Below are 72,089 nucleotides of genomic sequence, written 5' to 3'. Positions count from 1 at the left end.
CTGAATTAACTAGAATAATTATTCTTGAGTGAACCGAATGAGACATTTTCCACAGTACCTTCAGCTGGGTCATTTATAGGGTGCATCCTAAAATGTGGCCAGATGCGGATCTTTTTCAGCCAGCCTGGGGTTGATATACTTGACCTCTGATGAGTGTTTCTTCTTCTCGCATTCTGGGAGCAGCATCCTGGGAAATGCATTACAATCGAGACAACTATTGACATCTTGCTGGCAGAAGACCATGGGGAAATTAGCAATAATTTATTCACAGTTCAATCCTTTGGTCCCTTTCCTCACCAGCTGCCCAGCAGAGCCTCCTGAATCAAAGTTGGACTTAGGAAGATCTTGCAGTTTGGTATGCAGTGAAAACACCCAACAGACAGGTTTTGTGGGCAAATATCTTTATTTAACTGAGAATGTCTAGAAACTCAGCAAACCATTGGGACCATGACTGATGGACTGGATTCAAATCCCGTTTAGAAGAAGCATGTACTTGGGAAAGATATGTAGATCCCTCTTTGCCTCAGTTCCCTGTTCTGAGATGTAGAAATGTTAATATGGCCTACTTTTAGCATTATGTCATGTGGCCAAAAATGATTGAATACCGGTAAAATGTTTGAAAAATAAAGGACTGGTGATTCACAAATGCTCTATAAGTGTTCAATCCTGAATGATGGCAAGAAGAAGCTGGATATTTCGTAGCTGTTGAAAGGAGAGAAGGGATTTGACGGCTCCAAGTAAAGGGGGATTCAAGCTTACTCTTCAGCTCTTTCATGGGAACAATGCTTTACAGCTCATGGAGAATATCCATTATCATGTCTGACACCCAGCCCTGTTGGGGGTGAAGGGGAGGGCAAAGTGGGGGCTGTAACCCATATGTTATGGTGGAGGGTGTGGAAATTTAGAGAGATAAGTGACTGTCCAAGAGTCACAACCATGATGAATGATGGATCACGGACAGGACAGACAGAGCCAGTGCCTACCCTGAGCTCAATCCCTGGGGTAGATCTCTTGGTTCTGTCTTCACTGTATGCAGTGTTTCTTGCCCAGCACACAGAAACAGGGCCGGCACAAGTGATGGAAGACAGACTTTCCACAGGAGAAGGACATTTCGTTTCCTTAGCACAGAATCCGATAGTGAATATTAGCCTCAAAGGAGAAAGGTGGAGTGAATTTCCTCCATCTACTCCTGGAGGCTCCTTCTTTCTCGGACTCCTCCAGAAGTGGGTGTGGCATGTGGGTACAAGCATGGGCTACCTGCAAAAGGAAGGAGGCCTGCCTAGCACTAGGTGCTTCAGGTAAGGGGGGAGGACTCATCCCAAGGCTCTAATAGGAAACAGTTAGAATGAGGGAAGTGGCAGAGAGATGTATCATAACCATTCAGAATGCTATGAGACCTACTAAGAGATGAGATTTCTTATTAAATGAAGTTGTAATTGACCCAGTAGTAGGCATGCTGAAACCCAGTTTTGTTCATTAAGAATCCAGCCATGGAGCAACTAAGTCCGTGCACCACAACTACTAAGCCTGTGCTCTAGAGCCCGCAAGTCACAACTACTCAGCCCACGTGCCACAACTATTGAAGCCCATGCACCTAGAGCCCATGCTCTGGAACAACAGAAGCCACCGAAATGAGAAGCCCGCGCACTGCAACGAAGACCCAACACAGCTAAATAATAATAATAATAATAATAATCCAGTAAACATTTGCCTGGGTGGTGATAGGATTTGTTTTCCAGGTTAAATGAGGCTCACTTGGTATAAAATCAATGCACACACTGAAAGTGTACAGTTTATTTACTTTTATATCCATACCCATTCATGATGCAGTGATGGGAATATTTTCTAGAAAGTTGGCACCAGTAACAGTGATGTTTAGGGGAACATAAATCAAGGGAAACACAACACAAAAAGTTCACATACACACACAGAGTCATACCACTCATTTCACATACAGACACACCCAGTCTCATGCACACAAACCTACACCACTTAACCGTAATACAGCTTCTTCCTGGGACTATAGTAATTGGTCACATTACTTGTAAATCACTTTCTATCACCAGGACCCCACTCTCATTCCCAGCACAAATTTGGAATCAGTTTGCCCTCTACACTAAAACCAGCAAGAATGTCCCACTTTCTCATCTTCAAAGTTCTTCCTCCCCAAGTGACTGATTCCAGAATACATACCGTTTTCACCTTCTGGGAAGGCCACCTGCAATTACAGAAGAGAAAACACTATGAGGATAAGATCACAGTGATGCTCAGGTCTTTTGTTCATTTGCTGACAGTAGAAAACCTGATAAGAAACAGTGGTCCAGGGAACCCAGCAAGGGTTATCAGAGCAAACCTACTCAGGCTGAAAGGCAAGAACTTGGCTGGGAGGATGGAACTTCCAAGTCCATTTAGGTTGGAAATTACAGAATTCTTTGCCTAGAGGAAAAATCGCTGCAGGAGAGAGCGCTCCGTACTCTACAGGCTGTAATGGATGCTGTCAATTGTAATGTCCTGTGGAATCAGGCACCATGAGTTGGTAATAGACTCTCACTCCACATTCTCCCAACCAAGGGAATTGTATGTATCTGGAAGGAATACCCTCAAATATACATAACTTAATTCTATTGAAAGAGAAATAAAGCAATATTTCTATCTCAGACCAGAAAAAAATCCAGCTTGCCTTGGGGATCCACGGGGGCTTTTCTTCTGTCCTATCACGGTGCAGGTCATCCACCAAAACCTCAGGGAGAGCTGGAGGGACACAGAGTAACTGTCAGGACACTGGTGATGCTGCTCAGGAATTACTCAGAGAGCCTCGTTAATGTGGACACAGGGTGGGAGTGTATGGAGGCAGGTGGTTACTGAGTGTGGACTGAGGTGCTGTTGGACAAACCTCCCTGGTGGGTGGAGGAAGGCAAAGGGGAGGAACATTTCAGAAATGAGGAAGAGAACCTTTAGCTTTCTAGCTGTAGGGAACCTAATCAATTTGAAAGTGTCAGTCTGAAAAAGCTTAAACACTAACATTGCACTATGTTTCAGTATAGAGTCCCACGGCCCCTCTGCCCATTTCAAAGTCCCTCCAAATCCCCCTTCTTCTTGAAATGTTACAAGACTCTTTCAGCTTCCTTCTAATCAAATATGTTGTTCCTTCATTCATCGTCCATTCTGTTGGATTTTTGACTTATTTTATTGTGAGGAAATATACATATTTATGCTTTTCATAATTTTTAAGTATACACTTCACTAGCATTTCTTACTTTCACAATGCTGTGTACCCATCAACACAATCTACATCTTAATCTTTTTCATCATTTCAACGTAACCTCTGTACCCATTAAATCATAATCCACCTTACTCCTGCCTCCTGACCTTGGTAATTTCTACTTCCGGTGTCTGTGAGTTTGCCTACACTAGGTACCTCATACAAGAGGAATCATATAATATTTGACTTTCTGCGCCTGCCTTATTTCACTAACAATAATATATTTTTTATATTATTTGGATCATTCATTTTGTAGCATAAGTCAATCTTTAATTCCTTTTTATGTTTGAAAATTATTCCATTCTATGTATATATCACAATTTATTTATCCATTCATCACCTCATGGACTTTGGATTGTTTCTATCTTTTGGCTACTAAGAATAATGCGACTATGAACATTAGTGTACACATTTCTGTATGGCACCATAATGGTGACAAATAATATTGTACATATTTCAAATATCATTGCATATAACAACACAAGGTGTGACTCTGAGGTGAACTATGGACTTTTCATTAGTAAAAATATACTTACATTGTTTCACTAATTGTAACAAATGTACTTCACCTATGCTATATATTATTAATAGCTGAAACTGGAGTGATAGGATACAGGTATTTTCTGTATTGCATGTACAACTTTTATGTCAATATAATCCTGTTCTAAATAATGTCTAATAATTTAAAGAAATCTCAAAACATGGTTTCAGGGAGGGATGTGTTGTTGCTGACGTTCAAAAATCAGCTAATGTCTAAACCATAACTAGAGACCATCTTCCCTCTTAAACATGAACCAAATGTTGAATTTTAAATGCATGCCTCAGAGCACAGGGAGATCAGCTCGGTGCTTTGTGACCGCCTGGAGGGGTGGGATGGGGAGGGTGGGAGGGAGGGAGATGCATGAGGGAAGGGATGTGGGAACAGATGTATATGTATGACTGATTCACTTTGTTATAAAGCAGAAACTAATAAAAAAATAAAATTCAATAAATAAATAAATGAATAAATTCATACATAAATGCATGTTTACTTCCATGGTTAAAACAGTACCAGCTGGCTTAGTAAGTTTCAATTTGAACACATGGAATAAAAGAAGAATACTGCTTAATATTTCATAGCTTTTTCTTCAATATGAGGCACTGAATCAACTAGAATAATTATTCTTGAGTGAACCGAATGAGACATTTTCCACAGTACCTTCAGCTGGGTCATTTATAGGGTGCATCCTAAAATGTGGCCGGAGGCGGATCTTTTTCAGCCAGCCTGGGGTTGATATTCTTGACCTCTGATGAGTGTTTCTTCTTCTCGCATTCTGGGAGCAGCATCCTGGGAAATGCATTACAATAGAGACAACTATTGACATCTTGCTGGCAGAAGACCATGGGGAAATTAGCAATAATTTATTCACAGTTCAATCCTTTGGTCCCTTTCCTCACCAGCTGCCCAGCAGAGCCTCCTGAATCAAAGTTGGACTTAGGAAGATCTTGCAGTTTGGTATGCAGTGAAAACACCCAACAGACAGGTTTTGTGGGCAAATATCTTTATTTAACTGAGGATGTCTAGAAACTCAGCAAACCATTGGGACCATGACTGACGGACTGGATTTAAATCCCGTTTAGAAGAAGCATGTACTTGGGAAAGATACGTAGATCCCTCTTTGCCTCAGTTCCCTGTTCTGAGATGTAGAAATGTTAATATGGCCTACTTTTAGCATTATGTCATGTGGCCAAAAATGATTGAATACCGGTAAAATGTTTGAAAACTAAAGGACCGGTGCTTCACAAATGCTCTATAAGTGTTCAATCCTGAATGATGGCAAGAAGAAGCTGGATATTTCGTAGCTGTTGAAAGGAGAGAAGGGATTTGACGGCTCCAAGTAAAGGGGGATTCAAGCTTACTCTTCAGCTTTTTCATGGGAACAATGCTTTACAGCTCATGGAGAATATCCATTACCATGTCTGACACCCAGCCCAGTTGGGGGTGAAGGGGAGGGCAAAGTGGGGACTGTAACCCATATGTTATGGTGGAGGGTGTGGAAATTTAGAGAGATAAGTGACTGTCCAAGAGTCACAACCATGATGAATGATGGTTCACGGACAGGACAGACAGAGCCAGTGCCTACCCTGAGCTCAATCCCTGGGGTAGATCTCTTGGTTCTGTCTTCACTGTATGCAGTGTTTCTTGCCCAGCACACAGAAACAGGGCCGGCACAAGTGATGGAAGACAGACTTTCCACAGGAGAAGGACATTTCGTTTCCTTAGCAAAGAATCCGATAGTGAATATTAGCCTCAAAGGAGAAAGGTGGAGTGAATTTCCTCCATCTACACCTGGAGGCTCCTTCTTTCTCGGACTCCTCCAGAACTGGGTGTGGCATGTGGGTACAAGCATGGGCTCCCTGCAAAAGGAAGGAGGCCTGCCTAGCACTAGGTGCTTCAGGTAAGGGGGGAGGACTCATCCCGAGGCTCTAATAGGAAACAGTTAGAATGAGGGAAGTGGCAGAGAGATGTATCATAACCATTCAGAATGCTATGAGACCTACTAAGGGATGAGATTTCTTATTAAATGAAGTTGTAATTGACCCAGTAGTAGGCATGCTGAAACCCAGTTTTGTTCATTAAAAATCCAGCCATGGAGTAACTAAGTCCGTGCACCACAACTACTAAGCCTGTGCTCTAGAGCCCGCAAGTCACAACTACTCAGCCCACGTGCCACAACTATTGAAGCCCATGCACCTAGAGCCCATGCTCTGGAACAACAGAAGCCACCGAAATGAGAAGCCCACGCATTGCAACGAAGGCCCAACACAGCCAAATAATAATAATAATAATAATAATAATCCAGTAAACATTTGCCTGGGTGGTGATAGGATTTGTTTTCCAGGTTAAATGAGGCTCACTTGGTATAAAATCAATGCACACACTGAAAGTGTACAGTTTATTTACTTTTATATCCATACCCATTCATGATGCAGTGATGGGAATATTTTCTAGAAAGTTGGCACCAGTAACAGTGACGTTTAGGGGAACATAAATCAAGGGAAACACAACACAAAAAGTTCACATACACACACAGAGTCATACCACTCATTTCACATACAGACACACCCAGTCTCATGCACACAAACCTACACCACTTAACCGTAATACAGCTTCTTCCTGGGACTATAGTAATTGGTCACATTACTTGTAAATCACTTTCTATCACCAGGACCCCTACTCTCACTCCCAGCACAAATTTGGAATCAGGTTGCCCTCTACACTAAAACCAGCAAGAATGTCCCACTTTCTCATCTTCAAAGTTCTTCCTCCCCAAGTGACTGATTCCAGAATACATACCGTTTTCACCTTCTGGGAAGGCCACCTGCAATTACAGAAGAGAAAACACTATGAGGATAAGATCACAGTGATGCTCAGGTCTTTTGTTCATTTGCTGACAGTAGAAAACCTGATAAGAAACAGTGGTCCAGGGAACCCAGCAAGGGTTATCAGAGCAAACCTACTCAGGCTGAAACGCAAGAACTTGGCTGGGAGGATGGAACTTCCAAGTCCATTTAGGTTGGAAATTACAGAATTCTTTGCCTAAAGGAAAATCGCTGCAGGAGAGAGCGCTCCGTACTCTACAGGCTGTAATGGATGCTGTCAATTGTAATGTCCTGTGGAATCAGGCACCATGAGTTGGTAATAGACTCTCACTCCACATTCTCCCAACCAAGGGAATTGTATGTATCTGGAAGGAATACCCTCAAATATACATAACTTAATTCTATTGAAAGAGAAATAAAGCAATATTTCTATCTCAGACCAGAAAAAAATCCAGCTTGCCTTGGGGATCCACGGGGGCTTTTCTTCTGTCCTATCACGGTGCAGGTCATCCACCGAAACCTCAGGGAGAGCTGGAGGGACACAGAGTAACTGTCAGGACACTGGTGATGCGGCTCAGGAATTACTCAGGGGCTTTCTTCTCGATGAGGACATGGGGTGGTGTGTATGGATGTGGGAGGTTAGTAAGTGTGGGCTGAGTTGGTGTTGGGCCATCCTCTTTGGGGGATGAAGGAAGGCAAAGGACAAGAGGAAGGAAATGAAAACAGAGTTTTGGCTTTCTAGCTAAGGGGAGCCTCATCAGAAGGGAAGGGTCGATCTAAAAAATGGTAAACACTAAAATGCATGCTCTGTTTCAATGACACAGGCCCATGACCCATCCAGCCTCTTTTGAGCTTCTGCTAAATTGCCACTGTCGCTTGATTTTTCCCAGATCACTCTTTCCCCAGCATCCACAATGCCAGCTACTGCCTTTATCATGTCTTCTGTTGTATGATATTTTATACTTGATTAACAGCAACCTCCATTAAAGGACTGAATTCAATCCTAGACAAAATATGCTACATTTATTCACTAATCACTTGTCTTAAAGAAAATCAAATACACAAGATTTGACAAAACTGAAATCCTACCATTTAGATACAGCCACTATCAATCGTATCATATTTTTCTCCCAGTCTTTGTTTTCTATACAATGTACGTATGCCCACTGAGTCAGGGGCTGTCCATACTCTAGGGAGCTGTTCCATAAGTGGGACACTTCATTATGAAGAGGGAGCCCGGACTGAGCACAGCCTGTCTCTAACCCAGCTGCGCAGGAGAAGTGTACAGGCTAACAGTCGGGTTCCACTTTGAGTCCTTGGGTGTGGGCTACAGCAATTGACCAATTCTAAGGCTTATGGTAATGTTATCCAATACAATAAAATAGCTCCCTGATTCTTATCTGCTTTTGGCCTTGTTTAAGCAATGACACCAGCACTGACAGATATGACCTGTACTGTATACATGGGGTCTCACACCTCTCAGAATCTGTGAGCTGACCAGGAGAATGCAGGTCCTGAGGTGAATTTCACATTAATGACTGTGCCAAAGTCAACTGATAAGTCCACCCATAGCTGCCCTGGATTCTGTGACCACTAAGGCCACCTGATGGGCAGGGTCTGGACCTTTGGAGATGCTAGGACTTCCAGCCAAGGATATGGATGCAGGGACTCCCTTGCTCCATGACTGAGGATCCCTTGGCTGAGTGGTAAGTGCAGGTCAGGGATCCAGAGCACCCACATTGGGACCCACCCCTGGGTTCTCAGTTTGGCTTTTCCACTTAGGAGGTCAAGAGCTGAGAACATTTATCTCTGCACCATCTCCTTCTGAGGAAAAGGAATATTAACCAAATCTGGGCAACAGCTGTGTTGAGGGAAGAACAAGGTAGTGTACAGACAGTGTGCAGTGGTGATGAGCTTTGTTGACAGGTGAATTGTGCTGTGTAAGAGGGAAATATCTCCTGAGGAAACACACACACGCTCACGCATGCAGGTTCACAATCACACCACATAGGCTCACACATGGACCCCACCCCAACCCTGATACACACAAACCCACATCCTCTAAATGATGCAGTTACTTCCAGGACCATAGAACTTGGGCACGGCTCTTTACTGGGAAATCACTCTCTAGCTCTACACCCCCAGCCCTCATCCCTGTAGGGACCCTGAATCAGGGTGTCTCTCCAAGCAAAGCCAGCAAGAGAGTCCCACCTTCTTCATCATCTAGATTGTTCCTCAGCACGGGGGTGAACTCTGAATACATACGGGTTTTGTTTGCTGTCCAATCCACCTGTGATTAGAGAAGAGAAAACAGTGTAAGGATCTCAGCATCCTGTGCTCTGTGGACACAGGTATTTCATCTCTTTTTTTGTCCTCAGAAAACCAAATGGGAAACTGCTGTTGAGTCAATGGCCCCAAAAGAAACCAGAGAAGACAGCTGTGGGAAAGGCTGGAGCTTTGCCTGGAAGATCTCTCAGGTCCACTTTGAGGAGCAAATACAAAAGTCTATTTCAAGGAGGGAAATTTCCTGCTGAGGAAAGTGTGTCTGACTCTACAGTTTCTAACTGATGTTGCCATTTTTTAAATGGCCTTTTGAATGAGTTATCTGTTGGGAAAGACCTTCACTCAGCATTCATCCAACCAAGCAAAATTGTATACATCAGCTGTCTTGAACATTGTAGATCTTCAGATCTGAAATCAATTGGAAAAGAAAGAAATGAAGCAAACTTTTAATCTCTGATAAATAAGGGGAGCTTACCCTGGAGGTAGCAGGAGCCACTTTAATTGTCCTCACATGGGGCAGTTTCTCCAACAGGTCCTCAGGGGGCTCTAGGAGGACACAGAGTAAGTGTCAGGACACTGGTGATGCTGCTCAGGAATTACTCAGAGAGCCTCGTTAATGTGGACACAGGGTGGGAGTGTATGGATGCAGGTGGTTACTGAGTGTGGACTGAGGTGCTGTTGGACAAACCTCCCTGGTGGGTGGAGGAAGGCAAAGGGGAGGAACATTTCAGAAATGAGGAAGAGAACCTTTAGCTTTCTAGCTGTAGGGAACCTAATCAATTTGAAAGTGTCAGTCTGAAAAAGCTTAAACACTAACATTGCACTATGTTTCAGTATAGAGTCCCACGGCCCCTCTGCCCATTTCAAAGTCCCTCCAAATCCCCCTTCTTCTTGAAATGTTACAAGACTCTTTCAGCTTCTTTCTAATCAAATATGTTGCTCCTTCATTCATCGTCCATTCTGTTGGATTTTTGACTTATTTTATTGTGAGGAAATATACATATTTATGCTTTTCATAATTTTTAAGTATACACTTCACTAGCATTTCTTACTTTCACAATGCTGTGTACCCATCAACACAATCTACATCTTAATCTTTTTCATCATTTCAACGTAACCTCTGTACCCATTAAATCATAATCCACCTTACTCCTGCCTCCTGACCTTGGTAATTTCTACTTCCGGTGTCTGTGAATTTGCCTACACTAGGTACCTCATACAAGAGGAATCATATAATATTTGACTTTCTGCGCCTGCCTTATTTCACTACCAATAATATACTTTTTATATTATTTGGATCATTCATTTTGTAGCATAAGTCAATCTTTAATTCCTTTTTATGTTTGAAAATTATTCCATATTATGTATATATCACATTTTATTTATCCATTCATCACCTCATGGACTTTGGATTGTTTCTATCTTTTGGCTACTAAGAATAATGCGACTATGAACATTCGTGTACACATTTCTGTATGGCACCATAATGGTGACAAATAATATTGTACATATTTCAAATATCATTGCATATAACAACACAAGGTGTGACTCTGAGGTGAACTATGGACTTTTCATTAGTAAAAATATACTTACATTGTTTCACTAATCGTAACAAATGTACTTCACCTATGCTATATATTATTAATAGCTGAAACTGGAGTGATAGGATACAGGTATTTTCTGTATTGCATGTACAACTTTTATGTCAATATAATCCTGTTCTAAATAATGTCTAATAATTTAAAGAAATCTCAAAACATGGTTTCAGGGAGGGATGTGTTGTTGCTGACGTTCAAAAATCAGCTAATGTCTAAACCATAACTAGAGACCATCTTCCCTCTTAAACATGAACCAAATGTTGAATTTTAAATGCATGCCTCAGAGCACAGGGAGATCAGCTCGGTGCTTTGTGACCGCCTGGAGTGGTGGGATGGGGAGGGTGGGAGGGAGGGAGATGCATGAGGGAAGGGATGTGGGAACAGATGTATATGTATGACTGATTCACTTTGTTATAAAGCAGAAACTAATAAAAAAATAAAATTCAAAACATAAATAAACAAATAAATAAATACATAAATGCATGTTTACTTCCATGGTTAAAACAGTACCAGCTGGCTTAGTAAGTTTCAATTTGAACACATGGAATAAAAGAAGAATACTGCTTAATATTTCATAGCTTTTTCTTCAATATGAGGCACTGAATCAACTAGAATAATTATTCTTGAGTGAACCGAATGAGACATTTTCCACAGTACCTTCAGCTGGGTCATTTATAGGGTGCATCCTAAAATGTGGCCGGATGCGGATCTTTTTCAGCCAGCCTGGGGTTGATATACTTGACCTCTGATGAGTGTTTCTTCTTCTCGCATTCTGGGAGCAGCATCCTGGGAAATGCATTACAATACAGACAACTATTGACATCTTGCTGGCAGAAGACCATGGGGAAATTAGCAATAATTTATTCACAGTTCAGTCCTTTGGTCCCTTTCCTCACCAGCTGCCCAGCAGAGCCTCCTGAATCAAAGTTGGACTTAGGAAGATCTTGCAGTTTGGTATGCAGTGAAAACACCCAACAGACAGGTTTTGTGGGCAAATATCTTTATTTAACTGAGGATGTCTAGAAACTCAGCAAACCATTGGGACCATGACTGACGGACTGGATTCAAATCCCGTTTAGAAGAAGCATGTACTTGGGAAAGATATGTAGATCCCTCTTTGCCTCAGTTCCCTGTTTTGAGATGTAGAAATGTTAATATGGCCTACTTTTAGCATTATGTCATGTGGCCAAAAATGATTGAATACCGGTAAAATGTTTGAAAAATAAAGGACCGGTGCTTCACAAATGCTCTATAAGTGTTCAATCCTGAATGATGGCAAGAAGAAGCTGGATATTTCGTAGCTGTTGAAAGGAGAGAAGGGATTTGACGGCTCCAAGTAAAGGGGGATTCAAGCTTACTCTTCAGCTTTTTCATGGGAACAATGCTTTACAGCTCATGGAGAATATCCATTACCATGTCTGACACCCAGCCCTGTTGGGGGTGAAGGGGAGGGCAAAGTGGGGGCTGTAACCCATATGTTATGGTGGAGGGTGTGGAAATTTAGAGAGATAAGTGACTGTCCAAGAGTCACAACCATGATGAATGATGGATCACGGACAGGACAGACAGAGCCAGTGCCTACACTGAGCTCAATCCCTGGGGTAGATCTCTTCGTTCTGTCTTCACTGTATGCACTATTTCTTGCCCAGCACACAGAAACAGGGCCGCCACAAGTGATGGAAGACAGACTTTCCACAGGAGAAGGACATTTTGTTTCCTTAGCACAGAATCCGATAGTGAATATTAGCCTCAAAGGAGAAAGGTGGAGTGAATTTCCTCCATCTACTCCTGGAGGCTCCTTCTTTCTCGGACTCCTCCAGAAGTGGGTGTGGCATGTGGGTACAAGCATGGGCTCCCTGCAAAAGGAAGGAGGCCTGCCTAGCACTAGGTGCTTCAGGTAAGGGGGGAGGACTCATCCCGAGGCTCTAATAGGAAACAGTTAGAATGAGGGAAGTGGCAGAGAGATGTATCATAACCATTCAGAATGCTATGAGACCTACTAAGAGATGAGATTTCTTATTAAATGAAGTTGTAATTGACCCAGTAGTAGGCATGCTGAAACCCAGTTTTGTTCATTAAGAATCCAGCCATGGAGCAACTAAGTCCGTGCACCACAACTACTAAGCCTGTGCTCTAGAGCCCGCAAGTCACAACTACTCAGCCCACGTGCCACAACTATTGAAGCCCATGCACCTAGAGCCCATGCTCTAGGCTGCCACCGAAATGAGAAGCCCGCGCACTGCAACGAAGACCCAACACAGCCAAATAATAATAATAATAATAATAATCCAGTAAACATTTGCCTGGGTGGTGATAGGATTTGTTTTCCAGGTTAAATGAGGCTCACTTGGTATAAAATCAATGCACACACTGAAAGTGTACAGTTTATTTACTTTTATATCCATACCCATTCATGATGCAGTGATGGGAATATTTTCTAGAAAGTTGGCACCAGTAACAGTGACGTTTAGGGGAACATAAATCAAGGGAAACACAACACAAAAAGTTCACATACACACACAGAGTCATACCACTCATTTCACATACAGACAAACCCAGTCTCATGCACACAAACCTACACCACTTAACCGTAATACAGCTTCTTCCTGGGACTATAGTAATTGGTCACATTACTTGTAAATCACTTTCTATCACCAGGACCCCTACTCTCATTCCCAGCACAAATTTGGAATCAGTTTGCCCTCTACACTAAAACCAGCAAGAATGTCCCACTTTCTCATCTTCAAAGTTCTTCCTCCCCAAGTGACTGATTCCAGAATACATACCGTTTTCACCTTCTGGGAAGGCCACCTGCAATTACAGAAGAGAAAACACTATGAGGATAAGATCACAGTGATGCTCAGGTCTTTTGTTCATTTGCTGACAGTAGAAAACCTGATAAGAAACAGTGGTCCAGGGAACCCAGCAAGGGTTATCAGAGCAAACCTACTCAGGCTGAAAGGCAAGAACTTGGCTGGGAGGATGGAACTTCCAAGTCCATTTAGGTTGGAAATTATAGAATTCTTTGCCTAGAGGAAAAATCGCTGCAGGAGAGAGAGCTCCGTACTCTACAGGCTGTAATGGATGCTGTCAATTGTAATGTCCTGTGGAATCAGGCACCATGAGTTGGTAATAGACTCTCACTCCACATTCTCCCAACCAAGGGAATTGTATGTATCTGGAAGGAATACCCTCAAATATACATAACTTAATTCTATTGAAAGAGAAATAAAGCAATATTTCTATCTCAGACCAGAAAAAAATCCAGCTTGCCTTGGGGATCCACGGGGGCTTTTCTTCTGTCCTATCACGGTGCAGGTCATCCACCGAAACCTCAGGGAGAGCTGGAGGGACACAGAGTAACTGTCAGGACACTGGTGATGCGGCTCAGGAAATACTCAGGGGCTTTCTTCTCGATGAGGACATAGGGTGGTGTGTATGGATGTGGGAGGTTAGTAAGTGTGGGCTGAGCTGGTGTTGGGCCATCCTCTTTGGGGGATGAAGGAAGGCAAAGGACAAGAGGAAGGAAATGAAAACAGAGTTTTGGCTTTCTAGCTAAGGGGAGCCTCATCAGAAGGGTAGGGTCGATCTAAAAAATGGTAAACGCTAAAATGCATGCTCTGTTTCAATGACACAGGCCCATGACCCATCCTGCCTCTTTTGAGCTTCTGCTAAATTGCCACTGTCGCTTGATTTTTCCCAGATCACTCTTTCCACAGCATCCACAATGCCAGCTACTGCCTTTATCATGTCTTCTGTTGTATGATATTTTATACTTGATTAACAGCAACCTCCATTAAAGGACTGAATTGAATCCTAGACAAAATATGCTACATTTATTCACTAATCACTTGTCTTAAAGAAAATCAAATACACAAGATTTGACAAAACTGAAATCCTACCATTTAGATACAGCCACTATCAATCGTATCATATTTTTCTCCCAGTCTTTGTTTTCTATACAATGTACGTATGCCCACTGAGTCAGGGGCTGTCCATACTCTAGGGAGCTGTTCCATAAGTGGGACACTTCGTTATGAAGAGGGAGCCCGGACTGAGCACAGCCTGTCTCTAACCCAGCTGCGCAGGAGAAGTGTACAGGCTAACAGTCGGGTTCCACTTTGAGTCCTTGGGTGTGGGCTACAGCAATTGACCAATTCTAAGGCTTATGGTAATGTTATCCAATACAATAAAATAGCTCCCTGATTCTTATCTGCTTCTGGCCTTGTTTAAGCAATGACACCAGCACTGACAGATATGACCTGTACTGTATACATGGGGTCTCACACCTCTCAGAATCTGTGAGCTGACCAGGAGAATGCAGGTCCTGAGGTGAATTTCACATTAATGACTGTGCCAAAGTCAACTGATAAGTCCACCCATAGCTACCCTGGATTCTGTGACCACTAAGGCCACCTGATGGGCAGGGTCTGGACCTTTGGAGATGCGAGGACTTCCAGCCAAGGATACGGATGCAGGGACTCCCTTGCTCCATGACTGAGGATCCCTTGGCTGAGTGGTAAGTGCAGGTCAGGGATCCAGAGCACCCACATTGGGACCCACCCCTGGGTTCTCAGTTTGGCTTTTCCACTTAGGAGGTCAAGAGCTGAGAACATTTATCTCTGCACCATCTCCTTCTGAGGAAAAGGAATATTAACCAAATCTGGGCAACAGCTGTGTCGAGGGAAGAACAAGGTAGTGTACAGACAGTGTGCAGTGGTGATGAGCTTTGTTGACAGGTGAATTGTGCTGTGTAAGAGGGAAATATCTCCTGAGGAAACACACACACGCTCACGCATGCAGGTTCACAATCACACCACATAGGCTCACACATGGACCCCACCCCAACCCTGATACACACAAACTCACATCCTCTAAATGATGCAGTTACTTCCAGGACCATAGAACTTGGGCACGGCTCTTTACTGGGAAATCACTCTCTAGCTCTATACCCCCAGCCCTCATCCCTGTAGGGACCCTGAATCAGGGTGTCTCTCCAAGCAAAGCCAGCAAGAGAGTCCCACCTTCTTCATCATCTAGATTGTTCCTCAGCACAGGGGTGAACTCTGAATACATACCGGTTTTGTTTGCTGTCCAATCCACCTGTGATTAGAGAAGAGAAAACAGTGTAAGGATCTCAGCATCCTGTGCTCTGTGGACACAGGTATTTCATCTCTTTTTTTGTCCTCAGAAAACCAAATGGGAAACGGTTGTTGAGTCAATGGCCCCAAAAGAAACCAGAGAAGACAGCTGTGGGAAAGGCTGGAGCTTTGCCTGGAAGATCTCTCAGGTCCACTTTGAGGAGCAAATACAAAAGTCTATTTCAAGGAGGGAAATTTCCTGCTGAGGAAAGTGTGTCTGACTCTACAGTTTCTAACTGATGTTGCCATTTTTTAAATGGCCTTTTGAATGAGTTATCTGTTGGGAAAGACCTTCACTCAGCATTCATCCAACCAAGCAAAATTGTATACATCAGCTGTCTTGAATATTGTAGATCTTCAGATCTGAAATCAATTGGAAAAGAAAGAAATGAAGCAAACTTTTAATCTCTGATAAATAAGGGGAGCTTACCCTGGAGGTAGCAGGAGCCACTTTAATTGTCCTCACATGGGGCAGTTTCTCCAACAGGTCCTCAGGGGGCTCTAGGAGGACACAGAGTAAGTGTCAGGACACTGGTGATGCTGCTCAGGAATTACTCAGAGAGCCTCGTTAATGTGGACACAGGGTGGGAGTGTATGGATGCAGGTGGTTACTGAGTGTGGACTGAGGTGCTGTTGGACAAACCTCCCTGGTGGGTGGAGGAAGGCAAAGGGGAGGAACATTTCAGAAATGAGGAAGAGAACCTTTAGCTTTCTAGCTGTAGGGAACCTAATCAATTTGAAAGTGTCAGTCTGAAAAAGCTTAAACACTAACATTGCACTATGTTTCAGTATAGAGTCCCACGGCCCCTCTGCCCATTTCAAAGTCCCTCCAAATCCCCCTTCTTCTTGAAATGTTACAAGACTCTTTCAGCTTCTTTCTAATCAAATATGTTGCTCCTTCATTCATCGTCCATTCTGTTGGATTTTTGACTTATTTTATTGTGAGGAAATATACATATTTATGCTTTTCATAATTTTTAAGTATACACTTCACTAGCATTTCTTACTTTCACAATGCTGTGTACCCATCAACACAATCTACATCTTAATCTTTTTCATCATTTCAACGTAACCTCTGTACCCATTAAATCATAATCCACCTTACTCCTGCCTCCTGACCTTGGTAATTTCTACTTCCGGTGTCTGTGAGTTTGCCTACACTAAGTACCTCATACAAGAGGAATCATATAATATTTGACTTTCTGCGCCTGCCTTATTTCACTAACAATAATATACTTTTTATACTATTTGGATCATTCATTTTGTAGCATAAGTCAATCTTTAATTCCTTTTTATGTTTGAAAATTATTCCATTCTATGTATATATCACATTTTATTTATCCATTCATCACCTCATGGACTTTGGATTGTTTCTATCTTTTGGCTACTAAGAATAATGTGACTATGAACATTCGTGTACACATTTCTGTATGGCACCATAATGGTGACAAATAATATTGTACATATTTCAAATATCATTGCATATAACAACACAAGGTGTGACTCTGAGGTGAACTATGGACTTTTCATTAGTAAAAATATACTTACATTGTTTCACTAATCGTAACAAATGTACTTCACCTATGCTATATATTATTAATAGCTGAAACTGGAGTGATAGGATACAGGTATTTTCTGTATTGCATGTACAACTTTTATGTCAATATAATCCTGTTCTAAATAATGTCTAATAATTTAAAGAAATCTCAAAACATGGTTTCAGGGAGGGATGTGTTGTTGCTGACGTTCAAAAATCAGCTAAAGTCTAAACCATAACTAGAGAACATCTTCCCTCTTAAACATGAACCAAATGTTGAATTTTAAATGCATGCCTCAGAGCACAGGGAGATCAGCTCGGTGCTTTGTGACCGCCTGGAGGGGTGGGATGGGGAGGGTGGGAGGGAGGGAGATGCATGAGGGAAGGGATGTGGGAACAGATGTATATGTATGACTGATTCACTTTGTTATAAAGCAGAAACTAATAAAAAAATAAAATTCAAAACATAAATAAACAAATAAATAAATACATAAATGCATGTTTACTTCCATGGTTAAAACAGTACCAGCTGGCTTAGTAAGTTTCAATTTGAACACATGGAATAAAAGAAGAATACTGCTTAATATTTCATAGCTTTTTCTTCAATATGAGGCACTGAATCAACTAGAATAATTATTCTTGAGTGAACCGAATGAGACATTTTCCACAGTACCTTCAGCTGGGTCATTTATAGGGTGCATCCTAAAATGTGGCCGGATGTGGATCTTTTTCAGCCAGCCTGGGGTTGATATACTTGACGTCTGATGAGTGTTTCTTCTTCTCGCATTCTGGGAGCAGCATCCTGGGAAATGCATTACAATACAGACAACTATTGACATCTTGCTGGCAGAAGACCATGGGGAAATTAGCAATAATTTATTCACAGTTCAATCCTTTGGTCCCTTTCCTCACCAGCGGCCCAGCAGAGCCTCCTGAATCAAAGTTGGACTTAGGAAGATCTTGCAGTTTGGTATGCAGTGAAAACACCCAACAGACAGGTTTTGTGGGCAAATATCTTTATTTAACTGAGAATGTCTAGAAACTCGGCAAACCATTGGTACCATGACTGACGGACTGGATTCAAATCCCGTTTAGAAGAAGCATGTACTTGGGAAAGATATGTAGATCCCTCTTTGCCTCAGTTCCCTGTTCTGAGATGTAGAAATGTTAATATGGCCTACTGTTAGCATTATGTCATGTGGCCAAAAATGATTGAATACCGGTAAAATGTTTGAAAAATAAAGGACCGGTGCTTCACAAATGCTCTATAAGTGTTCAATCCTGAATGATGGCAAGAAGAAGCTGGATATTTCGTAGCTGTTGAAAGGAGAGAAGGGATTTGACGGCTCCAAGTAAAGGGGGATTCAAGCTTACTCTTCAGCTCTTTCATGGGAACAATGCTTTACAGCTCATGGAGAATATCCATTACCATGTCTGACACCCAGCCCTGTTGGGGGTGAAGGGGAGGGCAAAGTGGGGGCTGTAACCCATATGTTATGGTGGAGGGTGTGGAAATTTAGAGAGATAAGTGACTGTCCAAGAGTCACAACCATGATGAATGATGGATCACGGACAGGACAGACAGAGCCAGTGCCTACCCTGAGCTCAATCCCTGGGGTAGATCTCTTGGTTCTGTCTTCACTGTATGCAGTATTTCTTGCCCAGCACACAGAAACAGGGCCGCCACAAGTGATGGAAGACAGACTTTCCACAGGAGAAGGACATTTTGTTTCCTTAGCACAGAATCCGATAGTGAATATTACCCTCAAAGGAGAAAGGTGGAGTGAATTTCCTCCATCTACTCCTGGAGGCTCCTTCTTTCTCGGACTCCTCCAGAAGTGGGTGTGGCATGTGGGTACAAGCATGGGCTCCCTGCAAAAGGAAGGAGGCCTGCCTAGCACTAGGTGCTTCAGGTAAGGGGGGAGGACTCATCCCGAGGCTCTAATAGGAAACAGTTAGAATGAGGGAAGTGGCAGAGAGATGTATCATAACCATTCAGAATGCTATGAGACCTACTAAGAGATGAGATTTCTTATTAAATGAAGTTGTAATTGACCCAGTAGTAGGCATGCTGAAACCCAGTTTTGTTCATTAAGAATCCAGCCATGGAGCAACTAAGTCCGTGCACCACAACTACTAAGCCTGTGCTCTAGAGCCCGCAAGTCACAACTACTCAGCCCACGTGCCACAACTATTGAAGCCCATGCACCTAGAGCCTGCGCTCTGGAAGAACAGAAGCCACCGAAATGAGAAGCCCGCGCACTGCAACGAAGACCCAACACAGCCAAATAATAATAATAATAATAATAATCCAGTAAACATTTGCCTGGGTGGTGATAGGATTTGTTTTCCAGGTTAAATGAGGCTCACTTGGTATAAAATCAATGCACACACTGAAAGTGTACAGTTTATTTACTTTTATATCCATACCCATTCATGATGCAGTGATGGGAATATTTTCTAGAAAGTTGGCACCAGTAACAGTGACGTTTAGGGGAACATAAATCAAGGGAAACACAACACAAAAAGTTCACATACACACACAGAGTCATACCACTCATTTCACATACAGACAAACCCAGTCTCATGCACACAAACCTACACCACTTAACCGTAATACAGCTTCTTCCTGGGACTATAGTAATTGGTCACATTACTTGTAAATCACTTTCTATCACCAGGACCCCTACTCTCATTCCCAGCACAAATTTGGAATCAGTTTGCCCTCTACACTAAAACCAGCAAGAATGTCCCACTTTCTCATCTTCAAAGTTCTTCCTCCCCAAGTGACTGATTCCAGAATACATACCGTTTTCACCTTCTGGGAAGGCCACCTGCAATTACAGAAGAGAAAACACTATGAGGATAAGATCACAGTGATGCTCAGGTCTTTTGTTCATTTGCTGACAGTAGAAAACCTGATAAGAAACAGTGGTCCAGGGAACCCAGCAAGGGTTATCAGAGCAAACCTACTCAGGCTGAAAGGCAAGAACTTGGCTGGGAGGATGGAACTTCCAAGTCCATTTAGGTTGGAAATTATAGAATTCTTTGCCTAGAGGAAAAATCGCTGCAGGAGAGAGAGCTCCGTACTCTACAGGCTGTAATGGATGCTGTCAATTGTAATGTCCTGTGGAATCAGGCACCATGAGTTGGTAATAGACTCTCACTCCACATTCTCCCAACCAAGGGAATTGTATGTATCTGGAAGGAATACCCTCAAATATACATAACTTAATTCTATTGAAAGAGAAATAAAGCAATATTTCTATCTCAGACCAGAAAAAAATCCAGCTTGCCTTGGGGATCCACGGGGGCTTTTCTTCTGTCCTATCACGGTGCAGGTCATCCACCGAAACCTCAGGGAGAGCTGGAGGGACACAGAGTAACTGTCAGGACACTGGTGATGCGGCTCAGGAATTACTCAGGGGCTTTCTTCTCGATGAGGACATGGGGTGGTGTGTATGGATGTGGGAGGTTATTAAGTGTGGGCTGAGCTGGTGTTGGGCCATCCTCTTTGGGGGATGAAGGAAGGCAAAGGACAAGAGGAAGGAAATGAAAACAGAGTTTTGGCTTTCTAGCTAAGGGGAGCCTCATCAGAAGGGAAGGGTCGATCTAAAAAATGGTAAACACTAAAATGCATGCTCTGTTTCAATGACACAGGCCCATGACCCATCCTGCCTCTTTTGAGCTTCTGCTAAATTGCCACTGTCGCTTGATTTTTCCCAGATCACTCTTTCCCCAGCATCCACAATGCCAGCTACTGCCTTTATCATGTCTTCTGTTGTATGATATTTTATACTTGATTAACAGCAACCTCCATTAAAGGACTGAATTCAATCCTAGACAAAATATGCTACATTTATTCACTAATCACTTGTCTTAAAGAAAATCAAATACACAAGATTTGACAAAACTGAAATCCTACCATTTAGATACAGCCACTATCAATCGTATCATATTTTTCTCCCAGTCTTTGTTTTCTATACAATGTACGTATGCCCACTGAGTCAGGGGCTGTCCATACTCTAGGGAGCTGTTCCATAAGTGGGACACTTCGTTATGAAGAGGGAGCCCGGACTGAGCACAGCCTGTCTCTAACCCAGCTGCGCAGGAGAAGTGTACAGGCTAACAGTCGGGTTCCACTTTGAGTCCTTGGGTGTGGGCTACAGCAATTGACCAATTCTAAGGCTTATGGTAATGTTATCCAATACAATAAAATAGCTCCCTGATTCTTATCTGCTTCTGGCCTTGTTTAAGCAATGACACCAGCACTGACAGATATGACCTGTACTGTATACATGGGGTCTCACACCTCTCAGAATCTGTGAGCTGACCAGGAGAATGCAGGTCCTGAGGTGAATTTCACATTAATGACTGTGCCAAAGTCAACTGATAAGTCCACCCATAGCTGCCCTGGATTCTGTGACCACTAAGGCCACCTGATGGGCAGGGTCTGGACCTTTGGAGATGCTAGGACTTCCAGCCAAGGATACGGATGCAGGGACTCCCTTGCTCCATGACTGAGGATCCCTTGGCTGAGTGGTAAGTGCAGGTCAGGGATCCAGAGCACCCACATTGGGACCCACCCCTGGGTTCTCAGTTTGGCTTTTCCACTTAGGAGGTCAAGAGCTGAGAACATTTATCTCTGCACCATCTCCTTCTGAGGAAAAGGAATAGTAACCAAATCTGGGCAACAGCTGTGTTGAGGGAAGAACAAGGTAGTGTACAGACAGTGTGCAGTGGTGATGAGCTTTGTTGACAGGTGAATTGTGCTGTGTAAGAGGGAAATATCTCCTCAGGAAACACACCCAAGCTCACGCATGCAGGTTCACAATCACACCACATAGGCTCACACATGGACCCCACCCCAACCCTGATACACACAAACCCACATCCTCTAAATGATGCAGTTACTTCCAGGACCATAGAACTTGGGCACGGCTCTTTACTGGGAAATCACTCTCTAGCTCTACACCCCCAGCCCTCATCCCTGTAGGGACCCTGAATCAGGGTGTCTCTCCAAGCAAAGCCAGCAAGAGAGTCCCACCTTCTTCATCATCTAGATTGTTCCTCAGCACGGAGGTGAACTCTGAATACATACGGGTTTTGTTTGCTGTCCAATCCACCTGTGATTAGAGAAGAGAAAACAGTGTAAGGATCTCAGCATCCTGTGCTCTGTGGACACAGGTATTTCATCTCTTTTTTTGTCCTCAGAAAACCAAATGGGAAACTGCTGTTGAGTCAATGGCCCCAAAAGAAACCAGAGAAGACAGCTGTGGGAAAGGCTGGAGCTTTGCCTGGAAGATCTCTCAGGTCCACTTTGAGGAGCAAATACAAAAGTCTATTTCAAGGAGGGAAATTTCCTGCTGAGGAAAGTGTGTCTGACTCTACAGTTTCTAACTGATGTTGCCATTTTTTTAAATGGCCTTTTGAATGAGTTATCTGTTGGGAAAGACCTTCACTCAGCATTCATCCAACCAAGCAAAATTGTATACATCAGCTGTCTTGAACATTGTAGATCTTCAGATCTGAAATCAATTGGAAAAGAAAGAAATGAAGCAAACTTTTAATCTCTGATAAATAAGGGGAGCTTACCCTGGAGGTAGCAGGAGCCACTTTAATTGTCCTCACATGGGGCAGTTTCTCCAACAGGTCCTCAGGAGGCTCTAGGAGGACACAGAGTAAGTGTCAGGACACTGGTGATGCTGCTCAGGAATTACTCAGAGAGCCTCGTTAATGTGGACACAGGGTGGGAGTGTATGGATGCAGGTGGTTACTGAGTGTGGACTGAGGTGCTGTTGGACAAACCTCCCTGGTGGGTGGAGGAAGGCAAAGGGGAGGAACATTTCAGAAATGAGGAAGAGAACCTTTAGCTTTCTAGCTGTAGGGAACCTAATCAATTTGAAAGTGTCAGTCTGAAAAAGCTTAAACACTAACGTTGCACTATGTTTCAGTATAGAGTCCCACGGCCCCTCTGCCCATTTCAAAGTCCCTCCAAATCCCCCTTCTTCTTGAAATGTTACAAGACTCTTTCAGCTTCCTTCTAATCAAATATGTTGCTCCTTCATTCATCGTCCATTCTGTTGGATTTCTGACTTATTTTATTGTGATGAAATATACATATTTATGCTTTTCATACTTTTTAAGTATACACTTCACTAGCATTTCTTACTTTCACAATGTTGTGTAGCCATCAACACAATCTACATCTTAATCTTTTTCATCATTTCAACGTAACCTCTGTACCCATTAAATCATAATCCACCTTACTCCTGCCTCCTGACCTTGGTAATTTCTACTTCCGGTGTCTGTGAGTTTGCCTACACTAGGTACCTCATACAAGAGGAATCATATAATATTTGACTTTCTGCGCCTGCCTTATTTCACTAACAATAATATATTTTTTATATTATTTGGATCATTCATTTTGTAGCATAAGTCAATCTTTAATTCCTTTTTATGTTTGAAAATTATTCCATTCTATGTATATATCACAATTTATTTATCCATTCATCACCTCATGGACTTTGGATTGTTTCTATCTTTTGGCTACTAAGAATAATGCGACTATGAACATTCGTGTACACATTTCTGTATGGCACCATAATGGTGACAAATAATATTGTACATATTTCAAATATCATTGCATATAACAACACAAGGTGTGACTCTGAGGTGAACTATGGACTTTTCATTAGTAAAAATATACTTACATTGTTTCACTAATTGTAACAAATGTACTTCACCTATGCTATATATTATTAATAGCTGAAACTGGAGTGATAGGATACAGGTATTTTCTGTATTGCATGTACAACTTTTATGTCAATATAATCCTGTTCTAAATAATGTCTAATAATTTAAAGAAATCTCAAAACATGGTTTCAGGGAGGGATGTGTTGTTGCTAACGTTCAAAAATCAGCTAATGTCTAAACCATAACTAGAGACCATCTTCCCTCTTAAACATGAACCAAATGTTGAATTTTAAATGCATGCCTCAGAGCACAGGGAGATCAGCTCGGTGCTTTGTGACCGCCTGGAGGGGTGGGATGGGGAGGGTGGGAGGGAGGGAGATGCATGAGGGAAGGGATGTGGGAACAGATGTATATGTATGACTGATTCACTTTGTTATAAAGCAGAAACTAATTAAAAAAATAAAATTCAATAAATAAATAAATAAATAAATAAATAAATAAATACATAAATGCATGTTTACTTCCATGGTTAAAACAGTACCAGCTGGCTTAGTAAGTTTCAATTTGAACACATGGAATAAAAGAAGAATACTGCTTAATATTTCATAGCTTTTTCTTCAATATGAGGCACTGAATCAACTAGAATAATTATTCTTGAGTGAACCGAATGAGACATTTTCCACAGTACCTTCAGCTGGGTCATTTATAGGGTGCATCCTAAAATGTGGCCGGATGTGGATCTTTTTCAGCCAGCCTGGGGTTGATATACTTGACCTCTGATGAGTGTTTCTTCTTCTCGCATTCTGGGAGCAGCATCCTGGGAAATGCATTACAATCGAGACAACTATTGACATCTTGCTGGCAGAAGACCATGGGGAAATTAGCAATAATTTATTCACAGTTCAATCCTTTGGTCCCTTTCCTCACCAGCTGCCCAGCAGAGCCTCCTGAATCAAAGTTGGACTTAGGAAGATCTTGCAGTTTGGTATGCAGTGAAAACACCCAACAGACAGGTTTTGTGGGCAAATATCTTTATTTAACTGAGAATGTCTAGAAACTCAGCAAACCATTGGTACCATGACTGACGGACTGGATTCAAATCCCGTTTAGAAGAAGCATGTACTTGGGAAAGATATGTAGATCCCTCTTTGCCTCAGTTCCCTGTTCTGAGATGTAGAAATGTTAATATGGCCTACTTTTAGCATTATGTCATGTGGCCAAAAATGATTGAATACCGGTAAAATGTTTGAAAAATAAAGGACCGGTGCTTCACAAATGCTCTATAAGTGTTCAATCCTGAATGATGGCAAGAAGAAGCTGGATATTTCGTAGCTGTTGAAAGGAGAGAAGGGATTTGAGGGCTCCAAGTAAAGGGGGATTCAAGCTTACTCTTCAGCTTTTTCATGGGAACAATGCTTTACAGCTCATGGAGAATATCCATTATCATGTCTGACACCCAGCCCTGTTGGGAGTGAAGGGGAGGGCAAAGTGGGCGCTGTAACCCATATGTTATGGTGGAGGGTGTGGAAATTTAGAGATAAGTGACTGTCCAAGAATCACAACCATGATGAATGATGTATCTGGGACAGGACAGACCCCTGGATCCCTGAGCCAGGAGCTCCCCTCACTCTCTCTCTCAAATTCTCCTGCCCTATGTTTTCTGTGGGTGAGAGCTGATGCCCTGAAGGAGCTGCCTGAGCCTAGAAAGGAACCCAAATCCTTACCCTACTTTTCGTCTCTATATTTCAATCCCTCATTCAAAATACATCAGTTTCTTACGAACAAAGCTCCCCTGAAGGACCACAGGAATTCCAACTATGTCCGTTCTCCCCAGCCTCTTCATACCGTCAACTATCTCACAAGCATCCTTCACAATGACCCGCTCACCATCCTGAGTGACCAGTGGTCTGTTACATTCCTAGGTTGCCTCAGAGCTCAAAACCTCTAAGCAAAAGGCCACATGATGGCTCTACCAAGAATCAGCTTCCCTTCAATTGACCAAGTTTGGGTGAATAATTACCATGAATTAACTGGGGAGGTGGCCATCTCTGCTGGGCTTTGATGGCTTAGTTAAGTCTGTGATGCTCAAAGTCTCCCTGACAATTGATCTGAGCACCCATTCGAGCAGCCTGGACCAAGGGCTTGCTAAGAATGGGCAAGCGTTCAAGTCTTTCCTCACTAATATTCCGGCTCTATAAACTCATCATTTTCTAGACCCTGTAGTGGAAGGCAATAGAATCCCACATTCTTTTTGAAAGTCATCTCCATACTCAGAGGCTGGAGACCCCACCCCAGGATGCTCCTTGAGAATCACCAGACAGACCCTCCTTCCCTCAGTGACCAAATGTTCATTCCACTAATGTGATGGCACTGGCCCTTCTCACCAAACTCCCTGGCAGCCACCAAACAGCCAGTGATCTTGTCCACAGCAACCCATGGAAATCCAACCAGTGAATCCCAGGTTCTTTCCTTTATAAAACTCTCTGGATTTAGACCTTGAATATTTGGTTTCAGATTGACAGCTACATTTAGAAGAGCTGAGCTGTAATTCCCCTTTCCTCCTATAATGACCATTGCTGAGGAGATATGAAGATTCTCCTGCTTCAGTAAAAGCATAATGAGTGAGTTCCCTTTATCTGTTCTCTGGTAGAGTGTGTACAAAATTGGCATTTGGAGATAGTATGTTTTTCTAAATTTAGGAAAATATTTAAGGCAGCTGGCTTGATAGAAGAATCAAAAATATAACTTAAGTAATATAACAAACTATAAAATATAGTTATAACTGTAGATAAATGTGGTAGAAATCAAAAAAGAAAACAAAAAAGATGAGGAACATATATCAGTAAAAGTTAACCAGCACATTTGAAGGAACAGCCTTCAGAGGATGAATATGAACCTACCTCCAGAACAATTCAGATTGTCCATTTTCAAAGTCTCAAGGGGTGAGAGTGAGAGCTTCTCATCTGTCACCGTATGTGAACCTCTCAGTTCACAGAATGGCAGTTGGAATGGAATGCCAAGATGTGCATTATCATATTACCATAGTGACAGGTCACAATAGAACTTTCAGAATGAACTGGACTCTGCACAGGATGGGTCCAACTGCTGTTGTCTAGAAAGTGTGTTTCCAAGGACAAGTTTGGCTCTTCAGAGTAAACAGTTTATTTCCGAAGTTGAATCTCAGGCGCACAATTTACTCTCTCATTAAGAAAATAATTTATATGGGAGAAAATGATCTGCCCCCCCGAATACAGTTGATAGTGCACATTTCAGGGTGAAGATGGACAAAGGTAACACGTTGAGAATAAAAAGAGGTTCTATTCTTGACTGAAATATCATCCTGTTGCTGAACGCAAGTCCATGTGCCTGACAAACAGTGAGGCCAAACAATACCAACATGTCGAGCTTGGAGCATTGGAGCAGAGAAAGGTTTACTGCAGGGCCATGTGAGGAGATGGGCAGCTCATGCCTTAGAAAACCCTGAACTCCCCAAAAGCTTTCAGCAAAGCCCTTTCATGGGAAAGGTAAGGGAGGGGTGTGGTTAGTTGCTTCAAACTTCTAAGGTCAGATCCTCTTTTCTTGAGGTCAGGTCATGGTCAGGTCACGATGTTCCTGTAAGCCTCCACCAAAACAAATGTTACTCTCTGTACTGACAAGAAAGGGCAAGGTCCCGAGGCTCAACTCTTGCTCTCCAGAGTCCAGGTCCTGGCCAAGAGGAGGGGGTCTGTGTGCAGGCTGGTTACCCTGCCCGGGAGTGTCCGTCCATCAACCAGTCTGGGTTCTCCCACCAGTGCCCAGGCCTGCTTGAAGAAGCAGATCTCAGGTGGCGGTGCCCTCCAGGCCAGGTCCCCAGACCCTGCCCAGCCTTCATCACTGAGGGAGCCAGGCGCCCAGGACCCTGCCGGCCCTCAGGCTTTTCCTTTAAACTGGAGAGAATCATTTGTAGCAAATACCAGTCAGGTGAATTCCCAGCTGCCAACTGCCCTTTGACGAGAACAGCCCAACCACAGAGGCGGACCTGAAGTAATGATGTGCAAAGTCCTTGCAGCTGAACCTTGACCTCTGGCCTCTTCCTGGGGTGGACAACTGATCAAAGCTGGACCAAGTTTTGAAACTTGAGCAGAGAGTCTGAAGCCGGTTGAAGCTCTTACCTGGATGACGGTGTCCGTGTACTGCAGGTGCTGAGGCCTCTGTGCACCACGACCCATGGGGACCGCTGCTGCCATTAGGTCGCCGAGGCAGGGGCGGGGTGGGGGGGTAGGTTCACGCCTGCCCCCCCCATTACAATCTCCACCCATTTCTACTCTTCCTCCCCACACTTTTCTAGATAAAATAATTTAAAATGTAAGATTTAATCTTATTATAAACAAAGTTAAGTTTTCATGTCTAATGTCCAGTTGTATTCTTAGTGTCCTATAAATTCGGTTTTTCTCCTCACAGAAATTAATATTTTTGCCATGTATTGCAAGTATATTTCCAATTTGTCACTGTCTTTTTATCAGTTACTCTTACTTTTATCATGAAGACATTTATTTTATTTTCAAAAATCAGTAATTCAAATATTTTTATTTGTTACTTTTGGCTGTGAGAAAGGTAAGGAGGAAGAATAGTATGACTAATATTCATATTAAGGACTAAATACTCCTTTAAGAAAATATTTTACTAATTAGGAAAATAACTACAGGTTATGTTACATTGGTTCTGCCTTCAAGGTGCCCACACTCTAGTGCCATGAAGATATAAATCAAATTTAGAGCCCAATAATAATAAATAGCTCAATCCAGGTGACTTGTAACACCCATTGCAATGTTTGCACTTCAAACTGTTTTATGTGATTCCCTAATTATATTATATGGTAACCTAATAAATGATCTCAAATCCATTAGATAAAAGGCATGATAAAAAATTAAGAAATAGACTTAGTAAAATACAGGGTACCATGGCAAAATAATGTGTTTCCCTTCATTTATAAACCCGTTAATCTTGAATGAACATTTTGGTAACATTTCATCTGGTTTGTGAGTCCATTTTACAAGTATAAGCAGTTCACTTGGAGGAATTTTGTTGATTCCTGCTGGCTTTAAAACTTCAGTTAACTGACTACCATTCTATTTCTCATGAGAGCTAGCTTAACTTCTTCCATTTTTCTTCATAATTCTCATCTTTGAGAGCAGGAACATGTTGGTTGGAATAATTTTGCATCCCAGTAGGAGCAATTATACATTTTCTCATGTGATTGATACTGCACGCAAGTCTATTGGTGATCAGTAACCTGTGCCTTGTAATTCCTTTAATTTCATTTATATTCAGCTGGGAAAGGAGCCAGATTTCTCCTGGCTTCCACACACTCGCTGATGGTTAGACAATAAATAAGATTTTTATTTTCCTTCCTGTACTTGCAGGCTTGTCGGCTATAACACTTTCTTCTTTTTGCAGCATTTTCTGTCACTATCTTTATTTTTAAATTAAGTGTATTTTATTTTGTGCAAAGTACCCCTTCAGCTTCAACAGAGAAGTTTCACTCTGCAGTATTTTTGTTACTATTCAGTCATATTATTTTAAACTTTATTATTTCTTCTGTCATCTAAGGGTTACTTACAAGAGTAAGTTTATTTCTCCCTAACTTCAGATGTGGTTGTTCCTTAGTAATCCTTTTATATCAAATACCAGCTTAATTGCGTTCTGGTCAAGAATGTGTTCTTTAGGATACTGGTTCTGGGAATATAATAAAACTTGCTTTATTACCTTGTAGCTGATTAATTTTTATGGATATGCTATGTTTGCTTGAAAATGATATGCATTCTACATTTGTTAGGTGTCATGTTCTATCTATATTCATTATATCAAGATCTTGTTTAGTTTAAATCTTCTATATCTTTATCAATTCTTAACATCTTGTTAATATTCCTGGCTTGGATTTAAGTTTTTTTTTTCTTCTTAGCATTTCTACATTGTTACATTTGTATATATGTGGTGCTATTATTAGATGCATACATATTTATAATTTATACTCAGTATGATTTTTATCATCCTGATGACTTTAATACTACTATTTAACGTATTGTTTGTTTGACATGAACACAAATACATCATTGATATTTTAAATATTTGGTTTGCTTATAAATTTATGCTCTTTTAATTTCAAATTCTAAGTTTTTTGGGTTTTTTTTAATTTATTTAGGGCCTAAAACTTATCCCCTTGCAAAAAAGCATATAACTTTATTTTTAAATTGACTTATTGATTTTTTTAACCTGGATTATTTCTTTGGCACATTTAATTTCATATATATTGATTCATTCTTACAATCTTATTTTACTTATTTAATATTTTCTATTTATCTGATTTTCAATATTTGTTTTGTTGGTTAGCATGTAGGTGCATATAATTGTGTGTGTGTGTGTGTGTGTGTGTGTGTGTGTTTTAGTGTAACTTTTCAATTTTGGATTGATTTCACTTATATACTACTCTAATTCCATTTCACACAACTATTTTATTTTTTTGATTGAAGTATATAGTTGATTTATAATGTGTTATTTTCTGACAATGTGATTTGTTTATATATATATATATATATATTCTTTTTAATATTCTTTTCCATTATCGTTTATTACAAGATATTGAATACAGTTCCCTGTGGTACACAATGTGTCCTTGTTGATTATCTATTTTGTATATAGTAGTGTGTATATGTTAATCTCAAATTCCTCATTTATCCCTCCACTCCTCTCCCTGTTATCCCTTATGGTAACCATAAGTTTGTTTTCTAGGTCTGTGGGTCTATTTGTTGTGTAGATAAGTTAGTTTGTATCATTTTTTTTTCAGACTTCACAAATAAGCGATATCATATGATATTTGTCTTTTTCTGTCTGGCTTACTTCACTTAGTATGATAATCTCTAGGTCCACCCATGTTGCTGCAAATGGAATTATTTCATTCTTTTTTGTGGCTGAGTAGTATTTTATTGTATATATGTACATCTTCTTTATCCATTCATCTGTCGATGGACATTTAGGTTGCTTCCATGTCTTGGCTATTGTGAATAGTGCTGCTATGAACACAGAAGTGCATGTATCTTTTCAAATAGAGTTTCCTCCAGCTACATGCCCAGGAGTGGGATTGCTGGTCATATGATAGTTCTATTGTTTATTTTTTTAAGGAAACTCCATACAAGTTTCCATAGTGGCTGCACCAATTTATATTCTCACCAACAGTGTAGGAGGGTGCCCTTTTCTTCATACCCTCTCTAACATTTATTATTTGTAGAATTTTTTGATGATGGCCATTCTGACTGGTGTGAGGTGATATCTCATTGTAGTTTTGATTTGCATTTCTCTGATAATTGGTGAAGCTGAGCATCTTTTCATGTGCCTTTTGGCTATCTGTATGTCTTGCATTGTACGAGCTGTTTGTATATTTTGGAAAGTAATCCCTTGTCAGCCGAATTGTTTGCAAATATGTCCTCCCATTCCATAGGTTGTCTTTTCATTTTGTTTATGTTTTCCTTTGCTGAGCAAAACTTATAAGTTTGATTGTGTTCTGTTTGTTTGTGCTTTTATTTCTATTGCCTTGGGAGACTGACCTAAGAAAACATTGGTATAATTTATGTCAGAAAATATTTTGCCTAAGTTCTCTTCAAGGAGTTTTATTCTGTGATGTCTTATATTTAAGTCTTTAAACCATTTTGAATTTATTTTGGTGTAGGGTGTGAGGGTGTGTTCTAACTTTATTGATTTACATGCAGCTGTCAAACTTCCCCAACACCACTTGCAGAGAGACTGTCCTTTTCCCATTTTATATTCTCGCCTCCTTTGTCAGAGATTAATTGACTATAGGTGTGTGGGTTTGTTTCTGGGCTCTCTATTCTGTTCCACTGACCCATATGTCTGTTTTTGTGCCAACACCACACCGTTTTGTTTACTGTAGCTTTGTAGTATTGTCTGAAGTCTGGGAGAGTTACGCCTCCCGCTTTGTTGTTTTTCCTTAGGATTGCTTTGGCAATTCTGGGTCTTTCATGGTTCCATATAAATTTTAGGATTATTTGTTCTGGTTCTGTGAAAAATGCCATTGGTAATTTGATAGGGGCTGCATCAAATCTGTAGATTGCTTTGGGCAGTATGGCCATTTTAACAATATTAGTTCTTCCAATCCAAGAACATGGCATATCTTTTCATTTCTTTGAATGATCTTCAAATTCCTTTACAGTTCTCAGAATATAGGTCTTTCACCTCCTTGGTCAGGTTTATTCCTAAGTATTTTTCTTTTTATATGATTTTCAAAGAGATTTTTTTTAACTTTCCCTTTCTGATATTTCATTATTAGTGTAAAGAAATGCAACAGATTTCTGTATGTTAATCCTGTATCATGCTACTTTGCTAAATTAATTGATCAGTTCTTGCAGTTTTGGTCACACTATTTTAGATATTATATACTGTTTTTATCTTACAATGGCTACTTTATAAAATAGTACATGTTAAAATGTTAATGATTACTTTCCAAATTATATAATAAATCCAGAATTCTTTAATTCCAATATTTTATCCTGACATAGTTTTTACTTTACTTCTGCAATACAGTAAGCCCCCTACATATGAACCTTCAAGTTGCAAACTTTCAAAGATGCAAACGTGCGTTCGCGTGTCCAATCATGTAAGTTACTTCATGTGTCTGGCTTCCATTGTCACGTGCATGCGTCCTCTACAAGTGGTTGTGCTTTTGTGTATTTTACTGTACAGTACTGTATACAGTATAATAATACAGTATCTTTACTTCAAGCCCAGGATGTTTGGAAGCAAGCGTAAAAGCAATGGTATATAGCTGTTGTATTAGTTGTGTACCTAGGCTAACTTTGATGGACTTACGAGCAAATTGGACTTATGAATGAGCTCTCAGAATGGAACTCATTCATCTGTAGCGGACTTACTATAATTTATAAGTATAAGCATTAGATGTAAATGTTATATTTTCATATACTCACAAATAGCTTTGACCAACATGATTACATTTTCAATATTAATTCTTGTGTTAAAAAACATTATTTGATGGAGTAAATTTGAAGATGTAATTGGCTTTATTCAATGATTCATGAATTGGGCAGCATCCCATCTAGCAAGCAGAAAGGAGCTCTGAGGAGCTGTACAAAATGGAAGGCTTTTATACACAGAAGGGGGCAAAAAAAAAGTTTCTAACAAAGTATTATTTCAAGCAAGGTCACCTTTTTGGGGGGGATGTCACCTGTCTATGAGGCAGATTATCTCACTGGAACTAACCAGGTAATTCCAGAGTAACTGGTTAAAGTCACATCCCTGGAAGAGGCTGCAACTGTTAGTTATTAAGTCTATGATTAAGACCTATGATTCTTTGGATCTTCTTGTGGGTAACCTAAGTCTCTCCCATGCCTTCAAACACCTGTCCTCCCAAAAAGCCCAGATCTGTACCTTGGGTCCAGACCCGTCTACCAGGCCCCTCTAAAGCACTGAAGATGAAGTAAGATCCTCTCGCCACCCCCAATCCCTTTCTACTGTGCTCTGTATCTCTCAAAAAGATGCAGCTGTAAACTGTCACCCACGCTTGCTGCCCTCCCTTTTCTAACTGGTCACCAGGCCTCACCCATTCTCTCTCAGATCTGCAAAATCCAGTCCCACCTTTTATAACTTAAGTGGGACCCTCAGATTACAACTCAGCCTGCACCAAATCAACTGCCTTCTACATGGAGGTCCGAGTGAACCTCTGAACCACAAGTCCATCTCACTCTTCTTTGGTGTTTCCCACAGCCTTCAGGATAAACACCCAAACTTCTGACAGGACAAACAAGGCCCCCTTCTCTTGGGCCCCACTAAGTTTCCAGTATCAACTCTCATTTCTTTCCCAAACCCTGAGTTCCAGTCCTGTACATAAGTTTTGCCAAATTTTCTTATATTTCTCAAACATCAACACACACTGCTCTCTCCTGCCACCCCAGGAGCTTCTACATATCCTTAGAAAGGATGGCACCTCCTCCAAGAGGCCTACCCTGAACTTTCCCTTCCAAGATTCTGTGCTCTGCAAAGGGGAAAGATCGGGGGGAGGGATACATTAGGAGTTTGGCATTAACATAGACACACGACTCTATATAAAACAGATAATCAACTAGGACCTACTGCATAGCACAGGGAACTCTACTCTATATCCTGTAACAAACTTTACAGGAAAAGAATCTGAAAAAGAATGGATACATGAATAACTAAATCACTTTGCTGTACACCTGAAACTAACACAATATTGTACATCAACTAACCTCCAATATAAAATAATAATTAAATTTAAAAAAAGATTCTATGCTCTATAGCACCAGAACTCACTTCTTCCAGAGCACTGACTACTGTGCTTGTGTTTACCTGCCGCCCAGTAGAAGGGGAGATTACCTAGGGCAGAAGCATCGTCTCCAGCAGCCCTTGGTTCTGACAACTCATTCAAGTGCCAGGCTACTTTACACACATAACCTGCTTAATTAATTCTAAGAACCCACAGAAAGAGTGGTTATTAATGTCATTTTACAAGTGTGGGGATTGTAGTCCATAAGAAACCTGCCCAGACCACAGACAGCATAAGCCCTGGAATTCAAACCCTAAGCTGCCTTCACACCAGTGATCTTTGCACTATATGATACGACTATTGAAAATTTTTTTTTTCCTGAACCCTGTTTGAATGGAAAGGAAATGAAGCTGGGATATATCCATTTCCTAATCACTTTGGTGTGTACCAGGCAAAGTCATTCAACAGACCAGGAATCATCTGTGCAACAATTAACGATGCTCCAAACTGTGCTAAGTGTTCTACTTTGTAGAGTCTAGAAGCATTAATACAGTGCATCCTTGTAACCACCACAGAGACTGGGACCTGTTAAGCCCACGCTACAGATGAGAACACTGAGACCTAGAAGCCTTAAGGCACTCGGCCGGGGTCACCGAGCTGGCAGGAGTCCTAGGCCACACGCCCCGTCTAGTGCACGCACACCCGGGCACTGGGCACTGGTTCTAGTGCCCACCCTCCACATTGCACCATCAAAAACCCCACTTCTCAGCGCCAACACGAGGGGCCCTGGAAGCGGGAAGTACAAACCTGTCTCGACAAGCCGTGGCTGGAAGAAGCTCTGGATACAAATCAGGGGCAGCGGGTGCTCAGGAGCGGCGCCAAGTGCACCCCGCGGAGGCGGTCGGCCTTAAGTCCAGCGGATATCCCGCAGGGAAGCGCGCACAGAGGGCAGAGGCACCAAGTCCTGCAGCGCGCACAGGTCCTCAGAGCGCGGAAAGAAGTCGGCCGCGCTGTCCCGGCACAGCTTCACCGAGTGATCATGGCCCGAGCGCGGCCTCGGGAACGCTGGCTGCGGACATGTTGGCCACACCCGCCTGGGGGCCCCGGCCCCTCGGGCGCCCACCGCCTGGCGGCTGCGGCCCCGCAACCTGCGCAGGACCGGCGTCGCAGCCAGAAGACATAGGGCCACGGGCCCCAGCTACGCCAACCCCCCCATGCCGCGCTCCAGAGACCCTGCGCGGCCTGGTGTTAGTGCAGACATCTAGGGCCTCCATGCCACGGAGCTGGGGTTTACGTCAGTGGGCGGGACCGTTGGGGCGGGGCTCGAGGACGTCAGCACGCTCGCCGTGCGTCCGCACGCAGCCCTGTCTCCCATGGTGACGCGGCCTGAAGAGTAGGGGCTTGAGCTCTGAGACTCAGGCAGCGCGAAACGTACGAGGTGTGGAGACTTCGGGGTTTCCAAAAAGCGTTTGCTGACTCATCCAAACAAAACTGAGACCTGGTTGTATCGACGCATTTTAAAAGTAAACTCCCGTAACTGTCTGGGCTCCCCCCGCCCAGGAGAGAGCCTGCACTCCGTGAGGGACACACGAAAGGCGGAGTGAACGTCTGCCTGTGGTCCCTTACCTGGTGCACGGCTGTGTGAATTTATGCGGAGAGCTCTTAATTTCTGTAGTTTCTGCTAATTTGACACGGTAGTTGGCAAATGGTGACGTGTTCCATGCATTCAGGACATGATCGTGGTTACTAATAATCACTTTGTTTGGTACTGACAACTCCACAGAGAATTTACTACTGAATATCCACTTTCCAGAAGAGAAACTGAGGCGTAGGAAGTGAAGTGACTGAGTAAGAGTAAGGACTCAGACAACTGGTGTTAGTAAATGAACCCTGCAAGGAGGCCGTTAGCCTGCGGTGGCTCTAGTGATGCGGCCGCCTACGTAAACCAACAAAAATCTAAGCCTGTCAACGCCTCAGGGTGGCGAACACTGCTGAGGACAACGAGTCACAAATCACCAACTAGGCTTTAAAGTTATAACAAGTCAGTCATTACCTTGCTTTGCTTCTGCCCTTTTAAAATAAACATCTCTGCAGCTCCTGTGGCTGGAGTGCTCCTCACCATTTCTGCTTTGGTGGTGCCTGAATTGAATCTATTTTTGCTCATGTAAAGTCTTATTTTAAACATGCCTCAGTTTGTCTTTTAACATTGGTCGTAGAAGTTGGATTTGTGTCCAGTTTCTAGAACAGTGGTCATTCTCTGGTCAGGCCTTAGGCGTTATGCATACAACGTTCCTCTTCTACCACCACCTTCTGGATGCCTCCACCCACTACCAGCTCCCACGTATCAGATCCCCTAGATGTGGTCAGCAATGGCTTTCACATGCAGCATGCTCACATTATAATATCGCAGACACTCCTCCGTCCTCCAGCCAGCGTGTGAACTGAAACATTACCATTCCTGTTGAAGAGCCTGCTGTGACCACTTTCCCAAACACAGCCACTCCCCAGCTGACCCTGGGTAACCACGCTTCTGAACTTGGTCTCCATCACTGCATGGATGTCTTTCTATTTAGGCTACATTTTTAAGTATTCTTAAACCTCATATAGTATTCTACTATGTTTTCTCTTCTTACTTGCTTTTTTTAGTGTTATCTTTGCTAGGTTCATCCATGCTGACACGTAAAGATCTGTCTAGTTCATGTACTTCCCTCACAATGTAGGATTCCCATGTAGGGAAGTACAATAATTTATATGTGCATTTTCCTGTTGATGGACATTTAAATTGTTTCCAATTTTCAGTATGATTTCTGTTTTAAAACATTTTTATATACTTTCTAAAGGTAACTTTACATTTACTGTTATTACAAAATATTGCCTATATTCCCTGTGTTGTACAATACATCCTTGAGCCTATCGTACACCCAGTAGTTTACATCTCTCACTTCCCCACCCCGTATTGCCCCCTCCTTCCCCTCCACGCTGGCAGCCATTAGTTGTTCTCTATATCTGTGTCTCCCCTTCTTTTTGTTATATTCGGTAGATTGCTGTATTTTTTAGATTCCATATATAGGTGATATCCTACCGTGTTTGTTTTTGTTTGACTTATTTCACTTACCACAATGTCCTCCAAGTCCATCTATGTTGCCGCAAATGGCAACATTTCTTTCTTTTTTAAGGCTGAGTAGTATGCCATTGGTTATATGTACCGCATCTTCTTTATCCATTCATCAGTTGATGACACTTAGGTTGCTTCCTATCTTGGTAATTGTAAATACTGATGCTCTGAACATTGGGGTGCATGTATCTTTTCAAATACGTGTCTTTGAAAACACGTGTTTTTGTTCTTTTTGGATTTATACCCAGGAGTGGAGTTGCGAGGTCATATGGTAGTTCTATTTTTAGTTTTTGAGAACCCTCCATACTGTTGTCCACAGTGGCTGCACCAGTTTACATTCCGACCAACACTGTACCAAGGTTCCGTTTTCTCTAAAAATTGTAAATTTTCTTCCTAGGGGTAATTGAGATGATAGTTGAATAATAACATAAGATCAGGCAAAGTCTAAAGAAATTTTAGAAAAGCTGGATAGAGTAGGAAAACTTCTGTTCCCTGGCGTCTGAATGTTAGAGAGACACCAAGACATGTGGGCCAAGTTGTGGAGAGAAGGGAAACACAGACGCAAGCTTGACACTTGGTGCAGCTTTTCTCCTTGGGGCATTTGCTGATTCACATGTTACAGCCTAGGAGCTGAAAAGCCAAAGCGTTCGAAAGACTCTAACGACAGAAGCCAAATGGCAAGAACCGTTTTACATTGATCAACAGCATTTTAACTATGGAGAAGCAGAAAATGAAAAGAAAGCACTTTGCATTACATTTAATAAAAGTTTAGAGAGATCTTTGTGGTATATTAGTGAACTTATTTGTGGAAATTTAGCCATGTACATTGTGTTGGAGAGGCACCAAGAGTTCAAGAATTCTCACAATTTGAGTACACAGTTGCCTTAAATGTAGGCATGGTAGCATCCATTTACATAACAATGATTTGGAGGATGTTGTGTTAGTCAGCTCTTGCTGTGATAATGCTTTGGAACAAATCACACCAAAGTCAGTTACATAAACAAGAATTTATTTCTCTTGGACCTATGGGCTAGCTGCAGTGGCTCTCTTTTAGACCTCTAGATGGCTAGTTTTGCTCCGTGTTTTGGGTCAGTTTGAGGTCTGTCACACACCTCTTCGTCTGGAGCCCAACTGTGAGGCCGCAGCTCCCAGGCCCTGTCTTCTCTAAAAGTTCACTGAAACATAAGAGGTGAGCCCAACCGCACAAGCCCATTTAAGGCCTCTTCTGCTCATTTAAGGCCAACATGTCTGCTCATACTTCAGTGGCCAAAACATGTCACAGATCTAAGCTGTATTTAGAATATGTGTATTTGTTTAAAGTTGGGTGCTCTCACAGAAGAATATTGCATTTTGGACAGTGTTAGCTTAGCATTTCCATTGGCATTTGCAAACGTGATAAGCGTTGTGTGCACTTTTTCACCTTTGAGAACTTTTTGAAATTGTGGGACAATTTCTATGGGAAAAGAGGAAGGTACATTTTAGAACTCAACTCTAGTTATGGCAGTGTTGGGAGAAGAATTAATGAGATAAGGTCAATACAAATGAAAGATTTAGGATTCACATATGCATAATTAACATTAGCATTCTTCAGACCATTCCTGGAGAATTGTGATGCTTGCTTTATGTGATTTTATCATAAATCATTATAATCTGACCAAGCCACTTCAGTAAAACATACATCATACAGTACATCGCATTTTAGTTGTTCCTACCACTGCACAACTTCTCATCAGGCACGAAAGGCTATGTATGGTATGGTTCCATTTATGCGAAATGTCCAGCAGTGGCAAATGCATACACACGGCAAATATTATACATTAGTGGTTGCCAGGGCTTTGGAAGAGAGGGAAATAGGGAATGACTCCTTAAAATGGGTGTAGGTTTCCTCTTGGGGTGATGAAAATGTTTTTCAGCTGGACAGCGGTGATAGTTGCACAACATTGTGACAGTACTAAATTCCACTGAATGGTACAGTGAGTTGTAAAATGATCAAAATGGTGAATTTTGTGTTCTGTTCATTTTGCTACAATAAAAAGGAGAAAGAATTAGAGAAAGACTTAGAGTTTGGGAAAGTAAGGTGAACTGGTCAAGAAAAAGACAGCTCTACTGTTCAGTTTTCTCTCAGCTCTCCCAGTGCATTAATCCTCAGCAAGAAGTAGCCTGAACTTGTAGATGATAGTCATTCAACACAGTGCAGGGAAAAGTAAATAAAATAAAAGCCAACTCTTCTTCTTTAGCACATCTATGAAAGGTTAACTTCCTGCTCAGCCACATGCACATTCATGAAGACGTTTCACTTCAGGTGTCCTCTACTTCAGTACTTTACTCACAGCTCATTCACACATGTAGGCAACAGCATTCCTGGTTGTGATCAGCAGTGCTGGTTGTGATCAGTCTCATGAAAAGAAAAGGGAAAGAGGAAAAAGCCTCCACATTGACTTGGTGGTCTTGACAAAATGGATGCAGAAGACAGCTTGAGTGTCAAACTGGAAACTTATTTTCCTTTTCCTTTTCTTTTTATCTTTCCTATCAGGTCTTCTGCCCACTTCCCACCTGCTTCTTTCAAACAGGAGAGACACTAATTAGCTGCTTTTTTTGTTTGTGCTAAAACAACTATTGTTTTGGGTTTCTTGTTGTTCGGTGAACATTTTTGTTTTTACTGCCAAATGAGCTTCGGTGGTTGCTGTAGGGGGTCTCTTGGGAACTTAACTTTTTCCAGTTTAAGTGGGAAAGCTTTTTGTTTGAATGGGCTTTTACTGGGTGCTTCAAGGTTTGCTCTTGGCTCTTTGATGGGGGACTGGATAGCACTGTGTTTCCTTTGAGGCTCCAATAAATAAAGGATCCTATGTCCTCCTGGGAACTTTGTGTTGATTTTGCTGTGTGTCCTCTCTAATAGCCAGATACAGATTCCAGGAAAATGACATATAAATGAATATAAGTAATCTAATATTTTTAGAATTTGCTTTTGCCATACTCCTGGTCTTATTCTACTTGTAGCAGATGGCTTTAAAGAGCATTAGCTATGTATATATTAAATATAATATAAATATACCAATATTAAATATTATATTGATATATAAATTTAATATACTAATATTTATATTAATGTATAACAATTATGTATTATATTAATATATATTTTTGCCTAGCGTATATTATATACAAAATATATGGGTAATGAAATGTATTTATATGGTTAATATTTTCATAATATTAATAGGATATATCCTGTAATATTGATTATAAAACAATTATATCATAATATATAAATTATAAATATATATATTTATATATATTATAAATATATAATTATTATTATCTGATATAATACACTATAGTTAATATATTCTATATAACACAATATGTAATGTATGAGTATAAGACAATTATATTATGTAATATAAATATAATACATCTATAAAACTATATATATTTTAATTATACATTACACATACAAGTATGTATAGCTATTTATAATTTTATTTACATAGGAATCTGTTCATCATAACAATTGATGTAAAAATATGCAATATTTTCAATCAAATGGGCCTTAACCTCACTACCTACACATAACTACTTTTATAATCATGAACCCTGTCTAACTCATGCTTCCATATCTCTCAACCTGCTTTTCTACACATGCACATAGACGACACACATTTATACACGATATATATGTATACTACCAGTTTTCAGTTCAATGTATATAACTATATAATTTATATAACTATATTCCTGTGTATGTATACCAATATAAATCAAAGGTATGTGTATAGGTATGTATTTCGTATGTTTATATAACTATATCATACAAATAATGTATGTGCATATAAATACATGACTATATACATACATACACAGAAATATACTTATTTAAACAAAAGGACCTAAATAAACATAGTTCTCTAAGAATAAAACTAGTTATGTCTCACTGTTTCAATAAGAGTTTATAGTTTTCTACTGTATGTGCTTCTATAATTGTTATGAACAATTCCCATTTGTTGAATGTTAAGTTGTTTTAATTTTTTGCCATTATTAATGAAGCTCTAAAGAATACGGTGGGCAAGATTACTTGAAAAACTCTCCTAAAGGAAAACGGTTAGGTATGCTAGGTTAAATGTACACAACTTATTTTTAAGTGCGTGGTTGATTTTTGAAGTATGCAGTAGAAATTTCCAGGACCCATGAAAGAAGGGTGGTACATGTATGAGAGTTATAGCTATATTAGGAGTGGATTGAAGATCTTGATAGCTTAGAACAGAAGCTGGAAATCCTGTTTTTATGGAGCCAAGTGGCAAATATTTTAGGCTTTGTAGACCAAAGAGCAAAATTGAGGATATTATTTAGGTACTTAGGTAACCATTTAAAATGTTACCAGTTAAAATGTGAAAATTATTCATAGCTCACAGGCCATAGAAATAGGCATCTGTCTGGATTTGTAATACAGGCCATAGTTTAATGACACACCTGACATAGAGACTTGTTTATAAATGGCCATAACCACGTGAGAGGCAGGAGGTAAGTCTCCATCCCTACTAGATGGGAAGTTAGAACTAAACCTATCTATCCCTAGCTTCACCTTCAATGAAAGGGTGTGCCAGGAGAAAAAATATCTGCTGGCAAAGGGAGACTAAGACCAAGTTCTCTTGGCCTCTGCTCTGGGTAGGAAACAGGTAGGAAATCTTGAGAATTCTGAACCCCAGATCTGTGTTCCCTGTGTTTGGGTTGCAAATTTGTGTGCGGTCTTGCAAACAGAAGCTAAGAAATTAACTTAAAATGCTCCCAAATTGGTGGTATTCCAAACACAAAACTAAACCCTTTCTGGAGAGGTAGACCTTCAACACAGGCCTATAGCATTCCCACAGATAAAGTTCAGCTAAACATGAGCTCATGATCTAAATTTACACAATAATGAAGAAATCAGCTAGAAGTGGAGAGAATCAGCAAAAAAACAATCAATACCAGAATTATATTCCCAAGGCCATCCATCAGATGTTGGAATAATCAGGTGCAAGGCAGAAAATACACATAAAACTAGAACTGAAACAAGGAACAAGGATGTTTTAAAAGACTGGGTAGGATCTTTAAAACATTTTTCAAGTACATGTCATTGATAAAGCTAAAAACTCGAAGGTTGTGTAATACAGCAGATTAATCATGGAGAAGTGTGAATTTATGCTGTTTTTAAAAATATGGCAGGTCAGATTTTCTGCCTAATTATATAAGTGGATTTATCTTTAAAAAATACACATTATTTTAAAGACTTATTGGCTGTAAAATAAGTTAAGGTTATTTCAAAGGGCTTCTCTCCAAAGAAAAGTGAGAAGTAGCAAAACACAGAAAGTCAAGGAGAAAAAATGTCAATATATACACTGCGGTAGGGTGAACTAAGCCTTAGGCTAGCAACAGTGTGGACGAGCTGACCCTTAGATACTTACAACTAATCTGGAATCTTCAGAAAGTTCAACTATTTATAACTAAAAAGATTTCTTAAAATTAATAACCAAGTGTTTTAATTGACATCAGAAGAGTAAAACAATAAACCCTGAGAACATAGAAAAATAGATAATAAATATATGAGCAGAACTTAATAAAACAGAAAAAAGTATAAAATTGAGGTGATTTAGTATGTCAAAAGAATATTCTTTGAAAAGATTTAAAAAACACACATTGATTAAGCAAAACAAAAACATAAGTAAATAATATACAGAAAGAATCAGGACAATGTTAGAGCAGAGAATATATGAAATGCCCGTAAATTTGAACATTTCTGTAAAGTGGACAATTTCCTAGCTCCTAAAGTTTACCAAAACTGACACAAGAGGAAATTTATAGCTGGAGCTCTTTCACCAGTAAAGGAATTATGTCAATAGTTTACAATCTTTCACCAAGAAAATACCAGACCCAGGCAGATCATTTGGGAGGTGAATTCTATGGAACTTCTATTAAACAGATAACATCAATATGAACAAAGAAAAACTTCTAGAGATAGTGAAGGAAGAATTCTCCTTTATTCATCTTATGAAGTCTATAAAATCCTAATACTGAAAATAGATTAGGACTGTAAGGAAAAAGTAACTTACAGGTCAAACTTACTTGTAAATATAAAAGCAAAAATGTTAAACTATGAAATTAGCTACCCAAGTTCACTAGAGTAAGAAAAAGCATGAGCAAGTTAGGTAATCCAATGAATGAAAAGGTAGTTTAATGTCAAGGATATATATCAATAGATTGAAAACACCACATTTTATTTCTTTCATCTGTCTCTTTAAAAAATGATAAGTACTTATATTGATTTCTCTTGTACTAGGCACTGTGCTAAGTCACTTACATATTTACTCCTTTAAACCTTCTATCATCCCTGCGGGAAAGTTCTATTTTGCTTCCATTTCTTAGCTAAGACTCTAACCCCCAGGAAAGTGAAGCAACATTTGTAAGTTTTTGTGGATGGTCAGTGATGGGACCAGTACAGGAACATCCAAAGTCTGTGCTTGGAAACAGCACCCCATGTTGACACTCACATTACAGATGAAAGGAAAGGAACCATGCACTTACCATATAGATTAAGTCTCACATTACAGGTTAAAGGAAAGGAACCATGCACTTACATTATAGATTAATACCCCCATAACAGGTTAAAGGAAAAAGAAACATGTGCTTCCTCAAAAGTTGTAAAGAAAGCATATCCATTTCTTAATATATTTCCCAATTTCTTTTGCTTGTTTTCTGACCTTTGTAGTGCATTTTGCCATGAGGCAAATTTTATTTCTTATATAATTAAATGTATCCTTTTTTCTTTGTATCTGAGAAAGGTATTCCTCATGAATACCTTATTTCATGTCTCCCAGGTTTCTGATACTTTTACAGTTTCATTATTTTTTAACTTTTAACTACTTGCTGTATCTAGAATTTAGTAATGATAGCCATATTTTCCCACTTTTGTTGAATAATTTTTGCTGCTGATCCAAAACGTGAATTTTATTTTAAACTCAATTCCTTTATGCTCTTGCATCTAATTTTAAGATGCTTCCTATTCCACTGGTTGTTTGCCTATCTAAAACAAAATGCTACCTTAGTTATAATGTAATTATAATATAATAAATGTAATTAGTAAACATAATACGATATATAATAAATAGCATATATAAAATAACAAAATATAATTTACCATATAACAAGGTCCAAGGAGAGCAATACTATACAATCACTTGAAATATCCCGCAAAAGATAGTTTATAAAATTCAATATTCATTTGTAATTTAAAAGAAAGAGTAAAATAGGGATTGATGAATGCTTCCAAAATAAGAAGAAATTATATGTCTACAAGAGAAAGAGGTAAACGATAAACTTTAGTAACACTGGCAATAAATGCAGGACAAGATGAGGATGCCTGATATAATGTTAAAGAAAAAGTATTATGTAACATTGTTTTTGCAGCACTGATGAGTTCAGTGAAAAGAGAATCTCATAGAAAAGAGTATCTCGTCCTTCTTAATGTCTGTACACTTGTCCATTGCATGAACATAACAGCTTATTTAGCCAATATGTTACTGATCTGCATCTGGATTTCTAGGTTTTCATGGAATTTTTTATTATGCACAATTGTTTCAAACACTAGGACTTCCTCTTATGTTTATATCTTTTGAAAGAAACAATATCTCCACAGATGATTTATCTGTGCTGGCTGCTAGCTGACTTTGGGTACTTCTTATTTCTTCCCTTTACCTTCCTTGTCAATATGAAAACGGAAGGCAAGAATGTCTCCTGTTTAGAGACTGTCAAGATAGATCTTGGTGATAAAGTCTTGGTGGTAAAGGCTAAAAGTATCAACCCAGAACAAACGTTTTTCCAGCTGTAACTATGTGTGATTCCCTTGGCTTGATTCCGTAGAGGATGTCAGACAAGACTGTAGAATCTGCCGTCGAAGTGCTTCCAGTAGGATGAGCTAAGTCAAGTATGGTGGCATATGTAATTCAAGACAAAATATAATGTCTCCTTTTCTCTCCTAGCAAAACTTGGTGGAGTGAATGTAGAAGTCACTGTATGCTTTGAATTAAAGGAACACAATAAATCTTGTTTTGGAAGGTAAGTATTCTGGTCTCTTTGTGGAGATGAATTGGAAATTGCCTAGAAGAAGGAAAATGAGGTTAACCAAAGTTAAACTGATAAATAATTGAGCATTAATTAAATATCTGTGGTCTATGTTTGTCTTTGATCATAATTTCTCCCAATTTATAGACCTCTTTGATACTTGATGAGTCCTTGTCAAAGATGCACTTAACAATGGTTATCACTTGTGTATTAGGTTTTGCCTGGGCCCTGAAGAAACTATCCTAAATTACCAGCTATGATTGTCACTTGATTTCCTCACAGAGAACAATCAGAACTCCTTGTCTTAAGTGGCTTGGAATGTGAAACTAGTTAGTCTCTTAGATATTGTTAGAGGACCCTACAGAGCCCATTGGTGAAAGTTTGGAAAACATGGGGCTTCTTAAAACTGATTCTTGTAGTGCTATAGGAAAGATCACTGAACCAAAAGGCTAACGGTGTTTCTGGTTCTGTTGTTAGCGTTCTCCATGGAAACATTGCTGAAGCTTCTGGACTCAATTTCCTTCCCCATGTGTGAATGTCACTGAAAATATCCAACTCCATTCTATCCCCATATAACTTCAGGAACTAAGCAAAATGAAGACTCAAAATTCATTTCAAATAGTGAAATGAATATATAACATAGAATGGAACTGGGAAAATACCTGGTTTAAATTCTGGAAAGTACCAACTATACAATTCTGGATAAGTTGCTTACTCTTGCTTAGTCTAATTTAATGCCCATCTCACAGGATGTTATGATGATTAATTTAATATCTTTGTATAACACACAGTGTTATGTAATTTCTTCTTGTTTTTCTTGAGTAAATACATATCCTTAAGCAACTCACTGTAAACAATAGTTACTTACTTGCTTAAATTACTCTTATCTTCGATTATCACCTGAACTGTGTCCTGCTCAAGTTAATATGTGGAAGTCTTAACCCCCAATACCTCGTAATCTGACTGTATTTGGACATAAGGCCCTTAAATAGGTAACTGAGGTCAAATGAGGTCAAATGGGTGGGCTCTAATTCAATATGACTGGTGTCCTTATAAAAAGAAAATATTAGGACACAGACATGCACAGAGAGAAGACCATGTGAAGACCAAAGGAAAACATGGCATCTACAAACCAAGAAGAGATACCTCAGAAGAAATCAATCCTGTTGACACCTTATCTCAGATTTCTAGCCTCTACACCCGTGAGTGAGTAAATTTCTGTTGTTTAACCTCCTCAGTCTCTGGGACTTTGTCATGGCAGCTCTAGGAAACTAATACAACTTTTTATGGCCTCCTTGTCTCAAGTTGAAAGTTCAATATTTGGCATCATAGCTAAGAAACAAAAATATCATCTACATTCCTTGTTGTAGTCTTTCTTCCCCATTCTCATCGCTAGTAAATTCCATATTTGGGTCTGTTTTCTGTATCTTGTAAACAGAGCGTTACACTCATTTCTTGTCTTACTGCTAAGATACAATAAATGTGCAGATACCGAATAGATTTTGGAGAAGTGCAACATATAGTTGATACATGTGTGATATGTGTGTATTCATATAATTTATACTTTTTCTCTATTTTCTTCCTTTGGTGTGAGCTAAGATTCTCTGCTTTTGTGACTAGCGCTCCTGAATACTAATCCCTGAATTTAATTCACCAAAAATTGTCAAAAATAATAATCATATGGGGAAAGAGAGAGTGATAGAGGGAGAAGAACAAATAATCAGGCAAAGGCAGTACTGTGACTTATTAGGGTCTTATTAATAAGATTATGTTAGTCTAGAGGAAATGACCATAAGTACCATCAGTGAACCCAGTTGGTCTTTACTGAGTGCTAGACACATCCCTGAGTTCTGTTCTTAGTCTCCAACTGTATGATGACTACTGTCTGGAAGTATTATCTGAACAACTAAAGTCACTTAATGGAAAAGGAATATGTCTATAGAGAAGCAACAGTAATTTTTCTATCTGATTAAAAAGCAATGTTGACTGTCTGGAAACCTCAGTCATATTTATAAGCAGAAAAGCATTGGCTATTAAAAGTGGATGATGTAAAGAGATGAGCAGAAACTTTGGCGATAGGTATACCTGGATTTAATTCTCACTTCTACCACTTGGCAGCTGGATAGCCTTAGGCAAGTTTCATACCTCCCTGAAATTCACTTAATTCAGTCTGTAAAATGGCATAATAACTTATTATAGCATCCTTTTAGGAATTTTAAATCAGTTATTGAAATAAAAGTACACACTATATAGACAAGTATGGATTCCTCAATAGGTGTTTGACCTTTAATTTCTCCAGTATCCCACCCCCATCAAATAAAGAAAAATACTTTTTAAAATTTATGAATATTTCATTATTCCAAAGTTAAAGCCATAAAAATAAAAATAATCAACTGGCCTACGATCATACCATTAGAAGAACAAAAAAATAGGTGTTCATGAGAGTTCCAAATTAGAATACAAGTTTTCATTAGGCACCTGTTTATGTATGCTATTCTACTCTTTAAAATAAATAATTAAATTTGAAAGACTTATTCCCTCACTTTTAAGACTTTATTAGTTTACAAATTACATATCGACCTATGCTAAATATTATACCGACCCATGCTAATGAATTCAGTACAGAAAACAAAAAACACTGCACTCAAGCAAACTACATATATATGTGTGTGTGTGTATATATATGTATATATATATATATATATATATATATATATATATATATATATATATATATATATATATATACATACATATAACTTAAATGCATTTATATCCTAGCATGTCCCATAAAGCATTGTGGTAACTCACCGGAATACATACAATCAAATATAATGGCAAAAGCACTTAATATAAACAAGGCCAAGGAAACATAGACAGAAGATGAAGAAAAGATGAGGGAAATGTGAACAGGAGGAAGTGTAGTTAATCGAGTTGTATGTTTTGACCTTAAGAGTCTCTGTGTGGGGACTTCCCTGGTGGCACAGTGGTTGGGAATCCGCCTGCCAGTGCAGGGGACATGGGTTCAAGCCCTGGTCTGGGAAGATCCCACATGCCGCGGAGCAAATAAGCCCGTGTGCCACAACTACTGAGCCTGTGCTCTAGGGCCCATGAGCCACAACTACTGAAGCCCACGTGCCACAACTACTGAAGCCCCAGCGCCTAGAGCCCGTGCTCGGCAACAAGAGAAGCCACAGCAATGAGGAGCCTGCACACCACAATGAAGAGTAGCCCCCACTCGCCCCAACTAGAGACAGCCTGTGTGCAGCAACAAAGACCCAACATGGCCAAAAATAAATAATAAATAAATTTATTTTAAAAAAAGATTCTCCGTGGATAAAACAACATGTAAATAATTGGTTACAAAGCCACATTATTTGAAGGTGCCAGACTGCACATTAACAGTCTGACACAAAGGGACAGCACAGGAAAACTATTCAAAGATAGAGATTTTTAAATATTTGCAGTTTGAAACCTTTTAGAGCACGTATAATGAGCTCGACACACATTTCAACACTCAACATGTTAATCACATGTTCAAAGTATGTCTCAAAGTCATTGCAAATAGCTGTTGTCTCTGTCCCTGATATCCAAAACTGATCTGTGATGTGTAAAACTCAGGACGTATTGATATCCACTTTTTGGCATCTGAACAGGAAACAAAGTTGTTTCGCAGTGATAATAAAGAATGAAGTAAATGCAAAAGGATACAAAAGACAAAGTACTGAGGGAATGTATTAACAGAACAAGTCAAACTAAATTCTGGTGAACTGGGGCCTACGATTGTACACACTCCATGGAAATACCCCAGCCTAAATACTGGCATAGGAGGAAGGGTACTGCGAAGCCCATCACAGTATAATCCTTTAAAATGTCCCTTTCAAGGTTGGCTCCACTCAACACTGAGTATAGGAAATCTTCCCATCAGGCAGAAACACTGGCTGCCCAATGATTGACCAAGAAATTAACACACTAATGAATAAATGATGCTAATTTATTTCTAGCCCTGACAATGGGAAACAGCACACACTCTGTGTCAACGGTGTGTCCTCTTTCCCACTTTTCTAAGTGGGAAATTATGTTTTTCCCTTCATTGCTTTATATCATGTGTGGCAGGCATGATGGGAAATGGCTATCAATGGTTCTGTTATTGATTTCTACCTTCATTTCATTGTGGCTAAAGAGGATACTTTGTATGATTTCAATTTCTTAAAAATGTATTGGTACTTGTATTGTGGCCTATCATATGGTCTTTCCCGGAGAGTGTTCCATGTGTACTTGAGAAAAATGTGTATTCTGCTGTTGTTGAGTGGAGTGATCTATATACGGCTGTTAGGTTTAATTGGTTAAATGTGTTATTCAGTCCCCCTACCTCTCTACTGATCTTCTGTCTAGATGTGTTTTCCATTATTGAAGGCAAGGTATTGATCTCCAACTATTATTTTAGAACTATCTATTTCTTCCTTCAATTCTGTCAATGTTTGCTTCACATATTTGGGGGATGTTTGGTACATATATGTTTATAGGTGTTCTATCTTCTTGATAGATTGAACTTGTTATCAACATATAGTGGCCTCCTTTTCCTCTTGTGATAGTTTTTGATTTAAAGTTTATTTTGTGTGATAGTAACATAGCCATCCCAGATCTATCTTCCTTCCTTCCTTCCTTCCTTTCTTTTTCTGTCTCTCTTTCTTTCTTTTTTTGTTACTATTTGCATGGGATATTTTATTCTATGCTTTAACTTTCAAGCAACTTGTGACTTTTGAAATCAAGTGAGTTTTTTGCGGACAGCATATACTTGGATTATGGTTGTTTTTAAAGTCCATTCTGCCAATGTTTATCTTTTTATTGGAGAGCTTAATCCACTTACTTTTTCAAAAATTACTGATGACGGGCCTCCCTGGTGGCGCAGTGGTTAAGAGTCCGCCTGCCGATGCAGGGCATACGGGTTCGTGCCCCGGTCTGGGAGGATCCCATATGCCGCGGAGCGGCTGGGCCCGTGAGCCATGGCCGCTGGGCCTGCGCATCCGGAGCCTGTGCTCCGCAACGGGAGAGGCCACAACAGTGAGAGGCCCACATACCGCAAAAAGAAAAAAAAAAATTACTGATGAGGAAGAACTTAATTCTGTCTATTTCCTGCTTGTTTTCTGTATGTCTTATGCATTTTTTGCCCCTCATTTACTCCATTAGTGACTTCTGTGCTTAGCCAATTTTCTTGTGGTGAACTCTTGATTCCCTTTTCATTTCTTTTTGCATATAGTCTATTGATATTTTCTTTGTGGTTATCAAGAAGATGACATTTACCATTCTAAAGTTAAAACAATATAATTTCAATTGAAACCAACTTCAGTAGCACACAGAAACTCTGTTCCTCTACAGTTCCGTTCCTCCTCTTTACATTATTATTGTCACAAATTACACCTTTTTGCTTTGTGAGCCCAATAACATGGATTTATGATTATTTTATACATTTGTTTTTTCAATCATGTAAGAAATAAAAAGTAGAGCTACAAGCCAATAACACAATACTGGCTTTAGTATTTGCCCATGTATTTATCTTTACTGGAGATTTCTATTTCTTTCTACAGCTTTGAGATGCTGTCTAGTATCCTTTCATTTCAACCTGAAGGTTCAATTTAGCATTTCTCATAGGGCAGTGGTAGGAAGTTGTAAAATAAATGCCCTCAGCTTTTGTTCATCTGGGAATGCGTTAATTTCTCCCTACGTTTTGAAACCAGTTTGGCCAAATATAGAATTCTTGGTGGACAATTTTTTTTTCTTTCAGCACTTTAAATATGTCTGGCCTCTTGCTTCCGTGGTTTCATATAGGAAATTAGCTCTAATCTTTTTGAGGATCCCTGCTTCGTAACAAATTTCTTTTTTCTTTCTCCTTTGGGAGAAAAGATTCTTTCTGTGTCGTTTGGCTTCTGAGAGTTTGATTATACTGGTTTTTGCTGTGGGGTTCTTTGAGTTTCTCTTAGTCCTGAAATCAGCCAAAGATTTATAGCAACCAAACACATAGTGAACCAGGGAAGAGGCAATTTGAAAATGGCAGGAAAGCTTTGTGGCATTTTTACTTGCCCTTGCCCCATTCACTGTTAGTGTAGTGATGGTGTTAAAGTGGTGGAGTCTTAATGCAGTGATAGTCTTAAAGTAGCAGCAGACCATTCCTAGTATGGGACCCTCAATCCTGCTTCAGGAGGGAGCAGAGGAGACCGTACTCTCAGATTATTATGTGTATCTGTTCTAACCTGTCTGGGAGCTACCTGAAGGACTGACACAAGATGCTTATCTCTGTCTTAGCTAACTTGGAACACAGTCTGGAAAAGCAGTGGTCAATGCTCAAAAAAAGTGCAAGGTGAACTAACAAAGCACAGGTGGCTGGGGCAGAAGACTGTGCATTGAAATACAATAGACCACAGAAGATGCAGGAGCCAAAGTTGGGGGAGATTCTTTGGGAAATTAGAACCTACAAAAAGTACACATGTGTCCAGAGAAATTAGGAAACCCACATGCATACTCGAGATAAGATGCATGTTCTGAAAACACCAGAGGAGTCTCTAAGCTTTTACCTTGGGCTGAGCCCTGAGCTCAATGCAGGTCAGCTAAATGTTGAAGGAGTGATCCAGCAATCTGCACAATGGGCAGAGGTGTGTGGTTTTGGGTGTGCATGTGGATGTGCTTGTGTGTATTTATTTTTGTTTGTTTTAGGTGCAGGAATTCAAGGAAATCTCTGTCAAAACATTAGCTAAACATGAACTAAAGGAACAGAGACTTCAGTGCGTACATACAATAAGGAAAACAGTCATTGCAAAAATAGTTTGGAAAGGTCCCTAAACAAACAGACTACTACAGCCTCCAACAATCAAAAGCCCAGGAAACCCTGGGAAAGTGGGAGAATCTGATTTCCATAGATACCACATTATACTATTTGAAAGACAAATTTTCAACCAAAAAAATCACAAGGTATACAAAGACATGGAAAAGTATGGTCCATTTAAGAAAACAAATTAATTGATGAAACCATCCCTAAGGAAGCCCAGACATTTCTCCACTGCATATTCTGGCCTCCTTTGTCATAGATTCATTGACCATAAGTGCATGGGTTTCTTTCTGGGCTCTCTATTCTGTTCCAGTGATCGATGTTTTTGTGCCAGTACCATACTGTTTTGATTACTGTAGGTTTGTAGCACAGTCTGAAGCCAGGGAGCATGATTCCTCCAGTTGTGTTCTTCTTTCTCAAGACTGTTTTAACTATTCAGGATCTTTTGTGTTTCCATACAAACTTTAAAATTATTTGTTCTAGGTCTGTGGAAAATGCCCTTGATATGTTGATACAGACTGCATTGAATCCGTCGATTTCCTTGGGTATGATGGTCACTTTAACAATATTAATTCTTCCAATCCGTGACCATGGTATATATTTCCAGCTGTTTGTGTCATCTTTAACTTCTTGTATCAGTGTCATATAGTTCCCTGAGTACAGGTCTTTTACCTCCTTAGGCAGATTTATTCTTCTGTATTTTATTCTTTTTTATGCGATTGTAAATGGGATTGTTTCCTTAATTTCTCTTTCTGATAGTTCACTGTTAGTGTATAGAAATACAGTAGATTTCTAGATATAAATTTTGTATCCTGCAAATTTACCAAGTTCATTTTTGAGCTCTAATAATTTTTTGATGGTGTCTTTCAGATTTTCTATGTATCATGCCATCTGCAAACAGTGACAGTTTCACTTTTTCCTTTCCATTTTGGAGTCCTTTTATTTATTGACTTTTCTTGTCTGATTGCTGTGGCTAGGACTTCCAAAAGTACCTTCAATAAAAGTGGTGAGAGTGGGCATCCTTGTCTTGTTCCTGATCTCAGGGGAAATGCTTTCAGCTTTTCACCATTGAGTATGTTAGCTATGAGCTTGTTGTATATGGCCTTAATTATGTTGAGGTATGTTCCCTCTATGCCCACTTTCTGGAGAGTTTTTACCATGAATGGATATTGAATTTTTTTCAAAAGTTTTTTCTTCATCTATTGAGATGATCATATGGTTTTTAGTCTTCAATTTGTTACTGTGATGATAAGAGACCTAAGCTACAGAGGCTAAGTGACCTTTCCTTCCCTGAATGGGTAGGTATCCTTGTTCTGCCTTCTAATTGAGTTAGTATCTGAGTAAAGAACTGCCAGGTTGGGCCTCCCTGGTGGCGCAGTGGTTGAGAGTCCGCCTGCCGATGCAGGGGACGCGGGTTCGTGCCCCGATCCCGGAGGATCCCACATGCCGCGGAGCGGCTGGGCCCGTGAGCCATGGCCGCGGGGCCTGTGTGTCCGGAGCCTGTGCTCCGCAACGGGAGAGGCCACAGCAGTGAGAGGCCCGCGTACAGCAAAAAAAAAAAAAAAAAAAAAAAAGAACTGCCAGGTGTCATTTAGTTCACAATACACTGTTGTGGCAATATAGAAATGAATTTGCCTAAATCATTTGGCTTTTCTAAATTATAGTAAATGAATATACTGAATGAATACTTCAACTTAAGGAAATGTTCTTAAAAATATATTAATGTAGGCACTTCAGCGGAGAATTGAAAACAAAACAAATAATTCAGGTAAAATTAAAGTACACTCAGTTGTATCCAGTTTCCTCTTGTAAATCTCTCTTTTTCATTTGAGTGGACAGTCACTGGAGAATATCTGACTTGGGGCTAAGGAAATCTAAGCCTTCTTGGCCACACTGTATTCTCTTATGTCGTTTAATAAAGACACCAGTTGGGTTGCTGAAAAAAAAATGGGAAAAAATCAATCCCTCACATCCAATGGGCAGCTCTTGAAAATATGTGGATTGTTGTAGTCATTTTGCTCTTCTGGCCTCAGAAGTTCTAATCTTAACCTTAGCCCCTCATGCAGAGAGACTTTTTAAACCAATTCGCACATTACTCATTATGTGACTGTTGAATAAGAGAAACCCAGCTCTTTTCCTGTGCTTTCAAGCAGTTATCTTCTTCAAAACTTTGTTTGGATTGTTATACTTTAATCTTGCCTGGCAAGAGACTTATGGGAAGGTTCTTATCGTTTGAAAGTTTGGTGCCAGTATCTGCAAAGAAAGAAGAAAGTAAAGAAGGAAAGGTGTGTTTATCAAACATCCCAATAGTGAAGGTGTGTGAAAGCAACTTTTGAAAAAGTGAATCTGTCAGAGTTTAGCCATGTTATTACATTTTATATTATTCATTGAACATAAATAATTATCAGTGAATCCTTTCTAGATTTTCTAGTTTCCCAAAGTTCCCTGTATTCACATTCTAAGGTGAAATATGGTATTCTAAGTCACTGCCCTCCACCTTATATTATTTATAATCACTCCTCATGACCTCTTCCTTCAAAGAAACGTGATCCTGAGAAGTGTCCTTTGTTTGTCTTTGTGGAATAAGTGATGGGGATGCATCCTGGAGACCTGTGAGATGTTGAAATTGTGGCCTAATGAAACTAGGATGGAGAGTTCTGGAAAGATCTGGAAAGGTGGCTGGTAGAGTGTGGCCAGATGTGGGAGAAGAGACGCGTACAGAGAGAGGGAGAGGAAATTTTCAGAGGGAGATAAACAAATAATTCAATAAGTTTTGTTGTGTGGTGTGGGATGCAAGCCTTTCTCTCCCCCTTTCCTTCACAATCTCTTTGTTAAAGACTGTGTTTTTCATTAGTTTTACTAAGATAGGATTTGCCGTTTTCTTTGGATACTGAGAATGGACCCATGGAAACCGTTACATTTGGGTTATCTCTGACTATCTTTAATGAAGAACATAAATATTGGCCACACTATCTATGCACATGCTATCACCATGCCTCTTTTGTTCTCTGTTCATATATCTAAGTCCTCTTCTTTGAGGTCAATCTCAAATCTCATCTGAAATGTACATTTATTGATAGATTCAACCCATAATGAACTGTCCCTTCTTTGTGCTCCTTAGGCTCTGATTATTTATAAAAACTCATTTTTGAACTTAGACACTGTCCAATATGATATATTAGTTATTTCATCCGCATATGTTATATCCTCAACACAGTTATAAGCTTTTGTGGGGCTGGGATCATACATTCTGTAATTTTTCTCAGTACTTACACTTACTTTGATAGAAAGCACATTCATTCATCTAAACATCATTTATTGAGTGTTAATTAAATGTCTCAACTCAGTCAATATTGTTTGAATGAATGCATGCATGAATGAGGGAGTATGCAATAGGTAGCCTAATGTACCGCCTGATGTGAAAAAACCAAAAGCATAAACACAAAAGCAAGCCAAAAAGTGGACCAGGACTTTCTGTAAAATATCCTGCTTTTGTTGGATGAGGCCATGAAAATCAAAATGCTCCTGAATGGTCTTAAGAGCTGACCAAGAATAGTAAACAATTGAAATTCTCTCAGGCTTATTCAACCCTATCACTGGACACATTTATACCTCTCAGGAATGTTATTAAAAGAAGAGATTAATAAAGCTTTTATAGATGAGTTGATAAATCTCTAAATATTTAAATCTTCATTTCCTCCTAGGTTTCTCTAGTTTGGGTTTCCAAAAGATTTCAAGAAACCACAGGATAATTAAAAAATTAGACATTATCTTTCTTACCTTCATGTTTTTTGATGGTAAACACATTTTATTTTCTCCATAGTGCTGCCCAATTTCCACCAGTACAGTTCTTAAGTGAATTTTGCTCTGGATGGTGGGATATATAAGATGTAAATGAATTGTTTGTATATGTTTTAGAATTCTTCAAAAGGGCCTGGCCATGGGAATGCATTGAATCTTACTTAAATAAGTAAAGTAACTTCCTCAGAATTATTATTTTATTCTGGTTAGGATACTCTCTGCCCTGGTTTGTTAAAATTTCCCTCTAGAGTGGTTTTAATTTTGTTTCTGATAGGGTCCTAGGATTTATTGCCACACCCATTCTGCATCTGGTTTTCTTTGAATTACTCTGCTTGCAGTTTCTGATTCATACAGGGCCTTACAGGTTAGTGACAACCTGGCCATCACAACTCTGGGAAGGACAGGCCTACTTTTCAGAGGTGTTGATGTTTTCTGTACCTGAAGGATTTCAAGAAATATCAATCTTCCTCACCACCTCCCTTGGCCCTCTTAATGGACTAAGCAGTTCCTCATGAAAGTTCTGTAGGATATCTGTACTAACTTCTCCATATTGTTCCATCCTGAGTCTAAATTCCTGGCCTCAAGGTAATGTTAGATTTCTAGCTCCAGCCCCTATGTACATAAGGCCTATACTAAGGAACGGAACCCATAAACACCAGTCTGCTCTTATTTCTCTGGATTTAATTTCTCTGTTACTTTCTGAAACATGCAGGTGTTCCTTTCTTTCTTTTAATCTCAGCTATGTGATTTTAACATTTTCAAAACTGACCCAGAATTTACATGTGTCTCCAGTAAGAGTACATTAAATTGAGCTTAGTCTGCTCTTCTACTGGCATATTTGAGATCCAAATAATTTGCTACTTAACTGGATTCAGTTACCTGTATATTTCAGGCACCTAAAACTCACCATGTTCCAAATTTCCCCCTTTATAGTTAGTAATTTTCTTGGGAATCTGGATAACATTAGATGGAATAAAGTTAGTGAGTCGCCCAGGATTGCCTGAAATTTTGTTTGTCAGAGTGGCCAGGGAAAGTTAAGCAAAGAAGAAAACCAAATGAAAAACAGAATCACATTATTATGGCTGAGACAAGATTCCATGCAGAACTCTCTGTAGAGCTGGGTTGGGTCATAACTTATGCCAGAGCTCTAGGTGGGGTTGACACCATCTCATGCCAAGCTCTCAGTTCTGGGCTGACGTCATCTCTGGTCCACTCTATGGAGTGGAAACTTTGGAGGAATGGCCAATGTGTTCCACAGTGTAGGAAGAGGGAAACTGTGAACGTTACTTTCTAAATTGTGGAGGAACTAACCACTGTAAATGTGCCTTGAACTATGGTGTTTAATTTGACCAGTCAGATCAATGACTTTCCCCTTGAATGAAATGCTGCTACGTATATGAGCAGAAAAACAAAACTGGTATAAGGAATAGATAGCTAGTGGGAAGCAGCCGCATAGCCCAGGAAGATCAGCTCTGTGCTTTGTGACCACCTAGGGGGGTGACATAGGGAGGGTGGGAGGGAGGGAGATGCAAGAGGGAAGAGATATGGGGACATATGTATATGTATAACTGATTTACTTTGTTTTAAAGTGGAAACTAACACACCATTGTAAAGCAATTATACTCCAATAAAGATGTTTTTTTAAAAAACTAGTATAAGGAGATGGAGAGACTGGGAGTCTTATTTTCCCAGCAATTAACTTTTCCTCGACCATGACCTTCCCTTTGAGTCTCCTAGACCTTGGGGATGATCGCAACACCTTGGGTTGGGTGATAGCAACCCCATCTTCACTAGAACCTCTATAGTTCACTTTGATTTTTCCCACTCCGTCTATCCATCCCATGTATGCAGTCAGACATTTGATCTTGGACTTTTACTGACAAAATATCCTTGAATATAACCATTTATTTTCACTCCCACTGCTACTGCTTTGGTCACTGCCTTAACTAGGGCTTTATCTTTAAGTTCTTTATATAAATATCTATATATAAATAAAATATACAAATAAATAAAATGTAATATTAATTCTGATGATTTTAAAGTCTTTTCTTGATAAAGACTTTTCCTGATAAATATACACAATATTGTATATAAATATTTGTGTATTATCTGTTCTTTTCTTAGAATTTTAGTCATATGATTCTATCTCTTGGTATGTCTAGAGCTTTTTGATTGAATGCTGACTATTTTATTTGGCTTTTAAAATTTTTCTCAGTGGAAATGTTGTTTTGCTTCAAAATATTTTACTCTACCTGGAAGTAGCAAATCTTCAAAATACAATTTTTTTAATGCTTTCAAATATCAATACTGTAGGTGTCACAAAATCTAGAAAAATGACATTTGAAAATTAACTGCTGCCAGATGTGTCTCTATAAAACTTTTTCCCCACTCTTGTAGCTATATATTCTTTAACTGCCTCCTCATATGACAGTTTATGTGTTTTAGAAATAAAATTTTAAGAAATAAACTTTGTAGTTTATAGACATAGATTTCTTTTCACATGGTTGATTAGAGTTTGCTTTTAGTTATTAATAGTTTAGAAAAGTTTATTTCAGCATCACAATTTATTATTGATAATGTCGCATTAATGTTCAATGTTAACTTTGAGAAAACCTCTATGGATTACTTCCTCATAAATATTTACTATTATAAATGCATTACTGATTTCAGTACTGCTATAGGTTTGTGCATTACAGGAATTCTGATAAAATACTCATTGACACCATTCCATTACACACATTATTGATGGGGTCTATTCTTTTATTTATTTATTTATTTATTTTTGACTGTGTTGTGTCTTCGTTGCTGTGCGCAGGCTTTCTCTAGTTGCAGCGACTGGGGGATACTCTTTGTTGCGGTGTGCAGGCTTCTTATTGCGGTGGCTCCTCTTGTTGCAAAGCACAGGCTCTAGGCACACAAGCTTCAGTAGTTGTGGCTCGCAGGCTCAGTAGTTGTGGCTCACGGGCTCTAGAGCAAAGGCTCCATAGTCGTGGCACACGGTCTTAGTTGCTCTGCACCATGTGGGATCTTCCCGGACCAGGGCTCAAACCCATGTCCCCTGCATTGGCAGGTGGCTTCCTAACCACTGTGCCATCAGGGAAGCCCCTGGAGTATATTGGGTTTTTTTTTTTTTTGCGGTATGCTGGCCTCTCACTGTTGTGGCCTCTCCCCGTTGTGGGGCACAGGCTCCGGACATGCAGGCTCAGTGGCCATGGCTCACGGGCCTAGCCGCTACGTGGCATTTGGGATCTTCCCAGACTGGGGCACGAACCCGTGTCCCCTGCATCGGCAGGCAGACTCTCAACCACTGCACCACCAGGGAAGCCCTGGAGTATATTCTTGACAGAAGGAAATTTCCGTTTTTACTAAGCATTGAAGAAAACTGAATCTTTGACTTATCTTTCACATGCCTGATGATTGAAATAATTTTCCACAGAATAACTTCTGGTTTTATACTTTTCAGTTCTTTTTTTCTTCTTCACACGCACATGCTTTGAGAGCTGTGAAGTGCAAGACATGGCTATATTGTAAGGTTGTTTTTGTCCTTATGCTTCTGTGTCTTGTGCTAGTTAAGTCAGTAGAGTAGTCAGTAAGAGTACTGAAAGTTATTCCTGTAATGGGATATTATATAGTCAATTACATATGGTGGTGTCTGAAAATCACATAATAGCCTCACTTAAAACATCTCCTTAGCCAGATTTCAAAAAAGCCTGTGACCAATCCAATATGATCCAACATAGCAGAATATGATAGAAGGAAAATTGACAAAGAAATAGACGTTGGACTTACCTGATGGAAATTAAAATATCTCACATTTGACAATTTTGCAAAAACCTATAATTACCTGAACTAATTTCTAGGGTTCTTTGTAGGACCTAAAAAGGAACCCATAGAGTTGTGGAACAACAATAGTAGCTACTGTGATGAGAAGCCCGGACACTGCAGCAAAGAGTAGCCCCTGCTCACCGCAACTAGAGAAAGCCTGCACGCAGCACTGAAGACCCAACGCAGCCAAGATAAAAATAAATAAATAAAAATAAATAAATTTATCTTTTAAAAAGTAATACTCAGGTTTGAGGCATGAGAAATTTGATGAGGAGAAATTAGCTAATGTTTGCAGAACTTTTAAAATATCAAACTCAGTCTCTAAGATTTTAGCATTCTATACAACATCGCTTACTTATTAGTGGTTTGGGAAGGCCAATTTAAAATTTTCTCATCTTACTGTATTGAAATTCATGGCCCTAATGTTTTCCACGTTGACTATATGAATGATGAAGAAAAGTCAATCAAGTATTTCATTTCCAACTGGACAGAAAACAACATTTTAAAAAGTGTTTGGCCTACTGACTTTTGATTTCTTCTAAGGCAAATGGATAGGTAATTTTTATTCCCTGATTAGGAGAAAAATGGTGGAAGAGGGTAGGGTTAAGAATTAAGATTTCAAGAGCATGAGAGGTAGATGGCCAACCAGAGTTCCTAAGGTTCGGTGCCTGTAACTGTTGCCGCTGCTTACGCGTGCCAAAGCAGTGGTACGGCTGCTGCGCTCGTGTTTGCTACCACTAGAAACATTCTTGCCAGTAGTGGCGGCAGCGGGACTCCATTACCCCCTTTTTTCACTCTCTCCAGAAGCTCCAGATGGCGTCTTCCATGGGCAACGTGTCCGAGAGCACAGAACTAACGAAACGTATGCTTTCCTTCCAAGGGTTAGCTGAGCTGGCACATCGAGAATATCAGGCAGGAGATTTTGAGACAGCTGAGAGACACTGCATGCAGCTCTGGAGACAAGAGCCAGGCAATACTGGTGTACTTTTATTGCTTTCATCTATACACTTCCAGTGTCGAAGGCTGGACAGATCTGCCCACTTTAGTACTCTGGCAATTAAACAGAACCCTCTTCTGGCAGAAGCCTATTTAAATTTGGGGAAAGTGTACAAGGAAAGAGGGCAGTTGCAGGAAGCAATTGAGCATTACCGGCATGCATTGCGTCTCAAACCAGATTTCATCGATGGTTCTATTAACCTGGCAGCCACTTTGGTAGCAGCAGGCGACATGGAAGGGGCAGTACAAGCTTACATCTCTGCTCTTCAGTACAATCCTTCTTTGTACTGTGTTCGCAGTGACCTGGGGAACCTGCTCAAAGCCCTGGGTGGCTTAGAAGAAGCCAAGGCATGTTATTTGAAAGCAATTGAGATGCAACCGAACTTTGCAGTAGCTTGGAGTAATCTTGGCTGTGTTTTCAATGCACAAGGGGAGATTTGGCTTGCAATTCATCACTTTGAAAAGGCTGTCACCCTTGACCCCAATTTTCTGGATGCTTATATGAATTCAGGAAATGTCTTCAATGAGGCACGGATTTTTGACAGAGCTGTGGCAGCTTACCTTCGTGCCCTAAGCTTGAGTCCAAATCATGCAGTGGTACATGGCAACCTGGCTTGTGTATACTACGAGCAAGGCCTGGTGGATCTGGCAATAGACACCCACAGGCGAGCTATTGAATTGCAACCACATTTCCCTGATGCTTACTGCAACCTAGCCAATGCTCTCAAAGAGAAGGGCAGTGTTGCTGAAGCAGAAGATTGTTATCATACAGCTCTCCGGCTGTGTCCCACCCATGCAGACTCTCTGAATAACCTAGCCAATATCAAAGGAGAACAGGGAAACAGTGAAGAGGCAGTTCGCTTGTATCGTAAAGCATTAGAGCTCTGCTCAGACTTTGCTGATGCCCATTCAAATTTAGCAAGTGTATTGAAGCAGCAGGGAAAACGGCACGAAGCTCTGATGCATTATAAGGAGGCTATTCGAATCAGTCCTACCTTTGCTGATGCGTACTGTAATATGGGAAACACTCTATGGGAGATGCAGGATGTTCAGGGAGCCTTGCAGTGTTATACTCGTGCCGTTCAGATCAACCCTGCATTTGCGGATGCCCACAGCAATCTGACTTCCATTCACCAGGATTCAGGGAATATTCCAGAAGCAATTGCTTCTGATCGCACTGTTCTGAAGCTTCAACCTGATTTTCCTGACGCTTATTGTAATTTGGCTCATTGCCTGCAGGTTGTCTGTGATTGGACAGACTATGATGAGCGAATGAAGAAGTTGGTCAGCATTGTGGCTGACCAGTTGGAGAAGAATAGGTTGCCTTCTGTGCAGCCTCATCATAGTATGCTCTATCCTCTTCCTCATGGCTTCAGAAAGGCTATTGCTGAGAGGCATGGGAACCTCTGCTTGGCTAATATAAGTGCCCTTCATAAACCACCATATGAACATCCAAAAGACTTGAAGCTCAGTGACAGTCGACTGCATGTAGGATACGTGAGTTCTGACTTTGGGAACCATCCTACTTCTCACCTTATGCAGTCTATTCCAGACATGCACAATTCTGATAAATTTGAGATATTCTGTTATGCCCTGAGCCCACATGATGGCACAAACTGCCGAGCGAAGGTGATGGCAGAAGCCAATCATTTCACTGATCTTCCTCAGATTCCATGCAATGGGAAAGCAGCTGATCGCATCCATCAAGATGGTATACACATCCTTGTAAATATGAATGGTTATAGCAGGGGTGCTCGAAATGAACTCTTTGCTCTCAGGCCAGCTCCTATTCAGGCAATGTGGCTGGGGTACCCTGGGACCAGTGGCATGCTTTTCATGGATTATATCATCACTGATCAGGAAACATCACCTGCTGAAGTTGCTGAGCAGTATTCTGAGAAACTGGCTTATATGCCCCATACGTTCTTTATTGGAGATCATGCTAATATGTTCCCTCACCTGAAGAAAAAAGCCGTCATCGATTTTAAGTCCAATGGGCACCTTTATGACAATCGGATTGTGCTGAATGGCATCGACCTCCAAGCATTTCTTGATAGTCTATCAGATGTGCAAATAGTCAAGATGAAATGTCCTGATGGAGAAGACAACGCAGACAGCAGTAATACAGCTCTTACTATGCCTGTCATTCCTATGAATACTGTTGCAGAAGCAGTTATTGAAATGATTAACAGAGGACAAATTCAGATTCCAATGAATGGATTCAGTATTAGCAATGGCCTGGCAACCACCCTGATCAACAATAAGGCTGCCACTGGAGAGGAGGTTCCCCGTACCATTATTGTAACCACACGTTCTCAGTACGGGTTACCGGAAGATGCCATTGTGTACTGTAACTTTAATCAGTTATACAAAATTGACCCATCTACTTTGCAGATGTGGGCAAATATTCTGAAGCGTGTTCCCAATAGTGTACTGTGGCTGTTGCGTTTTCCAGCAGCAGGAGAAGCTAATATTCAACAGTACACACAAAATGTGGGCCTTCCCCCGAACCGTAGCATTTTTTCCCCTGTTGCTCCTAAAGAGGAACATGTTCGGAGAGGCCAGCTGGCTGATGTCTGCTTGGACACTCCACTCTGTAATGGCCACACCACAGGGACCTTTGGGCAGGGACCGCCATGGTGACTATGCCAGGAGAGACTCTTGCTTCCCGAGTTGCAGGTTCCCAGCTCACTTGTTTAGGCTGTCTTGAGCTGATTGCTAAAAATAGGCAAGAATATGAAGAGATAGCTGTGAAACTGGCAACTGATCTCGAATACCTGAAGAAAATTCGTGGCAAAGTCTGGAAGCAGAGAACATCTAGCCCTCTGTTCAACACCAAACAATACACAATGGAACTAGAGCGGCTCTATCTACAGATGTGGGAGCATTATGCAGCTGGCAACAAACCTGATCACATGATTAAGCCTGTTGAAGTCACTGAGTCGGCCTACATAACGACTGTGTGCCCAGGAGAATTATCCCTGTAGCTGAGCCTCAACCTTCTGGGGGAAAGGGAACTACTTTTTCAATATCATGGTGCAGATGGGTGACAGACAATGATAAGAAATAGCACAGACAGACTTGCTTCCTGCATGATCACAATAGGGAGAGACCCAAGAGATGCGAAACTGCTGTTCCACAAGGAGTCTCCATCGAATTTTGCAGCAGCCAGGTGTCTGGAGGGTCTGGAAGGTAAGTCTGGAAGGTCTGATCTCCCTTGGTCTCCCAGGGGATGGATGGTTAGTGTGGAAGGGAGATAGAGATTGCCCAACCGTTTTGTGATTATCATGGATTGATTGAGTCTTCTGAATTAATTTTTTTCTTTATATTTTGGGTATTGGAGCTTTTAAAAATGTTTGGTTTCAGGTATTTTTATTCATGTGAAGTGTATATGATTCTCTTGAGATAAGGTTTTAAGCTAAAATATTCCTTGTTTTAGTTTCTGAACTCTACCGATAAATGGGGACTTTGCTGGTGTAGTCTTTTTATAGGTTTTATAAACCACTTGAGCCTATATCAGTCACTTTAGTGTCTGACATAACGTTTGGAACTCTCAGTGCTTTGTTGGTTTGTAGATGATTGCATCAATTCTTTTTCTGGTCCGTTTCCTTCTTCCCTTCCTCCCACTTTAAAAACTCTCCTGTAACTTGGCTAACAAAATACCAAGTGTGATTCACAACCTCCCAGAGTGTTTCTCTTCAACACATCATCTGGTGCCAAATGAAGATTCTTAGGAGTACTTATTAATTATGAAGGGCACAGTTGTGGTACTGTCACTGACGATAATAATAATGGATTTTTGGCCTAGAGTTTTGACCTATTTCACCAGTGTTTTACCGTTGACTGCCCCTCTATGCTGCTTCCAAAAGTGAGAGTGTGTGATAAGATTTTTACTTTCATTTCTAAAGTTTGTTTTTTATTTTTTTAGGTGAGTCCTGTTCTTCCTTTTTCTTTCAGCAGAAATGAAATCCCAGGTAAGTATAAGTATTCAAATATTTGATCAGTAAGTCACAGTTATCTCCAGTACATTAAATAATTTTCATCAAAAAATATGTTATAGGTAAAAAGCTCTGAAGGACCAGCTATGTATATGATAATTATGTTTCAGACCTTCTAGGGTATTATATATAATAACTTGTCTTCTGGTCGTGGTCTGTAAGTCTTTATGGATTCAGCCTCAGTAGTAGCGAACTGCACTGCTACTTGGTTTGGAGTACAAATTAGACTTTAGCCCTCCTGGAGGTTGAGTTTTTGGTATTGAAAACCATAGGAGGGAGCCGGAGGAAGATGGCGGAAGAGTAAGACGCGGAGATCACCTTCCTCCCCACAGATACATCAGAAATTCATCTACACGTGGAACAACTCCTACAGAACACCTACTGAACGCCGACAGAAGACCTCAGACCCCCTAAAAGGCAAGAAACTCCCCACATACCTGGGTAGGGCAAAAGAAAAAAAGAATAAACAGAGACAATAGGATAGGGACGGGACCTGCACCAGTGGGAGGGAGCCGTGAAGGAGGGAAGGTTTCTACACACTGCAAGCCCCTTCGCGGGCGGAGACTGCAGGTGGCGGAGGGGGAAAGCTTCGGAGTAGCGGAGGAGAGCACAGCAACAGGGGTGTGGAGGGCAAAGCGGAGAGATTCCGGCACAGAGGATCGGTGCCCTCAGGCACACACCAGCCCGAGAGGCTTGTCTGCTCGGCCGCCGTGGCGGGCGGGGCTGGGAGCTGAGGCTTGGGTATCGGCTTTCAGTCGGAGCGCAGGGAGAGGACTGGGGCTGGCGGCAGGAAGAGAGCCTGAAGGGGTTAGAGCACCACGGCTAGCCCGGAGGGAGTCCGGGGAAAGGGTCTGGAGTTGCTGAAGAGGCAAGAGTCTTTTTTCACTTTCACTTTCGTTTCCTGGTGTGCGAGGAGAGGGCATTAAAAGGGCTGCTTAGGGAAGCGCCGGAGACAGGCGCGAGCCGCGGGTAAGGCGTGGACCTCGGAGACGGGCGTGGGCCGCCGCCGCCGCCCGCCGCCGCCGCGGCCCGCCACCGCCCACCGCCCGACGCCGCCCGCCGCCGCCGCGGCCCGCCCGCCGCCGCCCGCCGCCGCCCGCCGCGGCCCGCCGCCGCCGCCGCCGCCGCCGCCGCCGCGGCCCGCCGCCGCCACCGCCGCCGCCGCCGCCGCGGCCCGCCGCCGCCGCCGCCGCCGCCGCCGCGGCCCGCCGCCGCCGCCGCCGCCGCCGCCGCCGCGGCCCGCCTGCCGCCGCCCGCCGCCGCCGCCGCCGAGGCCCGCTGCCGCCGCCGCCCCCGCGGCCCGCCACCGCCGCTGCCTGCCGCCGCCCGCCGCCGCCGCAGCCGCGGGGCCTGTGTGCGAGCGCGGGTCACTGTCCGCCCCGCCTTCCGGGGGACCTGTGCACCCCGCCACTGCCGGGGTCCCGAGACCCGTGGACGGCTTTCCCGGGAAAGCGCACGGAGCGCCACGGGCTGCTGCAACGTCACGCTGGCCTCTGCCGCCGCAGGCCCGCCCCACACTGCGCGCCCCTCCCTCCCCTCTGCATGAGTGAGCCAGAGCCCCCGAATCAGCGGCTCCTTTAAACCCGTCCTGTCTGAGCGAAGAACGGACGCCCTCCGGCGACCTACGCACAGAGGCGGGGCCAGGTCCAAGGCTGATACCCGGGAGCTGTGAGAGCAGAGTCAGGGAAATCTCTCTGTGCAGCCTCGGAGGCAGCGGATTAAAGCTCCACGGTCCATTTGATGTGCCCTGCGTCTGTGGAGTGCATGAATGGACAGCGAATCATCCCAAATTGAGGAAGTGGACTTTGAGGACAAGATTTAAGACTTTCCCCCCTTTTCCTCTTTTTACAACGAATTATTCCAAAGTAAGGAGGTGGACTTAGAGAGCAAGATTTCAGACTTCTTGCCCTTTTCCTCTTTTTACAACGAATTATCCCAAATTGAGGAGGTGGGCTTGGAGAGCAAGATTTTTGATTTTTCCCCCTGCTCTCTTTTTGTGAATGTGTATGTGTAATCTTCTGTGTAAGATTCTCTCTGTATAGCTTTGCTTCCACCATATGTCCCAGGGTTCTATCGGTCCGTTTTTTTTTTTTTTTTTTCAATAATTACTTTCTAATTTTAATAACGCTACTATATTTCATACTTTACTCTATTTTACTTTACCTGCTCTTTCTTTTGTTCCTACCTTCCCTTCCTCCCTCCCTCCCTCCGCTCTTCCTTTCCTTCTTTCTTTTTCTTTCCTCCCTCCCTCCCACCCTTCTTCTTTCCACTTTCTTTTTCTTTCCTTCCTCCCTCCCTCCCTCCTGTCTTTCTTTCTTTCTTTCCTTCCTCCCTCCCTCCTCCCTTCTTCCATTCACTCTTCCTTTTGCTTTCATTGCCCCCTCCCTCCCTCCTTTCTTTCCTTCTTTCTTTCCATCCTTCCTCACTCCCTCCCTCCTTTCTTTCTTTCTTCCTTCCTTCCTTCCTTTCTTCCCTTCTTCCTTTCTTTCCCTCTCTCTTTCTTTCTTCTACTAATTCTTTCTTTCTGCTTTTTCTCCCTGTTATTCTGAGCTGGGTGGATGAAAGGCTCTTGGTGCTGCAGCCAGGAGCCAGTGCTGTGCCTCTGAAGTGGGAGAGCCAACTTCAGGACACGGGTCCACAAGAGACCTCCCAGCTCCACATAACATCAAGCAGCGAAAATCTCCCAGAGATCTCCATCCCAACACCAGCACCCAGCTTCAGTCAACGACCAGCAAGCTACAGTGCTGGTCACCCTATGCCAAGCAACTAGCAAGGCAGGAACACAACCCCACCCATTAGCAGAGAAGCTACCTAAAAACATAATAAGGCCATAGGCACCCCAAAACACACCACCAGACGTGGACCTGTCCACCAGAAAGACAAGATCGAGCCTCAACCACCAGAACACAGGCATTACTCCCCCCCACCAGGAAGCCTATACAACCTACTGAAACAACCTTAGCCACTGGGGTCAGACACGAAAAACAACGGGAACTACGAATCTGCAGCCTGCAAAAAGGAGACCCCAAACACAGTAACATAAACAAAATGAGAAGACAGAAAAACACACAGCAGGTGAAGGAGCAAGATAAAAACCTACCAGACCTAACAAATGAAGAGGTAATAGGCAGTCTACCTGAAAAAGAATTCAGAATAATGATGGTAAAGATGATCCAAAATCTTGGAAATAGAATAGACAAAATGCAAGAAACAGTTAACAAGGACCTAGAAGAACTAAAGATGAATCAGGCATCGATTAAAAACACAATACATGAAATAAAAAATACTCTAGATGGGATCAATAGCAGAATAACTGAGGCAGAAGAACGGATAAGTGAGGTGGAAGATAAAATAGTGGAAATAACTGATGCAGAGCAAAATAAAGAAAAAAGAATGAAAAGAACAGAGGACAGTCTCAGAGACCTCTGGGACAACATTAAACGCACCAACATTAGAATTATAGGGGTTCCAGAAGAAGAAGAGAAAAAGAAAGGGACTGAGAAAATATTTGAAGAGATTATAGTTGAAAACTTCCCCAATATGGGAAAGGAAATAGTTAATCAAGTCCAGGAGGCACAGAGAGTCCCATACAGAATAAATCCAAGGAGAAATACACCAAGACACATATTAATCAAACTGTCAAAAATTAAACACAAAGAAATCATATTAAAAGCAGCAAGGGAAAAACAACAAATAACACACAAGGGAATCCCCATCAGGTTAACAGCTGATCTCTCAGCAGAAACTCTACAAGCCAGAAGGGAGTGGCAGGACATAATTAAAGTGATGAAGGAGAGAAACCTGCAGCCAAGATTACTCTACCCAGCAAGGATCTCATTCAGATTTGATGGAGAAATTAAAACCTTTACAGACAAGCAAAAGCTGAGAGAGTTCAGCACCACCAAACCAGCTTTACAACAAATGCTAAAGGAACTTCTCTAGGCAAGAAACACAACAGAAGGAATATACCTACAATAACGAACCCAAAGCAATTAAGGAAATGGGAATAGGAACATACATATCAATAATTACCTTAAATGTAAATGGACTAAATGCTCCCACCAAAAGACACAGAGTGGCTGAATGGATACAAAAACAAGACCCATATATATGCTGTCTACAAGAGACCCACTTCAGACCTAGAGACACATACAGATTGAAAGTAAGGGGATGGAAAAAGATATTCCATGCAAATGGAAATCAAAAGAAAGCTGGAGTAGCAATTCTTATATCAGACAAAATAGACTTTAAAATAAAGACTATTAGAAGAGACAAAGAAGGACACTACATAATGATCAAGGGATCGATCCAAGAAGAAGATATAACAATTGTAAATATTTATGCACCCAACATAGGAGCACCTCAATACATAAGGCAAATACTAACAGCCATAAAAGGGGAAATCGACAGTAACACAATCATAGTAGGGGACTTTAACACCCCACTTTCACCAATGGACAGATCGTCCAAAATGAAAATAAATAAGGAAACACAAGCTTTAAATGATACATTAAACAAGATGGACTTAGTTGATATTTATAGGACATTTCATCCAAAAACAACAGAATACACATTTTTCTCAAGTGCTCATGGAACATTCTCCAGGATAGATCATATCTTGGGTCACAAATCAAGCCTTGGTAAATTTAAGAAAATTGAAATTGTATCAAGTATCTTTTCCGACCACAATGCTATGAGACTAGACATCAATTACAGGAAAAGATCTGTAAAAAATACAAACACATGGAGGCTAAACAATACACTACTCAATAACGAAGTGATCACTGAAGAAATCAGAGAGGAAATTAAAAAATACCTAGAAACAAATGACAATGGAGACACGACAACCCAAAACCTATGGGATGCAGCAAAAGCAGTTCTAAGGGGGAAGTTTATAGCAATACAATCCCACCTTAAGAAACAGGAAACATTTCGAGTAAACAACCTGACCCTGCACCTAAAGCAATTAGAGAAAGAAGAACATAAAACCCCCAAAGCTAGCAGAAGGAAAGAAATCATAAAGATCAGATCAGAAATAAATGAAAAAGAAATGAAGGAAACGATAGCAAAGATCAACCAAACTAAAAGCTGGTTCTTTGAGAAGATAAACAAAATTGACAAACCATTAGCCAGACTCATCAAGAAAAGAAGGGAGAAGACTCAAATCAATAGAATTAGAAATGAAAAAGGAGAAGTAACAACTGACACTGCAGAAATACAAAAGATCATGAGAGATTACTACAAGCAACTCTATGCCAATAAAATGGACAACCTGGAAGAAATGGACAAATTCTTAGAAATGCACAACCTGCCAAGACTGACTCAGGAAGAAATAGAAAATATGAATAGACCAATCACAAGCACTGAAATTGAAACTGTGATTAAAAATCTTCCATCAAACAAAAGCCCAGGACCAGATGGCTTCACAGGCGAATTCTATCAAACATTTAGAGAAGAGCTAACACCCATCCTTCTCAAACTCTTCCAAACAATTTCAGAGGAAGGAACACTCCCAAACTCATTCTACGAGGCCACCATCACCTTGATACCAAAACCAGGCAAGGATGTCACAAAGAAAGAAAACTATAGGCCAATATCACTGATGAACATAGATGCAAAAATCCTCAACAAAATACTAGCAAACAGAATCCAACAGCACATTAAAAGGATCATACACCATGATCAAGTGGGGTTTATTCCAGGAATGCAAGGATTCTTCAATATACGCAAATCAATCAATGTGATACACCATATTAACAAGTTGAAGGAGAAAAACCATATGATCATCTCAATAGATGCAGAGAAAGCTTTCGACAAAATTCAACACCCATTTATGATAAAAACCCTGCAGAAAGTAGGCATAGAGGGAACTTTCCTCAACATAATAAAGGCCATATATGACAAACCCACAGCCAACATTGTCCTCAATGGTGAAAAACTGAAACCATTTCCACTAAGATCAGGAACAAGACAAGGTTGCCCACTCTCACCACTCTTATTCAACCTAGTTTTGGAAGTTTTAGCCACAGCAATCAGAGAAGAAAAGGAAATAAAAGGAATCCAAATCGGAAAAGAAGAAGTAAAGCTGTCATTGTTTGCAGATGACATGATACTATACATAGAGAATCCTAAAGATGCTACCGAAAAACTACTAGAGCTAATCAATGAATTTGGTAAAGTAGCAGGTTACAAAATTAATGTACAGAAATCTCTGGCATTCCTGTACACTAATGATGAAAAATCTGAAAATGAAATCAAGAAAACACTCCCATTTACCATCGCAACAAAAAGAATAAAATATCTAGGAATAAACCTACCTAAGGAGACAAAAGACCTGTATGCAGAAAATTATAAGACACTGATGAAAGAAATTAAAGATGATACAAACAGATGGAGAGATATACCATGCTCCTGGATTGGAAGAATCAATATTGTGAAAATGACTCTACTACCCAAAGCAATCTACAGATTCAATGCAATCCCTATCAAACTACCACTGGCATTTTTCACAGAACTAGAACAAAAAATTTCAAAATTTGTTTGGAAAAACAAAAGACCCCGAATAGCCAAAGCAATCTTGAGAACGAAAAAAGGAGCTGGAGGAATCAGGCTCCCTGACTTCAGACTATACTACAAAGCTACAGTAATTAAGACAGTGTGGTACTGGCATAAAAACAGAAAGATAGATCAGTGGATCAGGATAGAAAGCCCAGAGATAAACCCACGCACATATGGCCAACTTATCTTTGATAAAGGAGGCAGGACTGTACAGTGGAGAAAGGACAGCCTCTTCAATAAGTGGTGCTGGGAAAACTGGACAGGGACATGTAAAAGTATGAGATTAGATCATTCCCTAACACCATACACAAAAATAAGCTCAAAATGGATTAAAGACTTAAATGTAAGGCCAGAAACTATCAAACTCTTAGAGGAAAACATAGGTAGAACACTCTATGACATAAATCACAGCAAGATCCTTTTGGACCCACCTCCTAGAGAAATGGAAATAAAAACAAAGATAAACACATGGGACCTAATGAAACTTCAAAGCTTTTGCACAGCAAAGGAAACCATAAACAAGACCAAAAGACAACCCTCAGAATGGGAGAAAATATTTGCAAATGAAGCAACTGACAAAGGATTAATCTCCAAAATTTATAAACAGCTCATGCAGCTCAATAACAAAAAAACAAACAACCCAATCCAAAAATGGGCAGAAGACTTAAATAGGCATTTCTCCAAAGAAGATATACAGACTGCCAACAAACA

At 40.7% G+C, this 72,089-nt stretch overlaps 1 protein-coding gene across 1 annotated transcript; it reads left to right on the top strand.

Moving 5' to 3' along the window:
• Positions 1–60,639: 60,639 nt before the first annotated feature.
• LOC132499905 (UDP-N-acetylglucosamine--peptide N-acetylglucosaminyltransferase 110 kDa subunit-like) lies at positions 60,640–63,465 on the top strand. Its single transcript, XM_060114571.1, has one exon. It carries the CDS (start codon positions 60,640–60,642, stop codon positions 63,463–63,465), a length of 2,826 nt encoding a protein of 941 aa, XP_059970554.1.
• The last annotated feature ends 8,624 nt before the right edge of the window (positions 63,466–72,089 follow it).

This window comes from Mesoplodon densirostris, chromosome 12 (assembly GCF_025265405.1).
Source record: "Mesoplodon densirostris isolate mMesDen1 chromosome 12, mMesDen1 primary haplotype, whole genome shotgun sequence".
In the NCBI taxonomy this organism is placed as follows: domain Eukaryota; kingdom Metazoa; phylum Chordata; class Mammalia; order Artiodactyla; family Ziphiidae; genus Mesoplodon; species Mesoplodon densirostris.
This window is presented reverse-complemented; position numbering and strand designations above follow the sequence as displayed.

Excerpts from the sequence above, each read along its gene's own strand:
- LOC132499905 (XM_060114571.1), top strand. The coding sequence starts at position 60,640 with ATGGCGTCTTCCATGGGCAACGTGTCCGAGAGCACAGAACTAACGAAA.